The sequence below is a fragment of the Vicia villosa genome, linkage group LG1 (genome assembly GCF_029867415.1).
Source record: "Vicia villosa cultivar HV-30 ecotype Madison, WI linkage group LG1, Vvil1.0, whole genome shotgun sequence".
Classification (NCBI taxonomy): domain Eukaryota; kingdom Viridiplantae; phylum Streptophyta; class Magnoliopsida; order Fabales; family Fabaceae; genus Vicia; species Vicia villosa.
Window position 1 is genome coordinate 79,611,772 of NC_081180.1, and position 72,089 is coordinate 79,683,860.

Here is a 72,089-nt window from a genome sequence, read left to right on the forward strand (position 1 = left end):
CCATCAAGCCCTAGACTTTTCTCACCGTCACAATTCCAAATAACATCTCTAACTTCCTCCTCCAAAAAAGAAACCTAAAGACCTAAGCTTTCCTCATTAGAAATCTGATTAAAACCGACACATCCAAGTTAGGTATATGGGACATAGTTTTGTTGAATCTCTTATTAAAATGGGACCTAACCTCCTATTTAACCAACTCCATATCATCAATCCAACCATCCTATGAATTTAATTTCACCAAAGTATTCCTTCTAACACGCTGCTTAATGGCCTTGTGAAAAAATTGAGAATTGGAATCACCTTCCAAGAGCCACAAGCTTATAGATTTTTGGCGAAGGAAACTCCTTCACACGAACCACATTCCAAACTCTACTTGAAGCTAAAGATCTCATATTAACAAGAGTCATAACATCCACTGAACCACCACTAACAAAAGCAAAATCAATAGCATTAAGATCTTTAATGGCACCTTCCACTCCAAATTCAAGTAACCAAAAACCTCTAAGTTCCATCTTATCAACTTCTCTCTCAAGAACTTCAACTTCTCCTTAAAAAGTACACTGCTTTTCCTTTTATAGCCGCCATCTTCCAACTCGTCTAAGCAAAATTAAAGAAATCCCCATGCTTAGTCCAACAGTTGAACATTTTGAATGGTTTCAGATCCCAATTTACGATATTATCCTTAAACCAAATGGGACAGTGGTATGAAATATCTCTATTTTCAATCACCTGACCGCTCACTTTCCAAGCTACCATCAACCCCACCTGTAACACCCTCTAACCCCACGGTAAATATATTGCATAATTAGAGTAAAAATATGCATATCAAAGAGGGCGTCACATGTATTTCAAAATACAACAAAAATAAAACAACATAAAATACATCTGGTCATGTTTATCACACACATTTGAATATTATGTTTCATATGCACATCACAACGGAATAATAAAGTGATACCAATAATGAAGTCTCATAACATAAAGTCATACATAAAAGTATTAGGCACCAAGGTCACATCACACAATCTCAACATATCTAAAATGTAAAGAGGATATAACAATATCTCTCAAACATAAACATGAAATCAAACGTATCCCCAGTGTTACATAACCAGAGCATGAATTCTCTACCTAAGAATGCGATAAACAAAGGACCAACTTTTTGACTAAATCCTTGCAGAAGCACCTATACTCCTTGGTACCTGAGCAATGTCGTGCAAATAATCTTTTCAACGGAAGGGTGAGAGTTCATATCATTATTAAGGAAATATATAATAATAATAATAATAATAATAATAAGGATTAATAGTAATTTACCCCCCTGTAATATGAGCGTGTTTCGGTTTACCCCCCCCCCCCCCCCCACCGTTGCCAAAGGCAGGTTTTGACAACGGTTTTTTTTGAAAAAACCGTTGCCAAAAGGTAGGGAGGGGGAAAAGCAAAATTCGCTAACATTACAGGGGGGTGAATTACTATTAACCATAATAATAATAATAAACAATGTATAGCAACATACAACAAAAGAATTCATCACACTTCCAACATACATGTATTCAACACTTTACAAATACATATCATATATTTACATATACGACATAACTAGGGATGTCAATGGGGCGGGGCGGGGACGGGGTATACATTCCCATCACAATCCCCGCCCTCGAATCTATTCCCCATCTCTGCTTCGGATCCCCACTTCGGGGAGATTTTGTCCCCCATTCCCGTCCCCGCGGGTCCCCACGGATCCCCAAGGTTCATACGGAGATCCATAAACATGACTTTTTTATTTGTTATTTTAAACCAAATTAATAGTAAAAGCATCAAAAACTAACCACAAAAATTTTAGAAATTATTCGTTTATGATAAATATATTGTTTTAATAATATTTAATCTATAATATTGAGTGTCATGACCACCAAAATTGCAAACTAAAAAAATTGAAATAATCATTTAGTTTTCACTCTTTTACTAGCAATACATATATATTTTAAATTTGTGTATAAGATTAATTATATAAAATGACAAATAAACTTACATAATAATTTAAAATTATATATAAATTAATGACACTATGCTATTTTAGGCGGGGCAGGGACTCCACGGGGCGGGGGATATTTACGCCACCCCCATCCCCAAAGTGCCTTCGAGGAGACTTTGTTCCCCATCCCCGCGGGGGAAAAGTTCCCCATCTTTGGGGCCCCAAACGGGGAATCCCCACGGAGATCCCGCTAACGGAGGCAAGTTGACATCCCTAGACATAACTCAATAGAATCAAGATACAAAGTAACCCAATCACAATTATCAACAAAGTATCAATTCATACAATTAGCACATAAACACACCAACACAATTCACATCGACACATGTGACTCCAATGCGACTCAATGCAAATGCATGTGGTACCAAACATTATCCTTAGCGGATTCCCCGCGTTCATTCCTCAGACAGATAACCACCAAAGGTCCACCCTCTAAGCTTTCAAACAAATCCTCTAGGTTTGGGACAAGTCACTAGTTTCCGCGAAATTAATGAACATCACCTCTTTCACCAAATGAATACATGTGCAAATACCAACAAATCATATGCAATTAATACCATCTCTCAATCTTAATTATACAAGCATATACCACATAATTCAACACATTTGAATTATCTCATCATTGCACAATTATACACATCAAATGTCATTCATCATATTTAGTGCATTATCATAGTATTCATCACATAAACACATCATAATAACATGTATCAAACAAATCCAAATAAAGTTATTCTCCACCATCATCAATTCACAGCTTTCTCTCACACAAAATCAAGTATCATGTAATCATTGAAAAGTCATCCAAAACCAATCCAATTCATATCAAATAAATTATTAAAATTCATGGAAATCAATGATAAATCATAAGCATACAAACCCCATCCAATTTATGGAAAAATAAAACATTTTATCTCAGGCCACGCTAAGCCCGGTCTACCGCGCTAGGCGCCCTTGCGATTATGCAGAAAAATTATGCTTCGGACAACATTCTGTCTTCTACGAATTTCTCCCATCATATCCACCCAAACAGTCATGAATCATGGATTAAATGTATTACAACATATATCTAACATGTAACATCATTTACCAACATCAAAACATGATTTCAAACATCAATTTCATGATTTCACATTTAAACCCTAACATGTCAAAGTCTAGAAATTGAAGAACAAATCCCTAATCTCATGTTACTACCCATCACATACTATTACATACACCCATAAATCAAAGAATACCCACCCTTATCTTAGGTGTAGATGTTTTTCTAGGTTTTCTCATTCTTCTTCCTGTTCTTTTCTTCTCTTTCTCCTCTCTTATTATCTTTCTAATTTCTCTTTCTAACTATTTTCTATTGTTTTGTTAAACCCTCACTAACTTAACATTCTAAATGGGGTTACTAAATATCACCCCAACTTTTCTCACTCTAACACAATATTAGACCCAATTAATTATTTTATCATTTTCACACTCACTAACCCAAAACACATATATATATATATATCACATATATGTCACAAAATACATAATTTAATTGATTATCATATCGCATAATAATTAATAAAACAAATAATTAATAAAATAACTAATAAATAAAAATGGGATGTTACAACTCTCCCCCACTTAAAAGATTTTCGTCCTCAAAAATTACCTCAAACAAACATCTCAGGATACGACTCCCTCATCTTACTCTCGAGTTCCCAAGTCACATTTCCACATGTCGGTCCTCCCCAAACTACCTTCACCAAGGTAATCTCTTTACCACAAAGTTACTTTAACTCCCGATCCTCTATCCTCATAGATAATGTCTCCACAATAATGTTATCCCTCACTTGCACATCATCTACCTGGACTACATGCGAAGGATCCGCAATGTACTTCCTCAACTGAGACACATGAAACACATCATGGAGATTATTAGCAAGCGACAGTGGCATAGCAATCTGATAAGCCACTTCACCTACTATTTTCAAAATCTTATAATGACCAATAAAACGCGACTTCAATGCTTAACCAACACCCATTACTGGAGTAACTCTAAGAAACACATGATCTCCAACCTCAAATCCAAGTGTTTTCCTCCTCTTATCATGATAACTCTTCTGATGACTTTGATCTATTAAACATTCTCAGGTCCAACCACAACACTTTCTCGTGACTCGTTCCAACACAAAGGCGTCTCACACCTTCTACCATACAAAGTCTCAAAAGGTGTCATTCTAATACTCGAATGGAAACTGTTGTTATAAGTAAACTCAATCAAAGGAAAATAACTATCCCAAACATTTCCTCGTTCCACAACTCAAGCTCTCAAAAGATCCTCAAGCGATTGAATCGTCCTCTCATTCTGACCAAGTGTTTTCGGATGATAAGTTGAACTCAAACGCCACTTAGTACCCAAAGCACTTTGCCAAACTTCCCAAAATCTCGAAGTAAACCTCGGATCTCTATCGTACACAATGATAGACGAAATACCATGCAAACAAACAATCCTCTCGATGTACAACTTTGCAAGCCTCTCCATCAAATAATCCATCCTCATCGGAATAAAGTGAGCAGATTTCGTCAATCTATCCACAATAACCCAAACAACATCACAATTACTCGGTGTCCTAGGTAAACCAGACACAAAATACGTAGAAATGCTATCCCATTTCCAGTCAATAATGGATAACAGTTGCATTAAACCAGACGGTTTATGATGTTTAATCTTCGACTTCTGACAGATCAAACAAGAATACACAAATTCTGCAATCTCTTTCTACATAACTTGCCACCAAAACAATTTCCTCAAATCTTAATACATCTTAGTAGCTCCAGGATGAATACTTAATCCACTATGATGACCTTCCTCAAGAATCATCTTCTTCAAATCTGACATATATGGAACACAAACTCTATCACGAAATCTCATGATACCATTCTCATCAATCCGAAAATCACCACCTCGACCTTGATTAATCAACGTGAATCGATCAACCAAACTCAAATCAGATTTCTTCCCTTCTCGAATCTCATCAAGAATGCCATCAGTAAGCTTTAACATACCAAGCTTAACTTCAGAAGAAGTCTCTTCACAAACCAAACTCAAATCTCTAAACTGTTCAAGCAACTCCAACTCTCGCATCATCAACATCGACATATGCAAAGATTTCCTACTCAATGCATCAATCACAATATTTGCTTTACCATGATGATAACTCAATCCAAAATCATAATCCTTTAAGAATTCCAACCATCTTTTCCGCCTCCTATTCAACTCTTTATGATCGAACAAATACTTCAAACTCTTGTGATCACTTAACACATCAAATTTCTATCCAAACAAATAATGCCTCCAAAGTTTCAACACAAACACAACAATAGTCAACTCTAAGTCATGCGTCGGATAATTTCTCTCATGCACTTTAAGTTGCCTTAAAGCATAAGCTACCACTACACACCTCCTCAACCCATCAAAGAAGTTCATAATACACCACAAACGATTATGTCGAATCAGGCAAAATCAAAATAGGAGCGGTCGTCAACCTTCTCTTAATCTCTTGAAAACTAGTTTCACACTGCGAAGTCCAAATAAAAACTTGACCCTTCCTAGTCAACTGTGTCAACGACAAAGATAGCTTAGAAAATTCTTCAATAAATCATTCTAAATGGGCTTACTAAATATCACCCCACCTTTTCTCATTCTAATACAATATTTTATTATTTTCACACTCACTAATCCTCTCTCTCTCTCTCTCTCTCTCTCTCTCTCTCTCTCTCTCTCTCTCTCTCTCTCTCTCTCTCTATATATATATATATATATATATATACTAGTAACTAACCCGTGCGTGTGCACGGGTTCTGGTATGTGACGCGCATTTGTTTCAGATATATATTTTTTAATAGAAAAATATCTGATACCCGTTAAAAAATAATAATTGAATGTATAGAAATATGTCTGGTACCCATGAAAAAATAATAATTGAATGTATAGAAAAGTGTCTGGTACCCGTAAAAAAATAATAATTGAATGTATAGAAAAATGTCTGGTACCCGTAAAAAAAAGTAATTGAATGTAAAGAAAAATGTCTGGTACCCGTAAAAAAATAATAATTGAATGTGTAGAAAAATGTCTGGTACCCGTGAAAAAATAATAATTAAATGTAAATAAAAATGTCTAGTACCCGTGAAAAAATAATAATTAAATGTATAGAAAATTTTCTGGTACCCGTGAAAAATAATAATTGAATGTATAGAAAAATATTTGGTACGCGTGAAAAAAAAATTTAATCAATAACTTTATGTTCCCATTAATGTTCAATATTTTGATCAATAGTTTGAGAGTCTCATTAATATTCAATATTTTCAACAGTCGCTTCACGTTCCCATTATAATTATTTTAATTTGGTTTTATAAAAAATAAAAATTATCATCTTAGTAAAATATCATTTTTCAACATCGAGGTTGGTGAAAACTGTATCCTTGTAAAACAGATTCATGCATTCTAAGCCAAAAAAACAACATCATCAAAATACAATAAAGCTGGTATATAAACAAAGTAGTAAGAACCACTATATACCCGAATGGACACAGGATGAAAGAAAAAACCAAAATAAGAGAGATTCATTATTTTTTAAGTACATATAAACCCTTTCAAATTTAATTTCCTTTCAATGCATATTATGGTTAGTGAATTCCTATACACACGTTCACCGAAGAGTTGGATTTTCATAGTCTGTCAAACTGCTAAACTTCTAAACTTCTATGTATAGACACTTCATTTTAGGGGTGTTGTTCAACCTGCAAGCAAGATAACCAAATAGTATCAGTAGTTTGATGTTTTGTATCAATACAATGGGAAAATAATAGAGATTTCAGGAGTTTTTTTGGCCTTAAAGCAAATTGTGCCTTATTATTTATGTGGTTTTAAATAGTTGCAATTTACTCATCATTAAACACACTCGTTCATGAAAGCAGAACAGTATGCAACCAAACTGAAACAGATGCAGCAATGACTCTTTGTGAATTGGAAAGAAAACATACCAGAACTCTGAAGAAGATCAGCAGTCAGATCTGGAACACTGAAGTTTCTAGAAATATGCCCCAAAAATCCAAATGATGAAACATCTGAGTCCACGAGTGCTCCATTCATAAAATGGGAGTTTGATTCAACACTATTAAATGATGTAATCGTTGCATCACCAATTGTTGGGCATACTTCCAAGATAGTTCCATCATGACCAAAAATGTTAGGAGGACTACCCGAATATCCGGGTTGAGATGAAAGCATGCTCGGTGTTATGTTAATACTATTGCCGCGAGCAGATATCTGAGTCAAATCGTGCATAGTTGTGTTCAGCGACGATCTGCCATTATTAAACACATCATGTAAGGTGGAATGTCTCATATTCTTTGGCTTCACAGCTGCATTGGATTGGTTAGAGACATAGCAAGATAGATTTTGAGGAAATCATAGAGACTTAACTCAGCTTATTCCTTAAGCAACCTGTTGAACTCATTTATTTGGTCCTTCAGCCGCAACCTCAATAATAAGCCTTGAAAAATTATTGATTTTGCTCTTCAAGCTTTTGCCAAACTCAAGAATCAATACACTTGTACATGTTAGAAAGAGAAAACTACATCATGGTTGGCAGGGTAACTATTTACTTTTATTAGATATTTTAGGAGTTTAGATAAAGGGTGAAGAGAAAGAATGAAGAGTTTAAATAGTAATTATTCATTTCACATCTCAGCAGCAGAGGTTTCCGTCGTATATATACAATACTAATACTATCCACAACATATGTAAAGGAAAAGAAAACATTTAGAAGATTCTATCAACTCTAGAGAAAATAAAACTTCAGTTATTTGCAATTTGCATAAGGCAGTCGAACAGAAAAACATAACAGTGAACCATGGCATCGGCATTATGCTTTTGTTTAAGAATCACAATTTAAGTTATTTCTCAAAACTGTTTCCTTTTTATCCCGGGGAAAGAAGTTCTAAAGAAATCATATAAACATGATTACTTATATTTAAACAAATAATAAATTTGACTACATAGATCATATAACAATCACGAATAGCATATTCAAATGCTCACAAACATTAAGTATAACATTAAAGACTTACTAAGGCTTATGGCATTCCCTATCCTTGGAACAGGGTATCCTCCAAAGTCAGTAGCCTTCCTGCTTTGAATATCATTTTGCATCAATTCCCCGCATTTCTGCACCAACTCCGGTCTAACTACATGCAACCCAATCATAAGCCTGCATCCAATATAAAATAATCGAATCAGCCGTGAACCCAACCCTGTATTCTTAAGTTAATTTGGAACCTCAATCTGGCCTGAATCAATTTCGAATACATCATGATCCAAATCTTCATAGTGAATTTTTAATTCGACTGCCGATTAACCGGAATCAATCTAAAATTTCAAGAAGGAAAAGTTACAGGTTAGTAAGACAGAATACATAGATGCTAATTTGTAAACAAAGTTTGTCATAACAAAAGCTAGAGATTAGTAAATTGAATACATAAGATGTAAAACTTCTCACAACAAAATTGCAAGTTTTCCATGCCGGTAACAGCGCTGTAGACATAAACTGGGGGAAAGTAAGCCTTCAAACCTCATGACAGATCTGAACAAAAAGTCACACAAAAATAATTTCGAATCCATCAACCACAAAACCAGCTTTGATTGGAGTAACTGATCTTCCCGATCCACACTGCAAGCAATACACCAGTTATTAACAACATAGAATTCAGTTATTAACGACCAATCAGTCCGTATATCCAAAACAATAGTCCAAACCAAACTTCTTAGATAAGTGCATCAGACGAACCTTCCTAAAAAATTATTTAGCAAAATTCGTTACAAAGAAAAACAATCAAACATAAAGCAAACTATAAGAAAATAGAAGGATTCAAACTTCAAACCTAATAGAAATGGCAGCACAGAGCCTATCCCAGAAACCTATTAAATCAGAGTCCGAGAGAAGCATCGAGCTGCCTATCCCGTCCAATAATGAGGATTTAGAAAGTATAACACAGATTTCCTCACACCCATAGCATTTGCGATTATATTATCAAAGTACAGGGCCAGACAAACCACAAAAAGAATGTGGCCAGAAGTGACTCTACTCAAATCATCACCTGCATATAACAAAAAGGTGTCTCCAAAACATATAAAAATCAAAACTTTATCAACGAAATACATCGAATACCATAGTTTGAGAAAAAATCAAATAAATTTCAACAAAAATCACAAAATCAAACCACAAAATCACAAACAAAAAATATGCCGACCCTGCATTCATAAAAAAAAACCTAAACAATTTATTCATCATTTTCCTTAAAATCAAAACCCTTCAGAATCGTGAGAGAGGAAGAGAGATCAAGAATAAAAATCAGAAATACCTCACCCGAGATTCAGATTTGCAGCTTTCGTCATCATCTTCATAGATCTTCAACCAACTCAACTCATTCATCCAAATTCGTTCAACACCGTTCATCACGAACCCAACAACATCGATCAACATCACCATCATCGTGTTCATCATTGTCCAACCTTCACCTACAAAACACCATTTTTTTTGTTCTTTAAAAATCAAATTCTTACTATCAAATAACTATCACATGAGATCCGTAAACTCACATCTTTGGTTTTGTATACCCTTTTCCAACTCCGCCAAAGCCACAGACAAACAATGTTCAGATCTAAAATATAAAAAGTGAAGCTTTTCTTACCAAACTGCCGCAAATCTCCCCCTTTTTTTGCTTGAGCCAACACCATTAAACCTGAAATAACAAAAAAAAAATTAAATCTAAATCTAAATCACTAAATCACCAAATCTAAGAAGAAGATCTGTTATGTAAAATCAAATATTTGTGAGTAATAACAAAGGTTGACGACGAAGAACAAATACCGTCGAAATCCGCTTTGTCCGAAAGTAGAAACCACCACATCAAAATTGTCGAAAACAGTTTGAAGAAGAAGCATAATGATAGGATGGATGAGGAGAGAAAAATGAGGCAAATTTTGTGATTAAGGGAATTAGGGTTTGTTGTAGAAAGACAGATGAAGAAAGAGAAGAGAGAGATAATAAAGATGTAGAGAGAGATAGAAAAGAGAAATGATATGGTGGAAGAAAGATGGGTTAGTGGAAGAAAGCATAGAAAGAGTAGAAAGAGCAAGGAAATGCAAAGACTGCATCCACGTGGCGCAACAGATTTGCAAAGGGGCATTCTGGTACTTTCCAGAACATCAAACTTTCTTATATTGTAGATATATATATATATATATATATATATATATATATATATATATATATATATATATATATATATATATTAACACATAATTTAATTAATTATCATATCACATAATAATTAATAAAATAAATAATTAATAAAATAACTAATAAATAAAAACCGAATGTTGCACCACCAATAATAAAAATTTGTCCAAACGACTCGTAGCTCTTACATTATGATAAACAACTTTGTTTTCGCACCAAAAGTAAATTTTAAAATTTCTTGTAGTTGATCCCTTGAGTTATAAGATCTAAAGTATTCATTGAGTTTTTTTTAAGGAATTGCTACATTTAGAAGGCCATGGTTTATATGATCTTTCATACAAAGATTAAACGTTTTAAGTTTTGGAGTAAAATGTGGTTATGAAAAAGAAGAAAATGTGTCAAGTACATGATTATGAAAAGTTGTGTTGGCACTACTTAAATGGCCCCATAAGACAAGTTTTCTATCTATCATAAAAATTAAATAGTGTATTTTTAACAAATCACATGGTATTATTTAATTTTAATATATTTAATTATTTTTTAAATAATAGTATAAGAGAAAAAAAATATGTATTGATTGTGTAAAATATTTTTACACTGTCAACCTGCGTGGAAAAAAGAGTTTTTTGAATTTATCTCAAAACCTGTAGGGGCTTTCGTGTGCATGGATCAGGAAACAAGGGAGGGGAAGAAGATGGATGTTGCACGATTTCTAATCCGAACGAAGTATTCCATGGTATTGAATGAAAATATTAACATTGGGGTGAATGATAATGCTTACAGCATTAAGTTGGTTGAGGACTCGCATGGCCCTAAGAGGATAGTGATCCCTAAACATTGGCAGAATGGGGTGAGTGATGGTGGCTCTTCGGAAGAGGAGAAAGGCGGATATTGGGGGGAGGAAGGCGGAGACTCTACTGAGAATAATCTGGAAAATAGCGCCTATGTGTCAGAAGGAGAGAGGAATATGCATAATAACACTATGGCTACGAGGTTTGTGGGGATATGTGAGGTAGTAGAGAGTCAGAACCAATTAGAGAAAATTAGCGGACCTATGATGGAAAAGGAGATGGCGCCAGGGGATGTTTAGAGTATGGGGGTTGGTTTTGAGCATGGAGTTGAACAAACATTAAATGCTGATGGAGAGAGAGCATTTAATGCTTATCAACCGGTATTATCAACCCTTGAAGATCGTGCTATACCTAGAATAAGTCAGCGGCCATGTAGTACAATGAATAAAGACAAGAGTTGTGTGGGCCTTGTTGAGTGTGTTGGACTGGTGGAAAATCAACGACATTCTGGATCGGACGAAATTTCATCTTTTGGGCCTGTGAATACTCCTAGGCCCAAGAAAAATAAACCACTGATGCAAATTTATGATAACCTAAAAATCCCCTTTGCCCCATCGTATTTCTCTGCATTATTACAATCTCAAGAAAATAACATCCATTGTAATCCAATTTCGTCTCCGGGCCGTGGTTTATCTGAAGGTTCATCCACAGGTGGATCTAAGAACTCAACCTCCGGTGATGAATCAGTAATTGATTCTGGAATGGTGCAAGGTAATAAAAGGATTTGGAAAGCTCTTGAAGGGGTTCCAAAGAAAGTATGGAGATCTATTAAAGAACTAGGGGTGGAGGGGGATGAAGATGATGAGGTGTTTGAGGGGATTGTAAGAGACATTGAAGCCAGGGAAAGACAATGTTATGAAGAGAGTAGGGTGGCGACTAATCATGACCAATGAATTGTGTATCCTTCAACATAAGAGGGGGTGGGAATCAAGTCAAGAGAAAGAGGATTCAACAGATTCTGAAAAAAGCCAAGGTGGACATATGTTATCTTCAAGAAACAAAAATAAAAAAGATGGATGAAAGTTACATTAGAAGCTTGTGGGGTTCTGATGAATGTGATTGGTCGGCTGTGGATTTTGAGGGGCAATCTAGAGGGATAGTAACAATATGGAGAAAAGGGGTGATTAGGGCTGAATTCAGCTTCAAAGCTAAAGGTTTACTAGAAGTGAATGCTGTCTGGAATGGTACTAATCGCTATTTCATAAATGTATACTCTCCTTGTGCACTAGCAGAGAAGAGAGTTCTATGGAGTCAATTGTTGGTTTGGAAAAATAATCTCCCTAGTGGGGAATGGATAATTGGTGGCGACTTTAATACTATAAAGATGGAGGATGAAAGAATAGGAAGGGGAATGGCAAATAGAACAGAGATGGAGGAATTTGCAGGCTTAATTGATTTGTTGGAAGTGGTGGATCTACCGGTCATTGGCAATAAGTTTACTTGGCTAAAATCGGGTGGTGATGCAAGAAGCAGAATTGATAGGTTCCTGATGACGGAAGGAATAATTAACTTGTGGAAGGCGGTGGCTCAGGTCTCTGGGAATAGAGATATATCAGATCACAGGCTCATTTGGGTGAAGATATGCAATAAGGACTGGGGAGCTAAACCATTTAAGGTTTTTAGCTGCTGGTATGAACATCCGGATTTGGAGAACTTTGTAAGGGAGGCTTGGAATGTGTTTCAATGTAACGGAACAAGTGCTTTTGTCCTTAAGGAGAAGATTAAACACATAAGAGACAGACTGAGATGGTGGAATCACAATATTTTTGGAAGGCTGAACCTGAACATTGAAGAAGGAGTGGAGGAATTAAACAAGCTAGAAGACGACATCATGTTCAATACAGTTCGGGGAGATAGTATGGTTAATAGCAGGAGGAAGGAACTACAACTCAGCATATGGAAAAATCTGCATTTTAAAGAAAGCATCCTCAAGCAAAAGGCGCAGGTTAGATGGATTAAGGAAGGAGATAATAATTCTAAATATTTTCATGCTATCCTAAAATCTAGAAACAGGAAGAATTCTATCGTCACGATTCAAACGACTCAAGGTGTTCTGGAAGGTGTAGAGGAGATTAAAGAAGCAGCCATGAACCACTTCAAGGAGAGATTTGCAGAGATGAGTAGACCAAGACCTACACTAAAAGGGTTGGATTTCAAGAAGCTCTCCTCTTTCGATGCGGCTCTTCTGGAAGAGGAATTCTCAGCAGAGGAAATCAAGGAGACGGTTTTCAGTTGTGAAGGGGATAGAAGCCCAGGCCCAGATGGGTTGAATTTAGCTTTCATCAAAAAATTCTGGAGCATTGTGGGGGAGGATGTGGTGAGGTGTGTGGTGGATTTTCACAGCAAAGCGTCTTTGCCAAGGGCTATGTCTGCTTCATTCATTGCTCTAATCCCTAAGGTTGATCATCCACAAGGACTCGAGGACTTTAGGCCTATTTGTCTTATTGGGTCTGTGCTTAAAATCATCTCCAAGCTCCTGGCAGCAAGACTTAGTAGAGTCATAGGGAAGCTGATATCGAAGTCACAAACAGCTTTCGTACCTAGTAGACAAATTCTTGATGGGGTGGTGGTGGTAAACGAAATCATTGATTTGGCAAAAAGATTTAATAAAAGCTGCATCATGTTCAAGGTAGATTTTGCCAAAGCATATGACTGTGTAGATTGGTGCTTTTTGAAGGAGATGTTGGTGAGTATGGGATTTGGCCGTAAATGGATTTTGTGGATGGAGGCGACTGTTTTTAACAACCACATGTCTGTATTAGTCAATGGAAGTCCGACTGGGGAATTTAATGTTCAAAGGGGTTTGAGACAAGGTGACCCTTTATCACCGTTTCTCTTTACTATTGTTGCTGAAGGACTTGCAGGACTGGTTAGAAGAGCCTTTGAGTCAGCAATGTTCAATGATTTCAAGGTCAATGCGGAGTGCTCATACAATATTTTGCAATTTGCTGACGATACTATTTTGGTAGGTGAGGCATCGTGGAGAAATTTATGGGCTATTAAGACAATCCTGCGTGGTTTTGAGCTAGTTTCAGGGCTGCGGGTGAATATGTGGAAAAGCTCCATCTATGGCATAGCTACTGACCATCATTTCCTCATGGCTGCAAGTCAATTTTTATGTTGCAATTGGGGAAACATTCCTTTCAAATTCCTTGGTACTACTGTAGGAGGCAATTGAAGAAGCACAGGTTTTTGGAATCCAATCATTGATAACATCAGAGCCAAGCTATCCCCTTAGATTGGAAGTCTCCTATCAATTGGCGGTCGTGTGGCATTGATAAATTCTGTGCTCACTAACTTGCCTGTTTACCAAATGTCAATGTTCAAAATGCCAAGGCTTGTAGCAGACGATATTGTGAGGCTACAACGGAATATTCTTTGGCATAACTCGGTGGAGAAGAAGGGTGTCGCGTGGATAGGATAGGATACGATATGCAGGAAGAAGGAGGATGGGGGTCTTGGAATCAAAGATGTGGTTAGATTCAATATGGCTCTACAAACTAAATGGCTATGGAGAATTCTTAATGACAATGAGGCAATATGGCAAGGTATTTTAAAGGAGAGGTATGGTCTTATTCATTACTGCTTGTTCTTCAAAAGAACGAATGATAGGCATTCTTGTGCATCGATATGGTGGAAAGATTTAATGATTCTAGGGGAAATGCAGCTGCAACGGGCTTTAAGCAACAGGTGGCGTTTAGATTGGGAAAGGGTAACAAGATTCCGTTCTGGTTAAGTAGGTGGATTGGACAACATGCTCTGCAAGACGCGTTTCCAATCCTGTTTCATGAAAGTGTGAGTAAAGATTTTAGTGTGATGGAAATGGGGTGGTGGGAGCAGTTGAGATGGCATTGGAATTTGGTGGAAGATGAAACAACCCTCAGCCAGGCTGCGTGTGAGGAGCTTCGGGATCTGAAACAACTCCTTCTAGGTGTAGAACCAAAACCTGTTGTGTCAGATAGTTTTATTTGGTCCTTGAATGGTGCAGGAACTTATAATGTTAAAGAATATTACAATTTGATTGCTCTGAATCCTGTTGGCGGTCTTGTGGAACCTAGAACTCAAGAGGCGTTGGAGGTGGTGTGGAATTCATGGCTGCCTTCGAAGGTGCGAATATTTTGGTAGAGGCTAATCAAGGACTGCTTGCCAACTAGAGCACAATTGGTAAAAAGGGGAATCATTACAGGAAATACGGAAAGTTACTGTGCCTTTGGTTGTCAATGCCAAGAGAACATCAATCACCTGTTTCTATCGTGTCAAGTGGCTGTGGCAGTTTGGGAGAAGATTTATCTATGGCTTGACTTGGACATTCATCCTCTAGCTGAATGCCGTGAGGACCTGCTGCAAATGGTTGGTACTTTACTGACTTTAGAGTCGCCAAGGAGGGTGGGTGTGTTGTGGACAACGGTGTGTTGGAGCATTTGGAGACATTGCAACTATCTATTGTTTAACAATGGTGTCTGCGACATAGAAGAAATAGTACATAGTGTCAAGATGTATTCTTGGTGGTGGCTTGCGATAGGAAACAAAAGTAAGGTAACATGTAACTTCTATGAGTGACATCAATGTCCTTTAATGTATTTGTAGGACTGTTTGTGTAATTCTGCTGGGTCGTTGGTTTTGTAATATGGGCTGTAACAGTTTTTGATGTATTGGCTGGTTTTCTGCTGTTGATTTGGTAGCAGATTAATATTAATATACAGGTTCCATTGTTTAGCAAAAAAAAAAAAAAAGAGACGTGTATCCAATCAAGTCACATTTTAATTTAAAAAAACTGACATGACCGATTATTATTATTCAATTGGATAATAGTATAAAACTAATTTATACAGACAATGCACTACTTATAATCTTATAGTATAATTGTTTATAATTTTCAAAACATCTTACATTAAAAATAATCTTAACTTTTTAAATTGGATAAATAAGAAGAGAATTTCTTTGCCAACCTCCCTACCTTCTAATCCACCTCTGGTGAAAACCCCATACTACCCCTGACTTCGGAAATGCATTTCCGAAATGCAAGAAAAAGGTGTTTTCGGAGATGCATATCCGAAAACGCCTTTTTTTTTTTGAAAAAATTGTCTTATTTCGGAAGTTCATTTCCGAAAACACCATTTCGGAAATGAACTTCCGAAATACTGCGCGTTCTGCAGATTTATTAAAACACTCCCCCTCCCCCATTCATTTACCCTAACTCAAATAAAAAACAAGCAAAGGCGAAAATTTGTGCAAACACACTTCCAAGGCTGCATCAAGGCTCCAATCACATTGCTATACAACATTCAAAAGCCCACAAATCACTCAATTTGTAAGTTTTAAATTTGTTGGATTCATTATTCAAATGCATGTTATTTAGGGTTTCAATTGCATAAATGATATATGGACTGGTTGTTAGTAGTATTTAGGTTGTTTAGAAGCTTTTTGAATTGGTTTTATGTTTGATTTTGGGGTCTGCCATGGAAGTTTCAGAAAACCCCATCGCAGGGATGTTTCGGAAGTTCATTTCCGAAAACACCTCCATCCCAGTTTTCGGAAATGAACTTCCGAATTGTATCAGAAGTTCAAATTTTTTAGTTTTTTTATTTTGTCTCGCATATTAATCGATTTCAATTGTTTACAGGAACATGGCAACCAACCAGCACGCATCAGACAGGGTAGGGAGACCCAGACTGCGTCAGCTACACAGGGTAGGGAGTGTCCGTTTTAATTTGCAAGTACTTTATTTTTAACGCCTTTGTTTATTGTGCCTGTTTCTTTGAAGTTTGTGTGCATGCGTTCTGCTTCACCTCCTTTGTTCTTTAATGACTTGTCCGTTTCCCAAGCGTTTTTGTCCCCTTTCTTCTTTTATAAAAGGAGGTCTCATGGACCTTTCTTTCTTCATTTTTACGCAGGAATGGGTGGCGCTAAGGGAAAAAAGGAGGTGAAGGAGAAGAAGAAGGTTTCGACCGGCTCTACTTCGTGCTCTCGCGGAGTGAAAGAGGTGAAGGAGAAGAAGAAGGTTTCGACCGGCTCTACTTCGTGCTCTCGCGGAGTGAAGGAGGTGAAGGAGAAGAAGAAGGTTTCGACCGGCTCTACTTCTCGTTCCCAGGGGGCCCAGGGCCCGGATGCTCAAGCTCAACTATCTGGCGTGAGAGTCGTGGTTGATGCTGATGGTTCTGAGACTGAGTGGGATGAGGATTGGTATCAGTATCTTCATTCGGAGGAGTTCGCTCGTCGGGCAGAATAATGTGTTTTTGTTTTGTTTGATGTGTATTTTGTAACGCTCGTCGGGCAGAATAACGTGTTTTTGTTTTGTTTGACGTGTTTTGTTTTGTTTTGTTTTGATTTCGGATTGTATCTTTCGCACAATGTTTTTGGATTTTATTTATCATATTAGTATTTTCTGTTTATATGTCGCTTATTTTATTTGCCGTTTGCGTTTAATTAAAATGCGAGACTGTTTAAGAAAAAACATAAAAAAAAAACACAGTTTCTGCATAATTCGGAAATGAACATCCGAATTCACCCCCATGAGGTGTTTTCGGAAGTTCATCTTCGAAGACACCCCCCATGAGGTGTTTTCGGAGATGCACTTCCGAATTATGGAAATTTAAAAAAAAAAAAAAAACGCTTCGGAAGTTCATTTCCGAAGCAGGGGTATTTTTGGATTTTCGCTGGGGATGACCCCATAGGGAGGTGGCTAAAGAAATTTTTAATAAGAATTCTTAATAATTTAAATGAGTGTTTCGAAAAAAAACAATAAAATAAACAAATCATTGTAAATGTCTAAGTACAAAGGACATCGTAAAATATTAAACCGAAGAAAAAATAACGTATTGCAATAAGAAATAAAACATTGTACAAAGTCTACACTCATCCATTGAATCCGTTCAAAAGAAAAAACCACCTCATTTCTTTTGAACCATTCACACTTAAATCGCTTGAATAGTTAAGAAGTGAAAGTAAGAACAACCATCATGTTAACTAAATATAAATTCCATTTCATATACTGTCAATAAAATATCATATCATAACAACGCGCAAACTGGTCCATTCGGTCTAAAAATTAATTTTGTACAGATCAATTATACTATAGCTTGTCACACCTACAACCTCACATAATTTTTTGAAGTGTATTGTATGAATTAACCAAATTAATATCTATCTAACCTAATGAATTCTATTAACATCATCCAAGATCTATCATACCACACTTCTATAACTAACTTTATAATGAAAAATTGATAATAACCTAAACCTATCATCTTGACCTAATTGGTTCTTCATTTATAGTCTCCAGAAAAGGTTTCTTTGATCTGCAATAACTTAACCTATAACTAAATCCTGATTCCACTCCTTCTAAACTCAATATCGGAACACACTCCTTTTCATCATTCTCAACACCACCACCCGAACTCTCATCCGGTTGGACACGTGTCTTTCCGGCACGTAACCGTTTCTCAGCGGAATTCGCCGCCATAAAGAGTACAGCCATGTCAGCTCCGGTGACGACAGAGTTGAGTCTTCTCATAGGAAAAAATATGTAAACACTTCCAAATTCCAATTCTTCGTCTGCAGCAAGAGGAGAGAATCTTTTAGAAACGTGAAGAGAACGCGAATTAACTAAGAAATAGTTAGGATTTTCTAACATAAGCTCCGCAACTTTCATTATTTCCTTGAATTGCTTCACTTCTCCGGTTGGAAGGATCACTCTAGTTGCTTTCACGTTCCTCATCAATGGTGGTGCTAAGGTGCATGAAACGTAATTTCCCATGACGAAACCCCAATTTGATATTGTTGGAATGAATAGTGTTGAAGAGAGAAAAGAAAATGGTTGTACTTTGGTTTGAGTGTGGGAAGGAGAAGGAATGAGTATTTATATATATAGGAGAATAATTAGTTATGGAAGCATACAATAGGATATATAATAGTATTTGATTAGAATAGTACTAGTATTATTGAAAGTGCATATTGTTGTATTGTTTTGTATTTTGTGAAATTGAAATGAAATTGGCATGTGCGTGTGTTGTGTCAGTTTGAGATTTGTTGACTGGTGTGGTGTGTATGCTGGAAAAGGAATGACGAGACTTAGGCTGTGTTTGGATTGATGGAATCGGATGGAGCGGAGCGGAATGGAATAGAATAAAATGATATTCTGTTGTTTGGATAATTTAAAAACGGATGGAGCGGAGCGGAAATGAGTGGTATGGATTTCATTCCATTCCATCACTTACCACCATATTCATTCCCCTCCGATTTGAGCGGAATGAATAATTTGTCTTATTCCGTTCTAAAATTTCCAAACAATGGAATGGTACATTCGTTCCGCTCCGTTCCACCCCGCTCCATCCCACTCCGCTCCATTCCATTCCGCTCCGTTCATTTCGTGATAGGGTAAAATGCGCGTAGGGTAAAATGCCAAATGCAATATTAGCAGCACAATTTGGGAAAATATTATTCTATTTAATTAATTTTAATGGCTGTCATGCTTTTTCAAAATTAATAGTATTATGGCTGTCACACTTACTCACTGAGGCTGGAAATTTCGTCGTCAATGAATAAATCCAGACGCGCGTGGCCGCGTGGGACCCATCAGTGTCTGCCTGGTATATACTTTAGAAAGAACAAAGTGAAATTCTTTATTTTATTTTAATTAATAACAGCAAATAAAATACTACGTATAATTTATTTAAGGTTAACTAGTGTCTTACCCGTGCGTTCGCACGGGTACCCGTCTGTCTCGCGCATTGGGTTTTAGGGCACGTTAATAAAATAGGGAAAATGAATATATATGTGTAAGTTCATATAATAAGTTAAAATATTTTAAATAGGTTAAAAATACATGTTGGACCCTATAGTTGACATTAAAGTTTATTGGGCCTTAGAATTATAGCCTTGGTGCAGAAAACCTATTTTGTTGTTAGACCCAATATGTTAATAGGCCCACAAAAGAATCCTATTATTGGTATTGTTACATATAGATGGCATTTAAATTGAAAGTAACGTTGGATTCATAACTCTTCAAACTGTTGGGAATCAAAGAGGCTGTCTTTTGGTATTGTTGGTGTAAGAAACGCAGGGTTGGGTAATAAGTGTGAAGAACAAAATGTCGCAGGCAAAAAGGTATGTGCATGTGTTACTGTTTATGTTGTTTGCAGAGTTTATCATAAGATATTCATCCATTTAGAGGTCGCAATGTTGTTTTGATTCCAGTTCAGCCGATCGGTTGGAGTTGCAAACTCCATGGAAGCAGCTCACAGTTGAGAGGATACTGAGTGGGTCACATGAGAATGATTATGTTATGGAGAAATGGAAGAAACAACATGAAAGATTGAATCGTGCCGATGATGGCGGTGTAGTTTCTGTAGAGGCTGCCAGGATTGTTGAAAATAAAGGGTAATCTTATAGTCTATTTTTTTTTTGTATTGAATTCCATTTAACCTCCACAAAATTGAATTTGTTTCTGGAATAATGAGTTACAACTTAGTTTAATAAGTAGTTTGTATGTTATTGTGTTGAAGGGATGATGGAGATGGGAATGAATACATAATGATATCTTCTGATAGTGAGAGGTAAAGTTTATTTATAAGTGATAGGGAATAATATTATAGTTATAAGTATATTCATGCTGTTGTGTTGGTATTGTGCTGTAAATGTGGTCTTAATTTCAGGGAAATGAGTCCTATACAGGAAGAGTACGAAGAAGCGTACTGGACTCGTGAAGTTCTTGATGTAAAGAAGTTTTGCTCAAATGTTATGGTAAGCATTGTTCAAAGTATATAGTTGTTGGAACACTGGTGTTATAGAGAGAAGTAATGTAACTGATATTGTATGTCAATGAGTGCAGCATATTCCTGCAGAAATAGTAGAGAAATGTGGGCTAGCTGGAATGTCAGAGATTACCCTCAATGATGTGGACAACGGGTACCCATATGAGTGCAATGTGAAGAAGAGGCCCAAAAAAAATGAAACATATTTGTATGGAGAATGGTTTGACTATGTAAGGGCAGCGGAATTGAAAGAAGGTGATAAAGTGCACTTTGTGATTTATTACCCGCCAGTGTTAGATATTATGGTAACAGTGGAGCGCAGTGGTGATCATTCGTAGAGCTGTTGGTTAGGCAATTGGTGGATGTATAGGGCCTTTTTTTAGCAGTTTGGTTTGTATTGGATTTCTGGTTTTGTTGTTTTTTGTAATGGTGGATGTGAACCAAGTTTAACAATTATGCCATTATGTATGGTTTAAAATTGAATATTAACAATGTTGGTTGTGAGTTTCATGGAATGAGCCTAATCTGCCCTGGTTTTTATTCAAAATTGATTACCATTCTGTTTTTAAATTAAGTATTGTTTATTATAAGTATTGAACAGGATATGTATCAAACTTGATCAGAATAGGGTACCTAATTTCATTATTGTTAGTATAAGTTCGTGTATGGCTCCTTTAAATGGTATGCTATTAAATCTAATTGGTAAACACACAACAATGGACATATGAATAGTTGAAAATTCAATTTAATAGTATATCTTAAAGAGTAGTACGATAATATTAAATGGTTATAAAATAGTTGTAATGTGTTATATTATATTGGAATGTGAAAGATCAATTGGGTTATGGGTAGTTAATGTTTTTCGTGAGGAATATAAATAAAACGAAAACTGTTTTGAAGTGATGTAAATGCAAAGAAGAGTAATTGAACAATTGCATTGAATTCTATTGGACGGTGGAAAAGTAGCAGGTATGTGAAGAGTCCATTTAGAGTGTTATATAAGTAATGTGCAGATAGTTTGATAGCACTAAACACTGAAGCATTCATCATTACTCTGCAATCAACAGTGTAAGCTGCTATTTTCTGAAAAGATGGAAGGAATAGTTGATCAAGCAATGAGAGGTAAAGGCAAACACATCATTTGAAAGTTTGCTCTGTTACATATTGTATTTAAAAGTTATATATGGTTGCATGCAGGTGAAGAAAACTCGGTCAACCAAATGACTGTGGGGAAAGCTGGCACCTCTGATAACTCTGTGTATGTTTGAATTAGCTTATGTTGAGTATAAGTTTTATGTTTTAATTTAGAATGTTTGATAACACATTTATTTATTGACCATGTTGTCTGTTTGTATAATGTTCCAGATGCCATGAACCTGTTGTTGATGATTTTAGTTGCCATGTAGAACAGCCTGCGAAGTTACAATATTGTATCTGGAAGCAAGATGTGTCCAACGGGAAGATGGCTCAGTCATGTCTTCTTGTAAGTTATTATTCGTTTTAAGCTTATTGTCTTTCCCTAACAGTTAATGGGATTATCTAATGTTGTTTTATACCAATATTGCAGGAAATTCCTGAGCATGTTGTGGCAAGTCGCTGGCTCCATGGAGCAAGGTTCGTAGATTTGATTGACTGGGAAAGGGAAGTCAGGTATGAATGTGAAGTTCATCATACCGAAAAGGGTCAGATGTTCTTAGGGCGTGGTTGGTACAAATTTGCCAAAGAAAGGTGCCTGCTTGATGGAGACTCTATGGGCTTCAGCGTTAAGGATCCCATCAGCAAGGAGATACTTGTAACAATGCTGAAATATTGAAAATGATGTCATAGTTTGTTATAAGTATCTAAGTATTTAACTTTTTGTAATTTTCTGGTGGACTTAGGTCCACCTTTATATTAATATATAAGATTTTGGTATTTAGATGTTATGCTATATATATATATATTATTTCTGTTAGTTGCATTGGTAATATGCTGTTAGTAATATATATTACAACAGTTACTTGCAATACTCATATGTTGTTATTAATATAGATTACCACTGTTACAGATTTACTCTGATGAATTCTAAAAACTTAGACATTGTTAAAAACTTCTTTATACACAACATTTGTAGTTTTCTCCCTGAATTTCTTTTCTTCATCATGTATCAGTATTTTGATTCCCTTTTTGGTTGTTACTCTTGACAATGCGACATAAATCTGGCCATGTGTGAATACATCTTTTGGTAAGTACAAACCAACGTTATCCAATGACTGTCCCTGTGATTTGTTAATTGTCATAGAATAGGAAACTATAATAGGGAACTGTCTCCTATTCAGTTTGAATGGCCATGGTGATTGGGATGGTGACATGTCCATTCGAGGTATGTAAACCAAATTTCCCAAACCTTTACCACCCATTATTGAAGCCTCCAGTACATGGGCTGCCATCTTTGTTATACACAGCCTTGTGCCGTTACATAAACCTTCAGCCTGATCTATATTTCTCATGAGCATTATAGGTGTCCCAACCTTTAGTTTTAAGTGATGGTTTGGCAATCCTGATGTTCGGAGGGAACTTAGAAATTCTGGCGTGAGGATATCAACTACTGCTGGGTCATGAATCTCAGACTTGTCAACTGAATTTGCGCTGTAGTAGTCACGAATCTCTCCTGCATTGTTGACCGAACAGAATTAGTAAAAGGAAAAATTAGATTAGTATAATCCATTAAATTATATATTTTTGTTGCTTAACCTGGCATCAATTTAAGTATATGGTCATTGATCTGATCAACAATCTCCAGTGTAGAGGCAAGTATCGCTCGACTTTTAAGGTAATCAACACATTGGAAATTATTTATGAAATCAGGGTATGTGCTATTGACAATGGCCACAATTGGATCATCAAATTCTGTTATCAGAATATCAGGTGGTATGTTGATTTCGGCGGTGCCGTCATTAGGCTCAGATATCCGGCCCTCTCCTATTCTTAAAAGCCAATCTGAAAACTGTGCTATCTCATTTTTGTCAGTCTGGGTTGATCCTGTTCGTAGCCGCATGTTTTTTGTCAATGTTAATACCTCAACTGAATGCCATATGTAAGATGCATTTATGGCACAGTGTACAATATCGGAACGACTGCCTCTGGGGACGACAGGTAAAATCTGTCTGAAATCACCCCCGAAAACAACAACCTTTCCACCGAATACATCAGTTGAATTTTTGTCTGCACTCATAACATCTTTCAAAGTTCTGTCAAGCGATTCTATTGCATACTTATGCGCCATTGGTGCCTCATCCCATATTATAAGCTTTGTCTGTCGTAACATGTCTGCGACATCATCGTTGAATTCAACCTTGCAAGTAGAATTGTCCATAGTTGGCACCGGTATCCTGAACTTTGAATGTGCGGTTCTACCTCCTGGAAGTAACAATGATGCTATACCGCTAGTTGCAACAGTTAAACATATATCGTGTTTTGATCTTAATGCAGCTGCGAGTGTTCTCCACATATATGTTTTTCCGGTACCACCATAACCATGAAGGAAGAAAACCGCAGGTTTTTGAGACTCCACAGCGTGGATTATTTTTTCATAAATACTTCTTTGCTCATCTTAGGAACATAATATTGATTGTAGAACGGTGTTAGAATAATTGATTCATAGAATTTTAAACGCGTAAAATAAAATGAATTTAATTGACGCAATAGTTACCTGTAAGAGCAGCAAACAGATTTTCAAATTCTGAGTTCATTGATGCTGTATCATAATTACGCTCATCATATATGAGCCTGTTTCCCAACTGTTCAAGAACATAAGCATCCGGATATGGAATAGGACTAAAATCCTTTAGTGTCCTTCTATTTGCCTGAAGCAGTTTCTCAATTTCTATTAAAGTCAAATTTTGTAACTCTTCTTGTGTTAGGTCCAATTCTGCATTGATATGAGAAATTGAGTTATAATACGGTTGGTAGGTCATCTGTAGGTTGTTATTAACAAATTGTTTTGTTTGGTATTTTATTAGGTCTAACAAACCTGGATTAGCAGCCAATGCTCTTTGTGTATGTAAGACACCATCAGATAATAGGAGCCAAGTTTGTTCCCAAACATGTGCAGGGCGATTAACAGCACCAGACAAAAGCATGATAACAAACAATTTTCGAAGAAAATGACCAGTCCCCCAATGACTTGCCTCCTTTATAGCAGCTATGTATTCTTTGTCGTCTTCAAGAAATCCCATTGCAAAGCATGCATCTCTGAATGTATCATACTGAATGTTATCCACGGTCCTGATTTCCTCATATGTTGTTGGTCCTTTTGCCACTGTCAACATCATGCGCAGGTAAAACAGTTCACCAGTTGTTGGCGGAACCCATATGAGACGTCCAATGGTGAAACCTTTTTTCCGCGGTTTCCATTCTCTCTGTTTTTTGTGATAAACAAACTTTGAGACAAATTGACCATAAGTTAATGTTTGTGCCTCTTCATATTTAGCATTTGCTACCAGCCATGCAGTAAACAATGATTCAGTCACACTTGCAGTTTCCAGCACATTTTCCATGCGTGCATAATCTGTATAGTATATAGGTTTTTCCCCAACCAAATGATAGAACATACGTTCCACAGCCGGTTTTCTGCCATGAATATTGTAAGAGTAAATGCGCCAGCATGCTTCACTGGGAGAGACATACCTGCAGTCGAGATATTGTTGGATCTCATCAACAGGTTGATTGCTATTTGTTGAAACTGCTGCTGTTATTCTGTCATAGCCTTTATTGATATATTTGAAAAGATATTTTATGGAAGTACTCTGATTACACCATTCCATGTTTATATGTGCCTGGTATTTCATAAGAAATCTGGTATTATATGGAACCACATGTCTGTTGTCCAAGGTGATACCATTTTTTTCAATAGTGAAGGTTTTTGATCTTCTCCTATACAGCGGATATCCCTCTGCATCAACAATAGTGTGTTCAATAAACTTTTTGGGATAGTATTTAGAACACCGTCCATTCTTCATACATTGTGAGGTCACGCGAGCAAGCCCACAGGGTCCATGCATCATATGTGCCCTAACCAATTTGTATAAATTGGGATGAACAGTCGGGTCGGGAATTTCAGCAGAAATGATCTTGTCTATGTCAGATGGTGTTGGGTATTTGCTCTTAGGGTGTAGGAATATCAAGATGTGAGCATGTGGTAATCCGCGCTTTTGGAATTCAATGGTGTACATATCTATTAAAATGAAAGTTAGTTCGATGTAATATTTTGGTACTACACAGACACATGATTGAAAAGTAGTATAATTAAATGAAACAACTTACATGCAATCACTTTTCCAACGACATGGTGTTTTGTAATATCATCCATGAGGGTATCGAACTTGATTTTGAAAACTTTTGAAATGATATCTGGCCTATCATGGGGTTGTAGACCTGTGCCTGACAATGCTCTTTTAATTTCAGGCCAATTTGGGTTGCAGGTAAAAGTAACAAATAAATCAGGGAATCCCAATTGACTTGAAATGGCCATACCGTCAAAATATAGTTGATCCATATATCTCTTGCTACCAACAAATGTTGATGGAAGAACAACTCGTTTTCCTCGCTTTTGGTGTTCATTTCTTGTATCGCCATCAGTTTGAGCGGCCAAATTATTATATTTGCCCACTCTTAATTTTGATTGATTATCTCTCAACCAATTCAGTCGTTCGGATTCCATCATAGCATAGCCGTCGACTAAGAATTGTTGAAATAGGCGTCTTGAGTAAAGTAGTGTTTTTGCCTCTTTGCGACGTTGTTGTAACCGGTAAGAAAACCAATCCTTAATGCTTTGACGGTTTCTCTTAGTGACCTCAGTTTCATGGCGATATCTGTGCATTATATTTTTCCTGTAACCATCTTCCCCATAAGGAAATATAAGAGGATACTGATAAGCCAAATATGCTGGGTGAAACTCATCTATTCGCTGCAAACCACCATTGCGGCGCTGAATTAAGATGTCCCTTTTATCAGCAGAATCAATGTCTCCCACAATGAGTGCAGCCACTTCTGAGACCGTAGGTTTGTTGTAAACACGGCCATCTTCGGATCTATCAGAAATAAGCCTGAGTTTTAAATCTGTGAAAGAATTTGTCCTTAAAACATCCCTTGCCATTCTAAAAGCTTTGGCATGAACATTGTTCTCATCTAACATCATCTTGAGCTTTTTGACAACCGGTCGCTCGATGCCTTTATTGTCCCTGTTTATTTTCCGCAGCCATGAATAAATAGTTTAACAAAATATTTTTATAAAACAATTGTGTAATTATGTCTGAGCATGCTTACTTGAAACATTTTATTCTGTGTTCAACTTCATTGTCCGTGTCATAGATGTATAATTGAGCATATTGCGGAGGTTGCCCTCTTTCTGGCAGCAGTGTACCAATTCGATGACAGGTCTGACCCTGCAGTCTCAAAGTAGGGGGTCCTCCTCTTTTAGAGTATGTTGTGTCGAACTTCATTCCAGGGGAAGTGAATGAGAACATTGCGTTGTATGTTCGTATGTTAGCCTGGTAGTTTTTACTATCTGGATATGTTTTATTAAATAGAAGATGTTGCAACACCTGTGGAGGTTGTTCAAGGAACGGAAGAACAATTTTTCCTCCACGGCAACAACGATAAAAGCGAGGAGTTGCTGTAATTTTGTGTCTATTGACTTTTTCCTGGTACCACATACATGCTTGGCAGTGTGCGCATTCATAACTTTGGTCGCCAATATCGTAATATTCTGAAAGAAGAAACCACAATACTGAATATGTCTATTAACAGAAGAAGTGTACATCATTTGGTTATCAGTGTATGATATGGAAATACCTTGAAGATGGGCCTCCTGTAATTGTGCCGGGTCTGAATCTTCGTCAGAGTCGGAACTATTAGAAGATTCTAAATTATTCTCAGAGTTGGAGTCATTATTGTCCTCATAATGAGATTCAACAGACATATTATGATTTGAGGTAGATGGATGATCCATGGACTGACTTGACATATTATAATTTGAAGTAGATGCATGATCCATGTTCTGACTTTGACTAACAATGTTGTTTGTATTTTGAACCCTACTAACTTCAGTATTGAACAAATTTCTCAATCTTTTTCTGTTATCCAAGATTATTTTCCTTCTCTTTCTAGCCATAGCTGTTTCAATAGTGGTTTCATATGTTACAGAAGATGTAAAATTATGATTTAGATGGGAAGTGAGGTTGCTTGATCTGACACGGTTTCGATAATCCCTCTTTGCTTTAAGAATAAGCTTTCTCCTCTTTCTTGCAATGGATGTTTGAGGAGCAGTGTTTTTAACAACATCTCTTTCCATCACAAACACAAAAGTAGGATGAATATTAATACTACAAATAAGATTGATTTGTATAGATTTATGCACACAATATGAGAGGTATAGCATTCTACTTCATGCTTTTGAATACTAAAAGTTTACAGTTTCTAATTGAAGGGGTATTGGTGGGTTCAAATGTCATGAATGTAGTATTGATTTTAATTTTTCTTTCATACTTGAATATATATGAAGTTGGAACTGAATATGAATAGAATGATGGTTATAGATTTAAATTACTACTTATCCCTCCCTTATAACTGTTGTGTGTGTTAAATGTATTTAATTTAATCTATACAGGTTATTTATTATATTTTATTTGATGGATGTGTTACTCTTTTAAAAAGACTTTAAGTCAAAACTAATATTATAAGTAAATAGAAACTGAACAGTTAACCCACTTTCTGCATGTACCAAGTACTTGTTTCATATTGCACTGAATAGAAGTTTAGCATTGCAACTGCCTGCGCTTAGGGTTCCGACAATGGCATCTTCACATGGTGGTCCTTCTGTGCGTATTCCCTCTGATGATGAAAATGATTTCAGGTATGAGTAGATAATTTTATTTCACCTTTGCTTTGCCGTACAAAATAGGGTATACCGGTATACAAAACATGGTAGTGTGGTAATAACACTTAACAACATTTAGTGATGGGTGTAGTATCAGTATAGCGCAATGTTGTATTATGTGTGGTATTTGTCAAGAAATCAAATGTGACTGAATGACTATTGTTGGTTTTTATTGTTGGATTTCATATCCCGTCGTTGATCGCCATATGACTATTGCTTAGTAAAGAATGCTTTATATGCGGTTTGTTTTTAATCCATATTTGTTGTTGGAACAGCAATGATCAGGCAATGGAAATCATAGAAGATTTGGTAAAGGAAACAGGGTACGATCCTAAGGTGGAACGAAAACGCAGGAATAAACAGCGCAATGTCACCGCTGATCGTGTTGTGACGAATGTTGATGTTGTCGCACAAAATAGCGCAAGGGTTATAAGCAATCCCAATGCAGGACCTGTAAAGATAAAAGAGGAATCAACAGACATTGACACAAATGAAATCAAAGTTTTTGAAGTTGGTGAACCAAGTGGATCAAAAGAGGGTAAGAAACAAAAGGGTAAAGTGGTGAAAAAACCAAAGGTGGGTACAGACATTACTGTAGACAGTTCTACAGGGGCTCAAAAATTTTTCTGGAACACCCATGTTACAAATGCTAAATCTACACAGCAGAATGTAATGGTAAGGAGATATTTGAATATGAGCAGCATGTTATTGAAAATGTAAATAGTATATATTGTTAATAGTTACCTTATTTCTTGTATGCAGCATTTCCCTAAGGAAATCGCCAAAAGATGCCTCTGTCGCTTTCAAGATGAAATCAACCTGCTGGATGTGAGGACGAAGAACATTGTTACCTGTCAGGTTCACAAAGCTAACAGAAAAGGAATACCCCAGCCATATGAAAAGTACATGGCCCTGGGATGGTACGACTTCGCCAAATCTCTTAACCTGCGTAATGGGGATACAATAGCGTGGAGTATGCTGCGATTCTCTCCATATATCTATGTGAAGGTTGAAAGACAATGAAGAAACTACTGCTATTTGCAAACCGTGTACTATACCCGAATTTTAATGGTTACATTATATGTTGGGAATGTTATTTTGGTACTTTGTGTTATATATATTCTGCTACATGTTATTTTGTAAGCACTTTATCCAAAATGGGAACACAGTAATATTGTGACCACTGGAAGATCTAATCTATAATCGTTTTCGGGACAAATTTTTTAAGTTCTCCTATTATATTCTATTAGGTAATTCTTTACTGTTATATTTCTCATGAGTTTATATCGTTGGAATCCATGGTTTGCAAGGATGATATGCATTTCTATTTCTATTATTATTTGTTGTTTATATAATCCGATTTTATTAAGTTATGCACGTTCGGTTTAGTAAGTAGGTCGATTCGTTTTTTTTGAATTCATGCATAGCTGCTGCATTTATTCTTGATTCTGGACTACTGTCTAATTGTTCCTCAATGAATGACACCGATCTTGATTGGTATGAGTCAGGAGTTTAGTCAATCTGTTGAGCATTTGCTTAATTTTTGTTGTTCTTTCAGGAAGAAGTAAAGCTGCAGAATTCTTAAGAACTAATGTTAAAATGAAATCTGTGCCATAATATTGTATCAACATTATAGTAAGATCAGTCATAAAATTATTTATTGATAGTTAACATAGTCAAATGTTAAAAGTCCTGGTGTTTGTTAGGGAGACACAATCCATGTTTTAGTTTTCAATGTAATGACAGAAAACTTAAATTCTGCTAATCCAAACAAACGGTTCTTTGCGACATCATTATTGTAAGTAACATTAAAAATAATAAAAAAGGAGCACCCCGTTATAAGAGGTATAGTTAAAATGGAATGTTTGCTATATGATCAAAAAGAATCAAAATAATTAATAATAGTATATATAATATGTAGTTCATTTTGAATCATTTGAATATAATAAGCGAAAGAAACCATTGATAATTCTTAAATCAAAGTGAACATAACAGAAGCACATAGCCAGTATTCATGCACTAATTATTACAGAAAATGAAATCACACACATGATTAAAAGCAAAGGAAACTAACATTCAGTTTTTATAACAAACACCTAAGCAAAACACACAGAAAATAAAAATATTCCTAATCAATCTTCTCCATTTTAATTATCTTCTTCAGCTTGTTTGATGACAGTTCCCCATCATGTAATTCGTCCAAATCAATAGATTCACTTGATGCAGCAGAAAAATGTCTCTTACCACCAGGTGTGACAGCAACAGGCTTGTGTTCAGATGTAATTTCCAGGTCCTGCAATGCCACGATGAAGACTATTAGTTAGGAATATTGATATAAATGTAAGTCGGTAAGTGTTAGTAATATTGATATAAATGTAAGTAGGTAAGTGTGTTGCAGTGAGACTTACTGTAACCAATTCACAGTCTTCATTGGCATCTGTTTTAGCTTCATCAACACTCTCTTTAATCTATATATTGTTAAACACAGTTTTCAATATAACATAATCAAAGGAAAAGCAAAAAAATGCATACAGAGTTTAAAATTTCTACCTCCAGAGTATCAGGTAAGACAGTTTGGATTGGATTAGGTTCCTTGAGAATTTACCAAAGAAAAGCAAAATCAGGCCAAAAATTGTTATAATATGAAGTCCTCTTTTATAAAACAAATGTCAGTTTATTAGAGCTGACCTCATCTGTTCCCCATTTTTCCTTAAGTTGCTGGATAATAGGATCATTTTTTATAATCATAACGACGGAACAGTTCTTCCAGCGTGGATGCTGTTAGAACAAGATTTGTTCTTATCAATTATCTTAGTTTTGATGATAACAATAATATGAATTTTGCTTAAGATAATATGGTACTCTAATCCAATGCAATTTCCCTTTCAGGAAATATATAAAGAGTACGCATAATTCAGCGCTCAGAAGTTGTGTCTCAAATGGTTCAGCATGCAACATCAGAACATGGTCTGGCAAGACATCAGAAGATGGTCGAAGCAGAATCAGAACATGGGTCTATGGAAGCATCAGAAGAACATGAGATCAGAAGCACTGAAGATCAGAAGATGGTATCACGCTCAGAAGCACTTCAAGGTCAGAAGATCAGAAGATGCTATGCACCAAGCTGTTTGACTCTGATGATATTCAAACGTCGTATTCACAAACATCAGATCAGAAGGAAGTACAGGTGGCAGACTACGCTGACTGACAAAAGGAACGTTAAAAGCTACTAAAGGCTACGTCAGTAGACACAGCGTGAACAAGGCTCGAGGTAGTTGACAAAAACGTATAACATTAAATGCAAAGCTGTACGGAACACGCAAAGCATTAAATGCATTCAACGGTCATCTTCTCAACGCCTATAAATATGAAGTTCTGATGAGAAGCAAGGTTAACGATTCTGCACCAAAACAATTCAAATTAACTTGCTGAAACTCTGTTCAAATAAAAACTCAGAATCTTCATCTTCATCAAAGCTCACTACATTGCTGTTGTAATATTTTAGTGAGATTAAGCTTAAACGATTAAGAGAAATATCACAGTTGTGATTATCGCTTTTAAGAAGCATTTGTAAAACTCTTGAATTGATTACATTAAGTTGTAAGGAACTAGAGTGATCGTGTGATCAGTATACTCTAGGAAGTCTTAGCAGTTGGCTGAGCAGTTTGTAACTAGAGTGATCGTGTTGATCAGAATACTCTAGGGAAGTCTTAGGAGTGAACTAAGCCTAGAGTGATCGTGTTGATCAGTAGACTCTAGAAAAGTCTTAGAGGGTATCTAAGCAGTTGTTCCTGGAGTGATCAGTGTGTGATCAGAAGACTCTGGAAGACTTAGTTGCGGACTAAGTGGAAAACCATTGTAATCCGTGCGATTAGTGGATTAAATCCTCAGTTGAGGTAAATCATCTCTGCGGGGGTGGACTGGAGTAGCTTCGTTAATAGCGAACCAGGATAAAAATAATTGTGCAATTTATTTTTATCGTCCAAGATTTAAAGTCACACTTATTCAATCCCCCCCTTTCTAAGTGTTTTTCTATCCTTCAATTGGCATCAGAGCGCCGGTTCTAAGGTGCAAGCACTTAACCGTGTTTAGAAAAGATTCAGGAAGAGAAAAACGCTTCATTTAAAAGATGGTTGATGAAAGTGAAAAGTCTACACCTACACCTGCATCTACATCTGGCTCTGCTGAGCAATACAACGGTAACAATGGTTATACTAGACCGCCGGTATTTGATGGTGAAAACTTTGAATACTGGAAAGATAAACTGGAAAGTTACTTTCTGGGTCTAGATGGTGATCTATGGGATCTTCTGATGGATGGTTACAAACATCCAGTAAATGCCAGTGGCGCAAAGCTGTCAAGGCAAGAAATGAATGATGATCAAAAGAAGCTTTTCAGGAATCATCATAAATGCAGAACTGTTTTGCTGAATGCTATCTCTCATGCTGAGTATGAGAAGATATCTAACAGGGAAACGGCCTATGACATATATGAGTCCTTGAAAATGACTCATGAAGGAAATGCTCAAGTCAAGGAGACTAAAGCTCTAGCCTTAATCCAGAAGTATGAAGCCTTCAAGATGGAGGATGATGAAGACATTGAAAAGATGTTTTCGAGATTTCAAACTCTGACTGCTGGATTGAGAGTTCTTGACAAAGGATACACCAAGGCTGATCATGTAAAGAAGATCATCAGAAGCTTACCCAGAAGATGGGGTCCGATGGTGACTGCATTCAAGATTGCGAAGAATCTGAATGAAGTTTCTCTGGAAGAGCTTATCAGTGCCTTGAGAAGTCATGAAATAGAGCTGGACGCAAATGAGCCTCAAAAGAAAGGTAAGTCTATTGCATTAAAATCAAATATCAAGAAATGCACTAACGCTTTTCAGGCCAAAGAAGAAGATCCTGAAGAATCAGAATCTGAAGAAGAAGATGAACTGTCCATGATTTCCAGAAGGGTAAATCAACTCTGGAAGACCAAGCAAAGGAAGTTCAGAGGCTTCAGAAGTTCAAGGAAATTTGAACGTGGAGAATCTTCTGATGAAAGAAGATTTGACAAGAAGAAGGTCATGTGCTATGAATGCAATGAGCCTGGACACTACAAGAATGAATGTCCAAATCTTCAGAAGGAAAGTCCCAAGAAGAAGTTTCATAAGAAGAAAGGTCTTATGGCAACCTGGGATGAGTCAGAAGATGATTCAGAAGATGAGCAGGCCAACTGTGCGCTGATGGCGACAGAAGATGACGGATCAGAATCTACATCAGAATCAGATTCTGAAGAGGTATTTTCTGAACTTACTAGAGATGAGTTAGTTTCCGGATTAACTGAACTTCTGGAATCCAAGTCTCAGATTTGTATTAAATACAAAAAGCTGAAAAAGCTATTTGAATTTGAAACAAAGAGGCTTGAATTGGAAAATTCTGAATTAAAAGAAAAACTTTTAAAATTATCCAATAATGTTGGATCTCCTTCTAATTCAGAAAAATCCACTCCCAGTCTAAACCATATTCTGAAAGAATATGATTTAAGTTTCAGAAAGTTCTTATCTAGAAGTATTGGCAGAAGTCAGCTAGCTTCTATGATATATGCCGTATCTGGAAACAAAAGAGTCGGCATTGGTTATGAGGGTGAAACCCCATACAAACTTGAACCTGTTGATGAAATGAAACTCACATACAAGCCATTGTATGATCAGTTCAAGTATGGCCACTCTCATGATATTAGGCACACTTCACATGCACAAAGTTTTCACATAACACACACCAAGAAGCATGTGACACAACCTAGGAAATATCATGAAACTCATATTAAAAATTATCATGCTGTTCCTCCTATTGCTTATAATGTCAAACCCAAGTTCAATCAGAACTTGAGAAAATCTAACAAGAAAGACCCAAGAAGATGTGGGTACCTAAGGATAAGATTATTCCTATTGCAGATATCCTTGACTGCAAAAAGGACAAGGCACAACATGTCATGGTACCTGGACTCTGGATGCTCGCGACACATGACAGGAAGAAGGTCTATGTTCCAAGACCTGGTGCTTAAGTCTGGAGGAGAAGTCAAGTTCGGAGGAGATCAGAAGGGCAAGATAATTGGCTCTGGAACTATAAAGTCTGGTAACTCTCCTTCCATCTCTAATGTACTTCTTGTAGAAGGATTAACACATAACCTCTTATCTATCAGTCAATTGAGTGACAATGGTTATGATATAATCTTCAATCAAAAGTCTTGCAAGGCTGTAAATCAGAAGGATGGCTCAATCCTATTTACAGGCAAGAGGAAGAACAACATTTATAAGACAGATCTGCAAGATCTTATGAGTCAGAAGGTGACTTGTCTTATGTCTGTTTCTGAAGAGCAGTGGGTCTGGCACAGAAGATTAGGTCATGCTAGTTTGAGAAAGATTTCTCAGATTAACAAACTGAATCTGGTCAGAGGACTCCCTAATCTGAAATTCAAATCAGATGCTCTTTGTGAAGCATGTCAGAAGGGCAAGTTCTCCAAACCTGCATTCAAGTCTAAGAATGTTGTTTCTACCTCAAGGCCATTAGAACTCTTGCACATTGATCTGTTTGGCCCAGTCAAAACAGCATCTGTCAGAGGAAAGAAATATGGATTAGTCATCGTAGATGATTATAGTCGCTGGACATGGGTAAAATTCTTGAAACACAAGGATGAGACTCATTCAGTGTTCTTTGATTTCTGCATTCAGATTCAATCTGAAAAAGAGTGTAAAATCATAAAGGTCAGAAGTGATCATGGTGGTGAATTTGAGAACAGATCCTTTGAAGAGTTCTTCAAAGAAAATGGTATTGCCCATGATTTCTCTTGTCCTAGAACTCCACAACAAAATGGAGTTGTAGAGCGAAAGAATAGGACTCTGCAAGAAATGGCCAGAACCATGATCAATGAAACCAATATGGCTAAACATTTCTGGGCAGAAGCAATAAACACTGCATGCTATATTCAGAATAGAATCTCTATCAGACCTATTCTAAATAAGACTCCCTATGAATTGTGGAAGAATAGAAAGCCCAACATTTCGTATTTCCATCCTTTTGGATGTGTATGCTTTATTCTGAACACTAAAGATCATCTTGGTAAGTTTGATTCCAAAGCTCAAAAGTGTCTCCTTCTTGGATATTCTGAACGCTCAAAAGGCTACAGAGTATACAATACTGAAACATTGGTTGTAGAAGAATCAATCAATATCAGGTTTGATGATAAGCTTGGTTCTGAAAAACCAAAGCAGGTTGATAATTTTGCAGGTTATGATATTGACATATCAGAAGTTGTTGAGCCAAGAAGCAACGCATCAGAAGCAGAGCTTCTCAGAAGCAAAGAATTTGAAGATCAAGTATCAGCTTCTCTGGAGGATCTAAGCATATCTGAAGAACCATCTGTCAGAAGATCATCCAGACTCATCTCTGGTCATTCAGAAGATGTCATTCTTGGAAAGAAGGATGATCCAATCAGAACAAGAGCATTCCTTAAGAACAATGCAGACTGTCAATTAGGTCTTGTATCTTTGATCGAGCCAACTTCTGTTGATCATGCTCTAGAAGATCCAGACTGGATAATTGCTATGCAAGAAGAACTAAATCAGTTTACAAGGAATGATGTTTGGGATCTTGTTCCTAGACCAGATGGATTCAATATAATCGGTACAAAATGGGTCTTCAGAAACAAGCTCAGTGAGAAAGGTGAAGTGGTAAGAAACAAAGCCAGACTGGTGGCTCAGGGTTATAGTCAGCAAGAAGGGATTGATTATACAGAAACCTTTGCACCAGTGGCCAGGTTAGAATCTATTCGTTTATTAATTTCTTTTGCCACTCAACATAACATCACTCTCTATCAAATGGATGTTAAGAGTGCCTTCTTAAATGGTTATATAGATGAAGAAGTTTATGTCCATCAACCTCCTGGTTTTGAAGACTCTGTGTCTCCTAATCATGTTTTTAAACTAAAGAAATCATTGTATGGATTGAAACAGGCTCCCAGAGCTTGGTATGAACGCTTAAGTTCTTTCCTTCTGGATAATGGTTTCACTAGAGGAAAAGTGGACACTACTCTCTTTTGTAAAACCTTTAAAAAGGATATTTTAATTTGTCAAATATATGTGGATGATATTATTTTTGGAACATCTAATGCTACACTTGGAAAGGAGTTTGCTGAGTCTATGCAGGCTGAGTTTGAAATGAGCATGATGGGAGAACTCAAGTACTTCCTTGGAATACAAATAAATCAAACATCAGAAGGAACATATGTTCACCAAACCAAGTATGTGAAGGAACTTCTGAAGAAGTTTAATCTTCTGGACTGCAAAGAAGCCAAAACTCCTATGCATCCAACATGCATCCTAGGTAAGGATGAGGTAAGTAAGAAGGTAGATCAGAAGTTATACAGAGGTATGATTGGATCTCTTCTATATCTGACTGCTTCTAGACCTGACATTCTGTTCAGTGTTTGTTTGTGTGCTAGATTCCAATCAGATCCTAGAGAATCTCATTTAACTGCTGTTAAGAGAATTCTAAGGTATCTGAAAGGTACTACTAATGTTGGCTTAGTTTACAGAAAATCTAAAGAATACAACTTAGTAGGATTCTGCGATGCTGATTATGCTGGAGACAGAATTGAAAGAAAAGTACTTCAGGAAGTTGCCAATTTCTTGGAAGTCACTTGATCTCCTGGTACAGCAAGAAGCAAGCAACTATTGCTCTATCAACCACAGAAGCAGAATATGTCGCTGCTGCTGGTTGTAGTACACAGATGCTCTGGATGAAGAGTCAGCTAGAAGATTATCAGATATTTGAGAGTAACATTCCTATATTCTGTGATAATACTTCTGTTATATGTTTATCTAAGAATCCTATTCTTCATTCAAAAGCTAAACATATTGAGATAAAACATCATTTCATAAGGGACTATGTTCAGAAGGGTGTTATATCTTTAAACTTTGTTGATACAGACCATCAATGGGCTGATATCTTTACAAAACCCCTGGCTGAAGATAGGTTTAAGTTCATTCTGAAGAACATCAGTATGGATTTATGCCCAGAATGAGAATCAGGTAAGACAGTTTGGATTGGATTAGGTTCCTTGAGAATTTACCAAAGAAAAGCAAAATCAGGCCAAAAATTGTTATAATATGAAGTCCTCTTTTATAAAACAAATGTCAGTTTATTAGAGCTGACCTCATCTGTTCCCCATTTTTCCTTAAGTTGCTGGATAATAGGATCATTTTTTATAATCATAACGACGGAACAGTTCTTCCAGCGTGGATGCTGTTAGAACAAGATTTGTTCTTATCAATTATCTTAGTTTTGATGATAACAATAATATGAATTTTGCTTAAGATAATATGGTACTCTAATCCAATGCAATTTCCCTTTCAGGAAATATATAAAGAGTACGCATAATTCAGCGCTCAGAAGTTGTGTCTCAAATGGTTCAGCATGCAACATCAGAACATGGTCTGGCAAGACATCAGAAGATGGTCGAAGCAGAATCAGAACATGGGTCTATGGAAGCATCAGAAGAACATGAGATCAGAAGCACTGAAGATCAGAAGATGGTATCACGCTCAGAAGCACTTCAAGGTCAGAAGATCAGAAGATGCTATGCACCAAGCTGTTTGACTCTGATGATATTCAAACGTCGTATTCACAAACATCAGATCAGAAGGAAGTACAGGTGGCAGACTACGCTGACTGACAAAAGGAACGTTAAAAGCTACTAAAGGCTACGTCAGTAGACACAGCGTGAACAAGGCTCGAGGTAGTTGACAAAAGCGTATAACATTAAATGCAAAGCTGTACGGAACACGCAAAGCATTAAATGCATTCAACGGTCATCTTCTCAACGCCTATAAATATGAAGTTCTGATGAGAAGCAAGGTTAACGATTCTGCACCAAAACAATTCAAATTAACTTGCTGAAACTCTGTTCAAATAAAAACTCAGAATCTTCATCTTCATCAAAGCTCACTACATTGCTGTTGTAATATTTTAGTGAGATTAAGCTTAAACGATTAAGAGAAATATCACAGTTGTGATTATCGCTTTTAAGAAGCATTTGTAAAACTCTTGAATTGATTACATTAAGTTGTAAGGAACTAGAGTGATCGTGTGATCAGTATACTCTAGGAAGTCTTAGCAGTTGGCTGAGCAGTTTGTAACTAGAGTGATCGTGTTGATCAGAATACTCTAGGGAAGTCTTAGGAGTGAACTAAGCCTAGAGTGATCGTGTTGATCAGTAGACTCTAGAAAAGTCTTAGAGGGTATCTAAGCAGTTGTTCCTGGAGTGATCAGTGTGTGATCAGAAGACTCTGGAAGACTTAGTTGCGGACTAAGTGGAAAACCATTGTAATCCGTGCGATTAGTGGATTAAATCCTCAGTTGAGGTAAATCATCTCTGCGGGGGTGGACTGGAGTAGCTTCGTTAACAGCGAACCAGGATAAAAATAATTGTGCAATTTATTTTTATCGTCCAAGATTTAAAGTCACACTTATTCAATCCCCCCCTTTCTAAGTGTTTTTCTATCCTTCAGATGCCACTTAACCTTCATAGCCATTTCCAACTTCAACAACTGATCAAGTGCTAACGGAAAGTCCAATGGATCAGTAATTCCAGCCTATTAAAACAACTGGCCATATTAGTGTACACAGAGCATTGAAAAGTACATTCTAATTCGTCTGCATAATATAAATATAACCTGAATCATAGTGTTACGAAGTTGCGATGCAGATAAACCCAACAGCATTTCACATTCTCTGTTCCAGAAGACAAAATTGCAGCTTTGGCCCCCGTGAGTAACCTCAATTTCAATCTTATACCTGAACATCATAAGAAGTCGTTCGTTAAAAAAGCCAACAACATAGAAACATCAAAAACATGACAGAAACAACATCTATTAGGTGAGAACAACGAAAACCTAAGGACTTCAGCCATGGTTTCATGACCAGCTTCACACTCAAAGGGGGGGCTGTCCCCGCGCGCTATAGATTGACACATATGGCAGGCACGATAGAACCATCCAAACGGAGATGCTACTAATAATTTTGTTGTAGCGACAGTAGCGCAAAATGTAACCTGGACCAATAGCCGCCAAAATTAGAAACATGTGACACACTAAACAATGAGGTTATAATTACGATACTATAGGAAAATAGAAAGACATACATCCGTAAGTTGAATAATCTCAGCAATAGGCAAAACAACAGCCTTTGAGAACAATTTCTGAACAGGAGTGAGCTGTTGATTTTCAGAACTTTGGGAGGAATATTGGGAATTCCCTCCAAGTTGGTCAGACAGGGTTACCTTGCTCTCCTCAGGCATTCTGCAGAGCATGGATCATTATCAAATTCATACATGAAAAAAATAATTGCATAAAATGGATGACACTATCAACATACCTATCAATAAAGTCTTTCATGATCGGAAAATCAGCATCAACACATAAAAGGGTCACATTGTAGGTGTTTGTCACAGACAGAGGATACTTTCCTGCAAATTCAAATTACACCTTGTCAATATATTTATCACAGATTTTGTTGTTTTAGTATTAATTTAAAAAATAAGTCATGGAATAACCTTCTTCCTTCACTTTGGCATATTGAAGCAACACAACTGTAGGTAGTGATGCAGCAACCCTAACTTTGTTAAACTTGATGAACTGATCCGCGTATGATTCCCACAGAGTACAGTTCAACATGTTGTTGCTAAAACATGATCACAACACATTAAGCTATATAACATGATTCATATATGAGGCAGTCTAATGTATAAAAAAACAAACCTGTGATCACGCAACATCATGCTAATTTGCTGCTTCTTTGCACCTGACTCAGTCTGTGCATAACCAATACTATCCACCATTCCAACGACATCTGAAATAAATTTATTAATTTCACACGGCTATAATGCATCAAAACATGAGACAATAAAAAAACCAAACACCATACTCACGAATCAGAACATGTTTGTCAAACCTCCCTGTTATGATGTCTGAAAAACTTGTAAATAAAATCGATTTCGGGGGTATCTCATGTTTGTCTTCATCAAGAACAGACGTTCCAGCAGTAAACTTTATCATATATCTGTGCCCCGATGCCCTGAAGGCCAGAACATAAGGCACCACCTTAAAATTAGATACAGTATAAGTATGGCCTAATAAGCATTTTTCGGTGAAAACCGACACATGCGGTGCTGGAACAACAGCATGAATATCATCTCCCTGCAGCAGAAACCAAAAAATGATTCAAACTATACAAACATAGGTAAATGATAAACACACTGAAACATAAACAGGGTAATCACCAATTTGTCAACAAAGATCATTTCAAAATGTTCCTTGCTGTTGGACACAACTTTCCATCGGTGGTGAATCCTAACAACAATCTTCCAAAGCTCTTTTCCATCATTGATCTCTGCTATTCTCTCAACAGGCCTTGACATGATAATGCAAATTCACACTGCACTGAATGATTAGCACAGAAGTTAGCCACTGATAAATAGGCAAGCCATTTAAACACATAATAACTACAATGGTGCAGTTTGGAACGTGGAGAGGCAAAGAGTAATGGTCCTTACATAACTGCAGCAACATGAGAAGCTGGGAGGGTGAAACTTCCACAGCCATTAACTGCCGCAGCCCACCATGAAGTTGAAGCAACAAAAATTCTGTAGTAACCACCAAAGCTGATGTGGATCATTGAGAGAAGAGTTGCTGATGTGGATAGCCTAAGAAAGTCCCAAATGGTAGACTTTTCTTATATGATAGATACATCATTTTTTTATAATATTTATTAATTTTAACTTAATTATGAGTAGATCATATTCACAATCACAAACAATATAGAAAAAACAAAAGTATCATTACTTTTAAAAAATATGTCTTAAAATATTACAAATTTTTTTTAAATTTTTTTCACCATAAACACTTTTGATTGATGCAATTTTTAAGTCTTTTAATTTGCAAATGACTAAAACATATAGTGCAATTAATTGTTGTGTTTACAATTTTCTCTATTTTGATTAGAGACTGTTTGGTAAGCTAAAAAAAGAGCTTTTAACTTTTAGCTTTTAGCTTTTTAGTTCGTATTAATAAAAAAGTTCTGTTTGATAACTCTATTTTAGTTTTTAGTTTGTAGCATTTTTACTAGCTTTTAACTTTTTTTTAAAAGCTATTTGAAGTAGCTTTTTTTTTGGTTATATGGAGGGCCTAAGCCCAAGGAAAGAAAAACTACAAAAAGATAGCCCTAGAATACCACATTCCCTGTTGGTCTCTATTAATAAAAACACTAAGCCAAGCAGGCATCTCCAAGAACACCTTGATATCACCTCCAAGTAATTTCCCATGCAAAGCCAATTGGTTAGCACACCCATTGACCTCCCTAAACACATGCAATATCTCCACTCTTTCTAGCTTTACTATTTCCACATGAATATGCCAAACAAGTCTGCAGCTACTCCGTCTTCCATTGTTGCTACTCTTGCAAAGCTTAACCGCCTCTTTCGAGTCAGACTCAATCATCACCTTGTGATAACCCAACTTCGTCGCCAACCTAAGACCTTCTAAAATCCCCCAAAGCTCCGCGTTCAACGGACTGCTAGCACCAACACCTTTCGCAAAACCTCCACACCACCCACCAGCTTCATCGCGGATTAACCCACCACAACCCGAGCCACCATGTAACGTATGAGCTCCGTCAACATTAACTTTGACAAACTCACTCCTAGGAGCCTCCCATTTAATCCTTTTCTCCACTTTGTTTAGCTTCATGATGTTATTACTGCACATTGCTTCTTTGTAATCTCTAATCTTGTTGACAATAACATCCTGCATGAAAAAGGGTCTCACAAAATGTTCATCATGAATCTGCCTATTCCTCCACTCCCAAATGGTATGACAAGCAGTTTCCCAAAAGTGACACCAGCTATCCTCGACTTGCGAAACACAAACAAGGGTCTGATCCATATTGACATTAATCCAATCCTGAAGCTCCCCATTAAAGAAACCTCGACGCATACTGCCCGGGACAAGATGATTCCAAACCTCCTTCACTAGCTTGCAATCACGTAAAACATGAAGAGTATCTTCCTTGTAGCAACCACATAACCTGCCTATTTGAAGTAGCTTTTGAGCTTGTAGCTTTTAGCTTGTGAGTTTTTCTTCCATTAATACCCTTATTATTTTAACTAAAATATATTATTACCCTCATTAATTAAAATGTCATTAATGTCATTTTATATCTATCAGCTAATGAAACAACTAATTTACCAAACACTCACATTAGCTTATCAACTATCACCTACCAGCTAAAAGCTACCAGCTAATTTTACCAAACAGAGCCTGAGTTCATATTTTATTATCGACTGATGCAATTTTTATAGGACCAAACAAATACCAAATAATATTTTTAATGGTCTTGAGGAGAAAATTATACTTATAAAATAAAAAGAAATTTTTATTTTGACATGCCTCACAAAATGACTTTAGTTGGTATTTTAGATTAAGTATGCTTGTTGAAATCTAAGAATAATTATAGGTTAGCTTGCGCTAATCATTTGTGTCATATTTATTATTTCTTATTTTGCATATATAAAGTCTTTTATCTCTGTTTTTTTTTAAATCAGACAACTTAAATTTATAAATGATGTTTTTTTCTCAGGCCACTCAGGAGGATATAACCATATTGATTGTACATGACTTTTGATAAAACATATTTTATACATTGTCGTTTAATTGACTTATATTCGGTAGGTTATACATGAGTCAATCTCCATGTAGTAAATTATTAGAGGGGAGATAATCCTACATATTGTACTAAAGTCTCTAATTTTTTCATTCGAGTTTCTTCAAAAACCAACATTGTCTTTATCCGTCATTGTTAAGCTTTGGAACACATGTATTTTACTTGTCATATTTCGTGAGCATCCATTTTCTAGATATGATGTTGGTGTTTCAATTTGGTTGCTAAACACATTTGCAATACTATATGTAATTTTATCTTTAAGTACATGCACTAGTCAAAAAGTACAGCGTGTGCGTCTTCTCCTACAAGGGAAAAGAGACTTAGAAGTCTTTATAGGTATATAACACGTTTAGGTAGTGAAGGTTTGCTCACAGCGGCAAGAAGCCATGTGGTGGTTTTTGAGGTTGTTTAAGGGACCAACTCACGTGAGGTGAGAGGCCCTGTTGGTGGCCGACGTTGCTAGGTTACAGGCGCGCGGTAAGGTTGATAGTGTATTAGAGTTATAGGGAGCGTAATGCTCTTTGAGTAGTGGTAAATGTGTATGACTTAGTGTTTAACGTGAAAAATTAGTAAACAATAACTAGTTTTCCAAAATAGTTATTTGCAAGATCGGCTAGTTAATCCTATGACATATGTGCATCAATACTTGTGACTTTGTTTCAGTGTTTGCAGGAGTGAATTGAAATCTATTTGGATTCTTACTAAGTAAAAATGTAAAAGATTTATTAGTATTTTGTGAACTGAGTGATTCTTTTCTATAACATGTATGGGTTTGTTGATTTATAAGATTTTTTTTTGATTTTTCAATTCATTTCTTTTCATTATTTTAACAATTTTTTTATTTTAATGGACTGTAAAACGTCATGTATGGGTTTGTTGATTTGTTACATTATGTTAGGCTGAACTGGTACAGGGCAGGTCCATGGATATGGTGAATTTGTTTGATTTATATGTATATGGTAAATTTGTTTGATTTTTATGAATATGGTGACATGTTCTGAGTTGGATCAACATTCGAATCCAAATTTTTTTAACACATAATTGTTTTTCTTAACAACATCGGGAATGCTTTTCATAACTGAATTTACAAAGCCAATGTTACAAATCCAATTAATATATGTATATATGACAATGGATTTCTTTACAACATATGTTAAGAAAATACAATAAAATGTTACAAGGCCATTTTATAGCAATATGCTTACAAAGCTAATGTTACAGTAGCATGCTTACAAAGCCATTCTATATGTAACAATGAAATTCTTGCCAATTTAAAGAAGATTTCCAATCCATTTCAATGTAATACATTCTAATTAATCAATTTCACACAACAAGGTTCGTTCTAATCATGTAATTCTGATACCAGCGACAATCATGCAATTTCGACACTGGCGCCGACACTGATGTCAACACCAATGTAATATATTAAATTTTTCAAACTAAATAGGAAAATTTCTTAGACTTTTTCTTTAAAAAAATTAATGCTTTTATTTTTACCACAAAAAAATCATAATTGTTATATTAAATTCTAACATAAAAATTGATGATAGAAAAACATATAAAATTATATCAATCCGCTTCTGTAATAGATAATAACCTCAACTAATCTAAGGTTCTAAAAAAAATTAAAAAAATTATTATTTTGACAAACTATTTTTAAATTACTTAAAGCGTTTTTATTTGACATTTTAAATCTTATAAATTATTTCAAACATGGAATAATAAAACTAAGTTGTTTTCCAAAAACTAAATCTCTTCCATTCATAAATACTATAATTATTTAAACTTTTAATTTCTAAAATATATTTTTCTAAATTAAAACTGATTTCATATCGATTGTTTCTCAAGAATGAAGGTCAAAATGAGATCTTATTTATTTAATTATTTCATATCGAGCAACTTTAAAAAAGATTTTTGTTTTAATTTCTTAATTGATATTATATATTTAAAGACTAAATATTTTTTTGGTAACTTATAAAAAATTTAACAAATTCTATTCTTTTAAATTACATCATAATTCAAAAATTGTTTTATAGTTAAATAAATTAAATTTTTAAGTAATAAAGATATTTTTTATAAACAAAATATAATTTATTATTAATAAAAAAATTGTTTACAACTAATAACAAAAACAAATTATAATGTTAATATAACTTTATTTATAAATTATACGTAATTATAAAAAAAAATATTTTTACTATAAGAAATTTTATCCGGTGCCTCGCACGGGTAGAGACACTAGTATTGTACTAAAGTCTCTAATTTTTCCATTCGAGTTTCTTCAAAAACCAACATTGTCTTTATCCGTCATTGTTAAGCTTTGGAACACATGTATTTTACTTGTCATATTTCGTGAGCATCCATTTTTTAGATATGATGTTGGTGTTTCAATTTGGTTGCTAAACACATTTGCAATACTATATGTAATTTTATCTTTAAGTACCTGCACTAGTAAAAAAGTACAGCGTGTGCGTCTTCTCCTGCAAGGGAAAAGAGACTTAGAAGTCTTTATAGGTATATAACACGTTTAGGTAGTGAGGGTTTGCTCACAGCGATGAAAAGCCATGTGGTGGTTTTTGAGGTTGTTTAAGGGACCAACTCACGTGAGGTGAGAGGCCCTGTTGGTGGCCGACATTGCTAGGGTATAGGCGCGCGGTAAGGTTGATAGTGTGTTAGAGTTATAGGGAGCGTAATGCTCTTTGAGTAGTGGTAAATGTGTATGACTTAGTGTTTAACGTGAAAATTAGTAAACAATAGCTAGTTTTCCAAAATAGTTATTTGCAAGATCGGCTAGTTAATCCTATGACATATGTGCATCAATACTTGTGACTTTGTTTCAGTGTTTGCAGGAGTGAAGTGAAATCTATTTGGATTCTTACTAAGTAAAAATATAAATTTTGTAGAAAATGAAGGATTTCGACTTAGTCGAAATCTGTGTAAAATGTAAGGAGAAAAAGTAGAAACAAAGTGCCTAAAAAGCAAGTTAAAATAAAGGATTTATGCTTAAAATGTAAAGAACATGGTGTTCAGGATCATACATTTCGCTTCACTGACTCTTTTCTCGCTTGACGTTTGGATACTTTGAGTTTGTGAGTTTTTGTAATGATTTTGACACCCCAAATCCTAACACTGGAACTCTTATTTAAACTAATTAATACATGATTAACTATGAATCCTAACACCAGAACTCTTATTTATACTAATACATGATTAACTATGTTCAACGGCTTTCTCCTTCGGAGTCGACACGTCTTCGCTGCATGCATTTCGCCCTTGGATTTATTTCCGCGTGTACTTTTAGATAAGACCAAAAAAAAGTTATGTTGCTTTTCGTCGCACCAATCTACTAATGTTGAAGACTTATGACAACCTTTACGTCGAAATCTTTGGAACTTACTCATGAGGAAAACGCTAAGTTCAACTTCTGCCTTATGCTTGAAGCTTTGACTTCTTGAGGTGGAGGTATTATGTCAAAATGTTCCTTCCTCTCGTTCAAGTCCTTTGAGTACAAGGCAGATTGAACTTCTTCAAAGGTAAGAGACTTTCTTCCATTCAAAAATGTTTCTTTGAAGTGAGCATGAGACTTAGGTAAAGAACACAACAACAATATTGCTTGATCTAAATCATCGATACTAGCATCGATATTCTCTAGATAAAGAATCCGCATGTTGAATGTATCCAACTGCTCAGCCAAGACTTTGTCTTCACTCATATTTAATGAATACAAAACTTGCATCAATTATAGACAATTTACCAAGGATTTAGTCACGTCCAATCCTTCAGGTTTGCTCCATACACCTTTTGCAGTATTCTTCTTTTACACCTATCTCAGAACCTTATCACCATGGCTCAAGATGATTGCACTGTGGGCTTTCTCCGACATCATCTTTTCTCCTTCTCCGTTAGGGTAACATCCATGGCTCGTCTCCCTTCAATGATTCTAGAAAAATCTGTTGAACAAGCAGGGCTCGCATCTTCAAGCGCCATAAACCAAAATCATTCACACCGGTGAATTTCTCAATCTCAAACTTTGTGACGACATCTTCTCCATGCTCACCGCACCAGTTTGTTGTGATCAATACCCCGCCATGAACAAAGGGATCCTGTGAGAAAGAGATTTGTTTTAAAACAAACACAAGAAACCTATTTTAGTTTGAGAGAGAGAGAGAGAGAGAGAGAGAGAGAGAGAGAGAGAGAGAGAGAGAGAGAGAGAGAGAGAGAGAGAGAGAGAGAGAGAGAGAGAGAGAGAGAGAGAGAGAATATAACAAAGTTGGTTAAAACAGTTTTTCTATTCACTTTCTCTATAATAAGGATTATAAACTACAAGTGAATAACAACCAACTCTTAACCCATTTCAAGAATTGGGTTAACAGACTGACCTAATTCTACATGTTAATAACATAGTATATTTCGATTGTTGCATGCTTGAGCGTAATTTGACTAGCAAGGCTTCGACATCAGCATATGAACATACTTCGACTTCATGCTTAACCTATATCGAACCATGAAGCTATCCCTGTCGAGAATAGAGTTTGATCCAAAAAATCATAAATGCCACAAATTCCACAATTTTGAGAATTCAGAAGAGATATACTTGATCTTCGCAGCTTCAAGGTGATACAATTTTGCAAAGTTCAACACGAAAATGAAATGCTTTCGCACGTGTATGTTTATAAAAATAGGTGAACAATTTGTCTAATAGCTCATGAGCATGAGAGCAACCAAGAATAGAAGATAATATCTTACTTGATTCTTTGGACTATAACTATGATTGCAGCATCCGATCATAAGATCTTTGTGAGAGATATACAAGAGTCGTCAAATTGTTTGTAAGATCTGTATCGCTCAATAATTTCACACGAATTCTTGGACATATAATGCTTTTAGTGAGATTGTGTGTATTGACATTGCTATACTTGTTGACGCCATAGATTAAAGTTACCATCAGTTAATTTCTCTGAGACTTTTAGAGAAAATTGAAGTGAGAAACGAAATTCAGTAACAGGCTGAGAATTCTGCTTCTGGGATGGGAAACCCCATTCTGTAATAGACGTGGTGGTGATCTGACAGAGGTGGAGTGAGATCTTCCATGGATCAAACTAGTTGCTGATACCATAATATATTAGAGTGAATTATATAGTAGATTTGATTTGCAATTCTAATTAAGTATTTTTTATTACTTCCAAAATAATTAGAGGGTTGCATTTATAATGCTTGATAAAAAGTTTTTTTTTTAAAAAGCAAAATGCATACATTAGAACTCAGATATAATACATGCCAAAGAACGAAACACAATGTTTCAAGATGCCAATAACAGAAAAACATGGCGCAAACAACAAAATCAGAAAACTCCTGTCAACCAAATTACACCTGCAAGATGAAGCCTAAAAACACCTTGTTAGAACACTCCTAAATTGCTGCCACAAACACCACCCTATCCTAGACTGAGACGCTACACCTTTTTTCAAACTGTCACACCTTAACTGCTTCATAAGATAATGTACTTCAAAGTTCAAACTCATATTACTATATACATGCTGAAGAGTCGAAACATCAAAAGAACACCTTATATAATTACTATATATATCCTCCGATTACTCCACAACAGATTTTAACATGTTGTAATATCTACAATCTTGTACACAGAAGATACAAATGATCTCTTACAATTTACAAACCAACATTTTTATTTCATCTAGCCATTCATCTGTCGATCCATTTATGTTTCTAAAAACCTTTTCATTAGGACCCTTCCATAAAATCCATATCATTTAACACTAAATGAGTCCTCCCTCACTCTGTCTCTTTGCCCAACAACCTAGCAAAGTGATTGAAATTTAATAGCGCAGAATTATACAGAGCAGATGCAAGATTTAATAAAAATAAAATCTTTTGTAACATTGCCTCTGCCCAACGACCATTTTGCTTAGCAACCAATCTCTCATTTTCCGTTGTGTTTTGGTCCCTATGGTGACTGGGTTCTGTCTTGTTTTCCTTATAGCATTGAACTTTTTATCTACCTTTGGTTTTGGCGCGTGATTTTCATTCCTGCTCCTGCCAATGAATTAACTCCTTCATCTTGACCTAATTGGTTCTTCGTTTATAGTTTCCAGAAAAGGTTTCTTTGATCTACAATAACTTAACCTATAACTAAATCCCGATTCCACTCCTTCCAAACTCAACCTCGGAACACACTCCTTTTCATCATTCTCAACACCACTCTCCTTTGCTTCCGAATTCTCATCCGGTTGGACACGTGTCTTTCTGGCACGTAACCTTTTCGCCGCAGAATTTGCCGCTAAAAAGAGCACCGCCATGTCAGCCCCCGTAACAACAGAGTTGAGTCTTCTCATTGGAAAGAATATGTAAACACTTCCGAATTCTAATTCTTCATCTGCAGCGAGAGGAGAGAATCTTGTAGAGATATGAAGAGAACGAGAATTGACTAAGAAATAGTTTGGATTCTCTAACATAAGTTCCGCAGCTTTCATTATTTCTCTAAATTGTTTCACTTCTCCGGTTGGAAAGATAACTCTCGTAGCTTTCGTGTTCCTCATCAATGGTGGTGCTAAGGTGCATGAAACGTAATTTCCCATCACTGGTTAAATGAAACCCTAATTTGATATTGTTGGAATGAATAGTGTTGAAGAGAGAAAACAAAGGTGTTTGTATTTTGGTTTGAATGCGTTGAGGGGAAGGTACGAGTGTGTTTATATAGGGGAATAATAACTGTGGAAGCATAATAGTCAATAGAATATAATATTGAATTAGAAATTTAGAATAGTACTGTAGTAGTAGTATATTGAAAGTGCATATTGTTGTGTTGTTTTGTACTTTATGAAATGAAATGATATTGGCATGTGCGTGTGTCACTTTGAGATTTGTTGACCGGTATGTGTGTGCTGGAAATTGAATGATGAGACTTTGGAAATGCGCGTATTAGTGTATGATAAGAGAAAATAGAGAGAAGGTGCAAATGCAATATTAACAGCACAATTTGGGTATTTAATTAATATATTTGATTTTATGGCTGTCATGCTTTTTCAAAATAATTAACACTGTACGTATTATGGCTGTCACACCTAGGCTGAAATTTCGTTGTGATTGAATAAATCCAAACGCGTGTGGTCGTGGGACCGATCTATGTCTGCATGACTGCATGTTTAACAAGCCTCTAGATCACCACACCACCACCTTATCTGTAGATAATATAATACTAGTACTATTTTTTCACTTTGTTTTATTTTGATTATTTAATTTGAGTCACAGTTGTGAGTACTAATTGCTAGTAGATTATTCTCCTTGAAGCGAGGGAAGGCTTTGCTATTTGGTTAGCAGTTTTGTGGAGTGTTTGACGTCATTGGCAGGGCCGGCCCAAGGGCCAAGCTGCTAAAGCTAGGGCTTTAGGCCTCAAAAGTTTGGACTTAAGAAAGACCTCAAATTTTTTTTATTTAGATATAAAAATATATAATGACATTTGAATTACATATACTATTGTAGTTGAATTGTTAATATATAGGCCTATTTTTCTATTAGTATTTAGTTCAACTCTTAACAACCACAAAATTAATATTTTAAAATACATTTTTAAAGACCTCACTTTAAAATTTGCTTTAGGCCTCTAAACGGGTTGGGCCGGCCCTGGTCATTGGAACGAGGCTATTTTTAATGGTGTAAAATCTCGCACCGGATTTGAGTTGGAATATAAGTTGAGGATTTGGAAATGATTCTCTATAAATAATATTTTCTATTTTAAATGTAATTTTTACGAATTCAGTAAACACCTGATGTGTGTTTTAAGATAAGTTTTTGTTGGTAGGGAATCTTTTCTTTTCGCTAGTTTTTTCTCGTCATTTTGTAAGCGGGTTTGAGTACATCTAATACTCATTTATATTATTCTTTGCTTATAAAAAAACAATCAAGAGCATGTGTAACTTGGATTTTGGTGATTTTACTCAAATTAAGCAAAGACATTGTAATTTTGAAATTTTAAGAAAAATAATTGAGGATAGTATTTTAAACTCGGGTAAAGTTTCAGTAACTTTACTGCTACTTTAACTTTATTATTAAGACCGACCCAATCAATGCAGAGATCCTATTTTAATTTCAAAAATAAGTTTAAATTAAAAAAATAAGTATAATTATAATAATTAAAAAAAACACATAAATATGAGTGTATATATATATATATATATATATATATATATATATATATATATATATATATATATATATATATATATATATATTTATAATTATTTTGAGTTTTGATCTATGTCAATTTTTTATATGTATTGAATTTTTGCCAAAGTATTTTTTTTGATTTATTAGGTTTTATTATAAAATTTTATTTATTTCGATTAATTTTCATGAAAAAAATTGGACATTTCAAAATTTGGAGCATCTCAAAATTTGGGGCCATGTGTTGTAGCAGAACACACTTCCTGCACTTGCACAGGGCCGACCATGTTTATAACTTTAGAGCAAAAATAATCTGATCATGTAACATCGGCTGAGAACATTTTTTATTTTTTTATTTTCTTGACTTTGTTTTGATCATGTAACATCAGATTGAGAATGAAAATTTGTTGGAGTTTTCTTGTTGGAGTACACTTGGGACACACATTTTTGAGAGACACACCACATATTCACTAAAAACCTTAAGGTAATAGATGTGTGTGGGTTCTCTCACTTATAAAATGTTCAATCTTCCTTTTTCTAATCAATATGGAACTTCGTGGGTTCTCTCACTTATAAAATGTTCAATCTTCCTTTTTCTAATCAATGTGGAACTTCTTCGCTCATGATACCACTGTTGGAGACAATTCAAGGGGGTCAACAAGGGAGCATTTTATACTCGGGTCACACCTTTGTGAGAGGCACACCACATATTCACCCAAAATATTAAGGTAATAGGTGTGTGGGTTCTCTCACTTATAAAGTGTTTAATCTTCCCTTTTTTAGTCAATGTGAGACTTCTTCCTCACACTTGATTCTCAACATTTTTGATTTTATTTTGTTGATATCTAAAAGTGTCGAGAGTTGGATAATATAACTCCTTTTGTTTATATTATAAAAGTTGAAGTGGAGTTTATAAGACTAAATGCTATGAGTGCTATATATTTTTTTGTATTGTTTTAATTGTGATTTCGCTACGAAGATATTAGATGAGTTGGATGTTGTGTATACATTCCAAGTAGAGATCAGATGAGTTGGATGTCGTGTATACATCCTAATTGCAAATGTATGCACTAAAATATTTTGTTGTAACCTGTGTTACAGAGCAGGTCATGTTTGATGTTGTGACACCCTAAGGGTATGTTTGGATATCAAGAAATGAACGGAGTGGAATGGAATGGAGCGGAGTGGGATGGAGCGGAGTGGAACGGAGCGGAACGAATGTACCATTCCATTGTTTGGAAATTTAAGAACGGAATAAGACAAATTATTCATTCCGCCCAAATCGGAGGGGAATGAATATGGTGGTAAGTGATGGAATGGAATGGAATCCATACCACTCCTTTCCGCTCCGCTCCATTCGTTTTTAAATTATCCAAACAACGGAATATCATTTTATTCCATTCCATTCCGCTCCGCTCCATCCGATTCCATCAATCCAAACAAAGCCTAAATGATTGTGATTATTTAAATAAATTCTTGATAATTATGTGCAGGATTTAGGGTGTTACACAGTCCATTAACACTATAAATATTTTCACTATAATCCAATTGATTACAATATTACTAAGATATTTAGTAGTCTAATTAATTACATCTTAAATTTATCAAATACAAAGAACTGGTCTCAACATGATCTCTTTGCTGTCTCAAAGAATCTCGCTAATACATAGTTTTGAAAAAATATAATCAAATTAATAGGTATTTTTATAGTTTATTTACAAATATTACTCAATAGAGGATGTAAATAAAACAAAACACAAATATAAATGTTTGAATCTTTAAGTAGAAAATATATACAGTAAGATGACTTAATTTATTTCTTCTTTCTTTCAATATAACTTCTTCTCTGGATGATCTTTCTATGAAAATTATTTTATTTTCTCAAGTTTATTTATAAGAGTTGTTCAATATTTTATTTTTATTGTTCGTAAATAGCTTCTTGTTTAATTACCATTGCTTGATCATTGATAAATAATTTGTATGATCTTTGTACTATTTGCAGTAGGTTATATCATGTCTTTTGTATTTGCAGAAGATTATGTTTTAAATCATCAACTAAGAGAACATTCTCTATCGCTAAATTAGGAAACTTATCAATAGTTTTGAGACTAATAATTCTCCTTTGTTATTATCACCATAAGAAATAAAACCTCCCTCGTTTAGGAGAGAAAGAAGAGACCAGAGATCTATCTCCAGTCATAAGCTTTGAATAGCCACTATCAAGATACAATTTAAAGCGTATCTGCATTATAAACTTATAGGTAACCGAATCATTTTGTGTCCTCTAACATTAGTGTAATGCATATTTCTATTTTTTCATTATATTCTTTATAAAAATGAGAAAGAGGATACTCATTTTTACTTTCATGACTTTTTTTAACAAAACAAAATAGAGAGACGTGACCATTTTTATTACAATAATTACATTTAAGCATATTTCATCTATAGGTCATTTGCATGACACATTTTACAAAAATTTTAACATTATTTTTACGTTCATAACCTAAACCAACTTTCTTGTAGGAGGCTTTTTGACTACCTAGATTTCTTCCAACAAATTTTTATTTTCTATTCTAAGAAAAGAGATAGTAGTCTTAGAGGTAGAAATAAAGTGCTTTAATTTACTTAATTCCATATATAAATTTTTATAGATGCAAAATAATTCATTATAACTAAAGTTTAAAGTTGGACTATTTGCCTCATCATCTTCATGTTTTTCTATAATACAAATGTTTGCTTCTTCTTCCTTTTCTAATTTATCTGAAGACTCCATATCATTGTGATCCAAAGTATAAAGGTGCATGATCTGTCCGACAATCGGGTTAGAAGGGGTTCCGACAGGTGTACCTTAAGCAGAAGCCCCTTGGTCGACAACTTGTTTGGAACACCAACAGAAACGACAGTGGCCCAAATTTTCGCATGGAATTTTACTCTTCACGGCCTCTGTAGAAAACAAAAGATATTAGGGGAAGATCAAAAGGAAAGAAGAAAGAATGGTGAAATTCTAAAATCACATACCAGCTTTCTACCTTTATATTCACATCAATATTGAAAAACCTTGACGAATTCCCAACTCACAAGATGGGATTGTAAAGGGGCAATGAGTAAATGATTCAAAACACTGACCTCGAACTCGTTGAAAGGAAAATGCTATCCAATGAGAGAGAATATAAAGACTAATGGAATAGGATCTCACACCCACATACTGACCATAGACCATTTGATATTCATCTGGAGGAAGACCACCTCAATCTTCTGACGGGTCCATATCAGTCATAGCCTGAACGAAAGCATCACCACGAGAGAAAGTGGAACTAACTTTTGATATCTCCAAATTTACCCAAACTTTAGAAATATCTTTATCATTCTTCTTGGCTGAGACAGAGGTAATAACCATGGTCTCCAGAAAGGAAGGTAGAAAAGGGAAGAAATTTCTCATGCAAAGTCAGTGGACAATCAGTAAAAAACGACAATGACTCTTCCCGAACCCTATATACTTTTTTAGAAAGCTGAAAGTTGTAGGATCACTTCCCACCATCAACAATTGAGATATGCCCAAAATTGTTCGAAAGACACTTGAGTATCCTCAATCTAGAGCATGATTGCAAGCAAGAATGAGAATACATGTTAATCACCCTTCACACCTTGCAACGCCACGTAAGAGTATTGTCCCAATTTCGTTGCTTCCCGTGAATGGTGGCGTTCCGTAAGATATCTCCACATGATGACCTCATGGACAGGTGAAACTATCCATTGCGAACCCCTTACTTTGCACACTAGAAGACAAGCGCTCTTGATTGTCTCGACTTAATTTGAGCAAAATTACCGAAAATCAAACATGCATGCTCTTGATTGTCCCTTCCAAGAGAACTTAAAATGCAATAATGTTATGGCAATTAAAACACACAAGCACGATTCCAAATTACTAAATACACAAAAGAAATCAAAATGAAAATTTATTATATTATCTACAAACAGTAGGACGTGGTGTTGATCTACAGCCTTAGTTGAAGTATAAACAAATAGGCAGACATTAACCGGCCCCACGCGGTCACAGGCGTTTGGATTTATTCATCACAACGAAATTTCAGCATCAGTGTGACAGCCATAAAATTTAACTAACTAAATAATATTCCCAAATTGTGCTGCCAACAATGCATTTGCACCTTCTCTTTATTTTCTCTGATCATACACCACGCGCATTTCCAAAGTCTCATCATTCCTTTTCCAGCATACATACCAGTCAACAAATCTCAAACATACACAACACACGCACATGCCAATTTCATTTCAATTTCATAAAGTACAAAACAATACAACAATATGCACTTTCAATAATACTAGTACTATTCTAATCCAATATTATTATTCCATTGACTGTACGCATCCATAAGTAATATTCTCTAGTATAAATATATAAACACTCATACCTTCTCCTTCCCACACTCAAAACCAAAATACAAACACCTTTATTTTCTTTCTTCAACACTATTTATTCCAACAAAATCTAATCAGGGTTTCGTGATGGGAAATTACGTTTCATGCACCTTAGCTCCACCATTGATGAGGAACGCCAAAGCTACAAGAGTAATTCTTCCAACAGGAGATGTAAAGCAATTTAGAGAAATCATGAAAGCTGCTGAACTTATGTTAGAGAATCCAAACTATTTCTTAGTCAATTCTCGTTCTCTTCATATTTCTACAAGATTCTCTCCTCTCGCTGCAGATGAAGAATTGGAATTTGGAAGTGTTTACATATTTTTTCCTATGAGAAGACTCAACTCTGTTGTTACGGGGGCTGACATGGCTGTGCTCTTTCTGGCAGCAAATTCTGCAGCAAAACGGTTACGTGCTGGAAAGACACGTGTCCAACCGGATGAGAGTTCGGAAGCAAAGGATGATGGTTGTGCTGAGAATGATCAAAACGACTGTGTTCCGAGGTTAAGTTTGGAAGGAGTGGAATCAGGATTTAGTTATAGGTTAAGTTACTGTAGATCAAAGAAACCTGTTTTGGAGACTATAAATGAAGAACCAATTAGGTCAAGATGATAAGTTTAGGTTATTATCAATGTTCATTAAAATTAGTATAGAAGTGTGCGTAGATCTTGGATGATGTTAGTTTAAATCATTAGGTTAGATATTAATTTGGTTATTTGATACAATACACTTCAAAATATTATGTGAGGTTGTACGTGTGGCAAGCTATAGTATATGATTGATCTGTACAAAATTAATTCGTGGACCAAACATGTTTGCGGTGTTATATTCATGACATTTTGTTGACAACACGAAATAGGATTTTTTATTTAGTTTATTGGATGGACAGTAAAAGCACATGTGGGTTTGTTCTTACTTTCACTTCTAGACAATTCAAATGATTTAAGATTGAATCGTTCATAAGAATGAGCTGCGTTTTCTGGAACGATTCAAAGGATATGAGCGTAGATTGCAATAAATAAATTATAAAAGATAACACTGCACAATGATTTTTTTGTCAAATATTTTAAGCTGTCCTATATTTGACATATACAATGACTTGTTTATTTTATTGTTTTAGTTTTGGAATAGTTATTTACCTTACGGATAGTCCGAGAAAACCCAATATTCTGTTACAAAAACACGATGTAGTTTTTCAGTCGTAGGGGCTAGTGTTGAAAACAAGGCGTTTTGTGTTAATGGAAAGTGCTTATGAATACTAGAGGAGGGAATACAAATTCGATAGATTGGATAACTCTTTATAGAAGAGAAAATTTTGTTTTGTTTGATATAAAAGTGTGAGATTAAATTTCTATTTATAATACTTTAAGGAGAATTCTAAACACTCCAATTTTACAGAGTTTTTAACTCTAGAAATCCAAAAGGTATTTTAGAAAATATAATCATAAAAAATATCTAAACACTCTAAACTCAACAAAAATTAGGTGCAAATCAAATTTAATATTTCAAAAGAGTCACTGCCAACACAAAATTTCTTAATCATGTGGTATCACATTTTACCCAAAAAGTCACCTAAACAATTTAATCCTTATATAAAAAAAATCATATAAAAGGAAGTGTAGCAATTCTTAAAAAAAAAACACTGAGTAGTCTAGATGTTATATGAGACCAAACGCGAGAGAAAATTATATATAGAACAGTAGAGATCGGGTGATAAGTTCTAATTATGTTGTTGATTTTTGTTTTATTTAAAGTTCTTAGATAAAAAAAATTTGTCGCAGAATCTACGTGGTTCCAACTTTCAACCCCTTAATAATTTAAAGGATTTTTTTGTTATAAATATTTAAGTTGAAAGACTACATTTAATGTTGTAACGGACTTCCGTCAAGAACAAACTAAAACTATGAGAAAGATTGAGCTTCTTAAACAAATACAAGAAACCCTATTAAGTTTTAACGAAAGAGAGAAGGAGGAAGAAGAAGAAAAATTAGAATTGGTTGTAACTGTTTTTCTATTAATTTTTATTATTAGGGTTTACAGATTACAAGTGAATAACAAGAATCAACCTCTCTCAACAACCTGAGCGAATTAGCCTATTTATAGACTACTAAGCTAACTTAGGCTACAAGCTAACTTAAAGATTTGGGCTAAATAAAAAGGCTCAATTCGACATGCTAACAAACCTAGCATTTTAACTATCGCTTGCTTGAGTGTACTTCAACTACAGCATGCAGGACTTCGACATTAACATGTGAACAGACTTCGATAACACGCTCTATTTCTGTTGAACCAAGTGTCATACCCCAAATTTGTCCTACCCTTTTATATGGCTTATGCTTCTCATTTCATCTGCATTTTCATTAGGTTATCTAACATATCATGTATTCATCAAGCAATAAAATTTGGCATGGGATCAATAGTCTTAAATTTAGGGTTTTCTTTATGCTTTGAAACTCTCATCTTCATCCAAGGCTGAGTCAAGTTGGTTCTCCATTAATTATGGTTGAAAGCTAGAGTGTTGGACTCATGATCATTGTGAACCATCTTTTCTCAGAGTACAAGGTTTTCCTCTATCGAAATTCAGTAAGAGCAAGTGGATTAGGGGTTTCTTCATTTTAAAGGGTTTTCTTTTTAAATTCTCAGTGGTCATGAATTAGGGTTTGTGTGGATGTGATCATGGTTATCAGATGAATTTTGGAGTTTAGTCTTGTATTCATCATGGACTATCTCTCAATATCAATGGAGGTTTGGTTTCATTTACCTGTGACGCGAGTTTGGCTTTGAGGCTTCATTAAAAGTGTGAAGTTATTTGGAATTTCCTTGGGAATTTTTATCAGGCTATTTTCAAGTCTTTGGAAGCAATGGGGATTCATTCAAGTGGCAAAAATGGAGAAAGATTCAAACTTAAATTGAAGCATTGGAGGGAAATTTTGAAATTCAACTTCATATGTGAAAATTAAGGTACCATTACATGTTCAAGACATATTCATTACATTCCCAAGAAGGTCACATGCCATTACATACGAACGAAAAAAACTACACAAAAATATATGGTTGACTTTTAGTCACAGTTGAGTTTTTTGGTCAACTGTTGACTTCTGGTTAACAATTGACCATTGACCCTTAAACTACGACTTTTGATCCTTTGACTCTGTTTCAGGGGCGGAGCCAAGGCCCAGCTAGCCCGGGCAGGCGCCCGGGCTCAACCCCTATTTTCTTTCTACTCTTCCCATTCAATAGTCAATTTTTAGAAAAAATCAGGGATAAAATTAGGGGCAAAATTAGTAAAAATAGGGTGTGAAAATTAAAATGGATGAATAATCAATGGTGTAAAGTTTCTGCCCAGGCTGCCTAAAATTTCTGGCTCCGCCACTGTCTGTTTGACACCATAAACCTATTTCTCTTCATTTCTTCCAATCTCCAAACCATCTTCATCCACTTCACATTCATGTGGCTATGCATTGCCAAAGAAGATGACATAAACTCCATACCATACACAAGTTGTTGCAGTCACCATGTTTTCAACCTGCATACCAAGCCACATCACAATTTCACACCACTACCATGGGAATAACACTACATAAGTTCAAATACATCATCATCATCATCATCAAATCAACAGATATCAAAACCAGTTGAGTTTAGCATATTCATACATACACCATGTTCAATTCAAATTCAGTCCAAACATAACTCATTTAAAGTGACAATCAGCCTATACAATTCTGATAAAATTCAGAAAGCTCGGTTTAATAAAAAAGGAAAAAAGAACAGTTTATGCGGTGTCAATCAACATGCCTCGAGCTCGGTTTCATTCGCCACCAATCTGCTTCACCAAAACAAATACAAAACGTACCTGCATCCACTAATTCGTGTCAGTCCCATTTATACAATACACACAAATTCACTTGCATTGACACCAATCTACCATTACAATACAATACCATTCAATATCATTTAATAGAAAAAACTGAAGCATTCCTAGTTTATCTTATATCAGCATATTTCACAATTCAAGTACTTAAAGGTAGACTTATGCATTCAAGGGTCCACCTACACATTGCAATTCAATGCTCATGCCCATGACAGTCCACACATCTCAAGAATCAGTATACATTCATCCCACTATCTTATGTCATTCATTCAAAACAAATGCAAGTACAAAGAAAGTCACTCGATTTCAACATAGTTCAACAAGATGCAATTCGATGTGACCCTCATCATTCATTCCATCAATTTATTCTCATACAATTCAATCACATTCATTAGCATTCAAGGACATGATCACTTCAAATCAGATTTATACCTAACAGACTATGCAAAACCGTATGACGTTTTTTCAATCAAAAGACCCAGTTAGCATTCAAACACGAAGGAATGACATACAGTTTAAGACACACATCGTAAATTCGCTTACATCAGTAACATTCATAGGCAACTTCAAGATAATGCATATATAAAGAGGATTTCAAACGGTGCAATATCGATAAGACATCATTTCATCAAAATCTTCCATGAACCAAGCGAAGGGTAGGAAATTCGATTACGCGGGGGGAAGGTATTAGTACCCCTCGCGTCCTTAGTACTCTACGGAATCCACTCTTGTTTGTTTCTAATCAAAGGGTGTGTTATATAATGCTTACATGCTGGGGGAACATGCAATAAGAGGGAAAATAAAAGAAATAAATACGTGAACTCGCCCAGATTATTCGAATTCGGTGCTTACGTATCCCTAACGTGAAATAGGGAAATCAGAGTTCCGTAGTTCTCCCCAACAATTTATTTTTGTTTGTTTGTGTTTTTTAATGGGCGGCGTTAACGTTCACACTCTTGCACTAGGCACGACCTTCAATGCGATCGAGTGGAAATAACTAGCCCTTAAAGAAAAAAAGTCACCTACGAGGCGAAAGAGTTGGTTGGTGTTTTTTAGGGGTTTAGAGTTTGTGATTTAAACCACATCAAAGACTATGAATAAAAGAAGAATAAGTTAGAGACTGCACCCGCTCATCCTTTTCCATTGCTTAAGGCTCGTGAAAGTATGATTCTCATCATTATTTATTAAGTGTTTTGAAAGTTTGAGAATAAAAGAAGTTTTAGTCTTATTAAGAAATGGAAAGGGAATTTCTAACTCCTAATGTTATCATGTTATGTCTACCTAATGTTTTTAGGTTTTTGTATAAGGGAAAATTATGCCTAATGTTGTTATGTTATAGATTTACAAGTCCTAATGTCTAAGGGAGCATGCAAATTGGAATAGAAATTTAAGCATCACAACATACACAAATCATACAAAAAATTGCATCAACAAAGACATAAAATATAACATAGGAATTGGTACAAAAATGCCCTAAAAGAATTAGTATTTTTATGAGTTTTTCATGTAAAAAATTACCAATTAAAACTAAGAATTATGCTAAGATGTCCTAAAAGTGTTAAGGAAAAATGTTTCTTTTATTGTATTTTTATTAGAAAATTAAAAAGAAAACATTAAAAAAGAAAATCTAAAAAAAACTAGATTAGGGGTTTACTGCTAGACATGGGGGTGTGGACCAGCAGAAGGTCTGAACACACCGCCAAGGAGGCCCAATTGCATTGTTTGTTCAATTTTAGTGAAAGGGATGTATGGTCCAGAAGTAGGGTAAGGATAGTGAAATGGCACTGAGGCCCAAGGTTGGTTCCATGCCATTCAATTCAAATTTTAAAAGAACTAAAAAAAGAAAATAAAACGAAAAAAAATGAAAAAAAGGGAAACACTACGTTTTGGTATGGCAATGCATTATGACCACTGAACTTCAGTACCACACTCAGGCTCTTTCTCCCCCTCTCTCAAAGAACCAAGGTGGTTGGAAATCGCTCTACCGCGCCGGAGACGGCGGAGCTTAGCCAAACCAGACAACGAACACCCCAAACTACCCGTGTCTGCTCCCTTTATTCCAATATCTACCTAATTCTCATCAACTCCTTCTCAATCTCTCCTTATTAGAACTAACAGCAAAACCTAGATCTAACAAACAAAATAATTAAACTATTATGGTGAAGAATCAGGCCGCGAGACCTTGGGGAAGTGTTCAAGAGACCTTAGTATACATCGTGGTAAGGAAAAAATGCAACAGAGAAGAAGAAAAGTTGAGTTTCAACGGATTACCTATCGGAGTAGTTCCGGTGACCCTTCAATGGCGGCGATGGTAACATAAACCCAGGGATGAGATTCCAGAAATTCCAAGGTGCAAAATAAACGCAAGGAGTGGAGAAGTTCTTCAAGTAACTCTCAATTTCACGTTTCCCATTCCTTCTCCTTTTTCTTAAATTCTACTTCTTCTGCGTTTTCTTGTTTTTTATTTCGAACTGGTTATTGTTGTTGATGTGACTAGAAAGAGAGTAATACGTGTGAGTTATTGCACAGAGGTTAAGGATGAAGCTTAAGCTCAACCAACCTTCATCAGAGTCCCACCATTGAACTCTGAATGAAGGCATAATATATTCTTCTTTAGTGGTTGATAAGGCAACAACTTTTTGAAGTATCTCTTTCCAACTAAATGTTGTGCCAAATATAGTGAACATATATCCAAAGATAGATTTTTTGGAATCCATACAACCTGCATAATCAGAGTCGACATATCCTTTAATTTCTACTTTACTATCATCACCACAAGCTCCATCATAAATTAGGACTCTGCTCAGAAACCCATATATGTACCTTAGAATCCACTTCAATGCTTGTTAGTGTGCCTTCCAAATATTGGCCATGTACCTTTTTATGAGGCTCACTCAATACGTTATGTCTGGCCTTGTATAGACCATATCATACACCAGAGAACCTATTATACTATCATATGGAATTCTATTCATATAGGATCTTTCGACTTCAGTACTAGGACTTTGAGTTGTACTCATCTTGAATTAAGGATTTGTCGGTGTTACAACAGGATTTGAATTCGACATACCAAATTTGTCGAGTATCTTCTTTAGGCATGTCTCTTAAGATAAGCATAATATTGAATGCTTTCTTTCTCTCCGAATTTCAATCCCAAGAATCCTGGATGCAACTCCTAGACCCGTCATGTCGAACTCCTTGGTATGTTCAGCATACACCTTCATTACATCCTCGACATTGTTACTTGCTATAATAATATCATCCACATAAAGCAACAAAATAACAAGGGAATTTCCAGGTCAACATTTGAAGTAAGCACAATGGTCGAACTGGCTTCAAGTGAAACCTATTTGTGCCATGAACTTGTCGAAACTCTTATTCCATTGTCGAGGAGATTTTTTCAGTCCATATAAAGATATATTCAGCTTGCACACATAATCTTCCTTTCCCTTTTCTGCATACCCTCCAGCTTGCCTCATCAGGATTGTTTCATCTAGATCACCATACAAGAACGCAGTTTTCACATTCATTTGTTCAACTTTTAGGTCGAACTTCTCCACCATGGCTAACAACATTCTAATGGATCTATGTTTTACAACAGGTGAGAACACATAATTTCATTTTATCATCGATGGCTTTCAGCCATTCAGTCTTCTTTGGACTCCTCACAGCTTCCTTGTAGTCTCTATGTTCTTCATCAAGAACCTCGCTTGCAGAGATAAAGGAAAATGATGTGAAATCTACATAACCAAGAACCTCCACAAACTATTATGACCATAACAATATATTATAAAATTACATAAGTGATTATTTCCAAATCTAATTTAAGTTTCCGGTTACCTTAACATGCTATTAATGTCATGCTAGTTTATATTTCCAAATACGTTTACATTTGGCATGGTGTTTTTCTGACTTGTAGGGAAAATGAATGAAAAAATTAACTTAAGAAAGTGAATATTATGGGTGTGAATAAAAAATTGTTTGTGTTGCTATGGAGAAACAATACAAGAAATATGAAACTATTTTAGAAGCCTCACACTCCTTGTATATTTTCTTCATAATAACACAAAGTACATCAAATTCAGTTCATTCTGTGATAAGTATATCATTTCTTTGTCTTCATTTTCCATGAATCTTTTCATTAAAAGGTATGTTCGTGAAACATTTTATGATTAGATATGTTGTTGTATGTTGTTGTTGTTTTGTTGATAAATATTGTTGTATGTTTTTGTTGTTTAATTTGTTTTGTTGATAAATTTTGTTGTATCTTTTTGTTGTTGATAAATTTTTCTCAAAATAAGAACAAAACATTGCTAAGTCACAAGAAAAAACCTTCTTGCGACTTAGCAATGTTTTCTTTTTGTGAATCTTGCAGCAATAATTTCTTATGTAGATTGGTAGAAGATCTAGTTGAGTTTATTATATCATATGTAGATTTATCGTTACACAAACTCTTCATTGAACATGTGTTCATTTAAATAGATTTAGAAAATAATAATATGAAATTTAAGTTATATTTGAAAATCAGCTTAGATCAATAAATGTTTTTCAAATTGCATGCATCTCGTAATTCATATTTCTCTCTTTAGCATATATAATTTGGTTCAATATTCTAAGTTCTTCTTACCAACGATTCCTTTTCTTCTAGTTTATTTTGAAAAGCACCAATCTGTTGACTAATTTGGACTCATCATCGTCATTATCATTGTTATTATTTTAAATGATTTTGATGATTATTACGATAGGAGTGATGATGATGAATCTGAATTAGTTAACATATTGATGTTTTTCAAAATAAACTATAAGGGAAGGAAGCATTGCTATTAGGAACTTAGTTCATTGAATCAAATTCTCTATGTTAAAGAGTAAGAGATGAGTTACGAGATGCATGAATTTCGAAAAACTATGGTTCGTTTAAGTAGTTTTTCAAGAATAATTTAATTTTTCAGATTATTATATTTTACATTAATTTGAATGGTTGTATATGTTCAGTGAGGTGCAGGGAAAAACAAGCAATCCATATATTTAATAATAAACTAATGTATATATACCACGAGGGTTATCTTTTATAACCGTAGTGAAATGTTAATTTTATTCTAATTAAATTGCAGTTGCTGGGTTTCGAACCCAATGCATATATATATATATATATATATATATATATATATATATATATATATATATATATATATATATATATATATATATATATATATATATATATATATATATATATATGTGTGTGTGTGTGTGTGTGTGTGTGTGTGTGTGTGTGTGTGTGTGTGTGTGTGTGTCACAATGTATGTCACAATGTTTGTTTAAGATAACCATTGTGATAAATAGCGTGTTACCTAGTTTATCACCAGAGTCAAATGCCCGTGATAGGAAGCAACATACTTACAATCACACACTACATAACAACAGATGTACAACCATCATTATATGCATTTCACAACCGTTATGAATAGAGTTTTCTGTAGTAGTGAATCCAAAAACATAACATACCAATAACATAGATGGATTAACCTTAATCATCATTACAATGCATTATTTTCAATGTTTACAAGAACAATGTTCAATACTGAAACAAAACATAAGGCTTTAATTGACGACTAGATTTAATGCTTAATTTCAAGAAGATTGGCAAGTCAAAGCCATCAACAAGGTATTAACGATTTTAATAAAAAAACATAATAATCAGAAACCCTAAAATATGCATGAAACCCATAACCAAATTCTACGGACCTACATAAATTCATAAGAGCGAGATTGATCAGAAGGAGATCTCTAACCCTAAGTCGCCTTTACTCTTATGCTCACACGACTTATCCCAACTTACCGAAGAAATTTTAGAATCTCCCTTAACACCTTCCTGCATAAACCTTATTTGCATCTAAACTATTTTCTTCCAAACCTTTTCATGCATTTTTCATGTAAGACAACAAGAAAATTGGGAGAACATTAAGCACAAAGTTAAGCAAAACCACCTTACCCCTAAGCTAAAATACATGTGCTTCCAAGAGATGAGCCTTTTAGATAAAAAAAATTAACTAGGGGGTCCCAAGTAACTCTAGGAGCTGCGCCAAACAGGTAACTATAAATATTTGAAAGGAATGGTCTCAAGTCTATAATGAAGAAAGTCGTCAATAAAATCCATAAAATCATAATCCACATTAACCCCTATCAGACTAATTTTGGATAAATTCACCTGGGGCCGTGTTTACGGTGATTTCTGGTAAACAACCGCTAGTCCTCCAAACTATAAAATATACTTTGGTTACTCGCAGGATCGACTAGATTGATCCTAGGACATAGTCAAACAATTGCCTCTCGATATGATTTGATTCATGTTTGTTTGTTCTGACTTCAAGAAAACTTGTTTGTGATGTGATCGAATGAATATTCACTTAAAAACAACACTTGTTACATATGTTAATATGTCTTTCGACAAAAGAAACGTAAACAAAAGCATGTAAATTGCAGGAATGTAAAGTGCAGAAATATAACGTGCAAGAATGTAAAATGCAGAAATGTAAAGTGCTTCGAAATGAAAGTTAAACAAAGAAAAATAAAAGGAATTGAAAAGATACTTGAATAAAGAAAGATACAAATGTATTTAAAATGGTGTTGGTGTCATACGTACATTTCTCAGCGAACTCGTTCTCTAAACACTTGATACTTGAGTGATTTGTACAAAATGAACACACGGAATCCTAACATTAAGACCCTTATTTATACTAATTTCGACCCTAACGGTCCTACACTAATCTGATGCCACATTGCTCACAAGAATCCCTGGGATGCCATCTGTCCTTGTGCGGTTACATAGACTACTTCGAAATTCAAATCCTCCCGCCTGAATCTTCTTTCGACGCGTGGCAACGTGATCAGAACCGAGAATGCCACGAAAACACGTTCAGCCTCAGTACCTTACGTATTTCGTAAAATGTTTAAGTCTCAAAGATAACCCTCTTCGAATTAGCTCCAATTCTAACTATCTTCGTTCCAACTCAAACAATCATTCTCGAAACATGACCATCAGTAGCCATTTTTAATCTCAGAAATGGTCATCAGTAACCATCTTCCTTCGAATTCTAACTCTTCAAAGAATATCCTTTCTAAACGAAATCTTCAGCCAACAAATTGCCCCCAATAAATGCCTGTTTCGAAAACAAGAGAAATAGGCGTTTCTTGTCATGATGAGATTTCGTTTTACTCACTTCTTAGAGTTCCAAGACAACTGACTAACGTCATAATCATTTATGACTCCACTTTCAAAACGTCTTGTCATTTTCAAAGATGTCTTCTCAGAACTTACATTCCCACGTTCTGGCATTACTTCATGATCATTACTCCTATATACTAGGAGTAAGGCTAATAATTATTCGACCGCCGTTGGATTAAATCAACGCCTGCCGCGTGTCTTTTGAATTTTACCCAAAAGATTTGAAAGGGTTTCCGTTAAACCTTTAAATACTTGAACTTCCACCCTCTCATAACTTTCACTTCTATTTTCCTACTTTCTTCACAGAAAAGAAAATCCTCTTTTGTTACACTTAACCCATTCCTCAAATCAAATTTACTCATGGCGTCTTCTTCAAATGCTCTCCAACCCATTCAAAAACTTCAAAATCCTACACAAGTAGGGAATCAAGAACACATTCCAGACCCATATGATGTAGAGACGCGCGCCGTCTATGCTTCTCAGGTAATCATCCTTTTTGAACTTTCTGGAAAAACTCATGCTTTCATGGGTCCTTTACCGGGAGGAAACAACCCCTCTTTGAGTAAATTTTTCCCTGCTTATTATAAAACTAGACCTTTAGTTAGCAAGAATAAGATAGATGAAGAAGGTCATCCAATCTCAGCTGATCCTGATAACATAAAAGAAACCTCAACTGAAACTTCTTTGGTCTTGGAGAAAATTAGGTTAAACTATGTAACCAATTTTGTGAAAGTCTTTAGGTCAATCCCTTTAGCAAAAGATCCTGAATTGTACTACGCTTGGCTAACGAAAGTAGAAAAACAAAAGGCTTCTTTCTGGAAACAACTAGGGATTTATGACCTAATCCAGTTATCCAAAACAGGCTTAGAATATAACCAAACCATGTTAGTAGTGTCAGTTTATTTCTGGGATGCTTCTCACAATACTTTCCACCTTCCATGCGGAATTGTCACCCCTACCCTCTTCGACATAGCTGCTATCACAGGGCTTCGACCAACTGGAGAAACCTTCGACCCCAATTTCATGGATACTGACACCATCAATTTTAATGAAGCAACAGTCACTTACACTGCTTTCATTCAACAATACCACAACGAAACGACCACAGAAGTCTCAGATGAAGAACATATTGCGTTTCTAGCACTCTGGCTTTCGAGATGCGTCTTTTGTTCTAGGTCCATACAAGTAGCAAAGAGATATCTTTGCATGGCTAACCAGCTGAATGCTGGGAAAAAGTTAAACTTAAGCCAGTTAATTCTAGGATTTCTCTACGAGAATCTCGGTGAAGCAACAAACCTTGTTAAGAACTACAAAACAGGATCTCTTCTTTTTGCTGATCCTTTCTGGTTGTTACAATTATGGCTTAATGCCACTTTTGAGGCTCACCTCCCATATAAAAGTGTTGTGGATGAAGAAAGTGCAGCTATAAAGAATCGAACAGTGGAAGGAACCAGACTAGCTTACCTAACTCCAAAAGAAGAAACTGGCAAACTTCGTGAAACCTTCTTGGCATACATAATGATGTTCGCTAAACGTTATCAATTCAGTCCCTCGATGGCTCCATTCGTACAGCGGAAAGTGGGTCCCGAATGGTTTACTCGAGAATTTCCAGCAACTTCTTCCGACCAACAAGCCGAATCCATGGCTATCTGGGAAGCTTTCCTCACCCCAAAGTTGTTATATCACCAACTTCGATCTCCAAAAAGTCACTGCTGTCTTCTTTGTTATCAACCAAATTTGGTTTCGAGACAATTTGGGTTGGTTCAACTCAAACCAAAATGCTTGTACGACAAAAGGAATCACATGTGTCTACATACTTCGCATATGGAAGAAGACGAATATGAGTCAAAAATCTCCAAATATGTTGGCATCACCACTTTGTCTCCCGCCTCTTTCGAACCTGCCTTTTACTCTACCATAGTGTTATACCCCAAAATTTGCCCGCATCTTTTTCAGAAAAAAGGCAACAGACTTCTGTCTAAAAATTGGGAGTTTCATATAATCTTGGATTTTATTTCACAAATATCCTGATCTTTATGAATACTCGGTTTTTAGAATTTTTCTTATACGGTATTTTGGTTCGCTGTTGAATTTATTCTTACCCAAACGCCAATTACTGTTTATCACTTCACACACGCTGTTTATTTGAGATTTATTTGCAGATAAATAGTACTGACGCAATTGGTACAGAATTAAATTTTGCAGACGCAGAGTCCGGGGATTCAGACTGTACTGGTAACAATTAAATTATTATTAGTTTTTGTTTCCCACTAATTTTTGTACTATATTCTATTATTTTCAAAATCTTTTCCTTTCTTTTCAAATCTCTTTCTTTCAAAATCAAATCCTAACTTTATTCTATACATCTCTCTTTTCAAACCCTACCATACACTTTCTTTCAAATCCTACTACCACTCAAATTTTCCTTTTTTATACGGAATCACTTCATTCCCCAACGTCTCTATCCTTCTTTTCACTCTATAAATACCGCTCATTTTTTCCATAAATTCTCACATCAAATTTCAACTCATCTCTCAAATTTCTACCTCATATTTATTTTCTCTTCTTCCCCGGCAAAAATGGCGAAGTGGATGGATACGTGTTTTCTTATGGTCATCACTGTCTTGGTGGTGATCATGTCCTTTTTCTGTCTGCATAGTCCTGAAAAATACGGACCTGGGTTGTTTACACTCCCGATCATCTATATGTTGTTATTTATAGCATGTGTTTTTAATCGTCATTTTTAAAGTTTGTCGTATCTTTTATTTTCAAATAATGTACCGTTTATTTGTCGTACTGTTCAATATATTATGTAATATTTGTACTGTCAGTATTACATGTCGTACTATCTGTCGTACTGTAGTTTAATTATCCAGATAATATTTTGTGTGTTTTCTGCCAGTTAAATATTTATTTTTCTGTGCCTTAAATATTTTTCAAGGTTATTATCGGTAATTTAGTTCGCGTACAGTATATTTTATTTATTTATTATGTCTGTGTTTTTCTAACAACTCATGTAAATAAATTTTCACCATTAACACAACAAAAAACAAAAAGAAAAAAAATTAACTTTAACTGTTGAATTTTCACTTTAACTGTTACGTTAATGCCCGAACTGCCAATTGACAGTCAAAACTCGCTGACAGCGCGATTCTCCGTGTTTTGCACCATCAATCAAATCAATCTTTTGCATTTCAAAATTCCAATATTTTTGTTCTAGAAGTCTTCTGATAATCACATGATCAGCAGAGACTCAGCACTGCATAAAAATCAGGTACGCTTAACTGTCTCCTACACAAACAGTCCCTAACTAGGGTTTTTGTTTTTTTCAGGAGAACAAGTTTTTTGAGACCTCAAATGGATTTCATGGACCTCCATATGTCTCAAAGTACCACCATACAAATTTTCAAACTTCAATTCGCTCAGACGCACAGTCAGCAGCTCAAACAGTCAACAGACGACCAGTTTGACCGAAAAGTCAACAGACAGTCAAAAATGAAATTTTTTGTCAACATCCATATTTTGTCAAAATATTCATCATTTGATCATTGGTTGATCATAATTCATCAAGAAAAGATCAAAAATCAACAAAACCCTAAGTTTCAAAATTAGGGTTTTCTCCTAAAAAGTCAACTGAACTTTGACCGGCCATAACTCTCTCCTCGTTCATTCAAAAAATTCCAACTAAAGCTTGTTTTGAAGGAAACTAAATTATCTTTCAAATGCAATTGATCCCATGGTCATTGGATTCACCATTTGAAAAATATGAGCTTAGACATTACAGGTCATTTTCAAAGTCAACAAAAAGTGGTTTTTTGTCAAAGGCCATAACATCAAGATAACTTCTCCAAATGAAAAATAGTTTCCAAAGTAGCTTGTAGCGGACATCTTGAGGTTTCTAAAAAGTACAAGAACTCCTTCATATGTTAAAAATTGAGGGATTTATGCCTTGTTGAAGTTGGCTATATTTTGGGAAAATGCATGAAACCAACATTGATCAAAAATGTTTTTTTCCAAAAGGGGCCAAGTTTTCATGATCCAAACATGATTCTAACAATGTTAAGGGCCTCCCACGACCAACCTAAGGCCCATAACATTTTTATTTCTTTTTTGGTTTAATTTTATTACATTTAAAGTTAAATTGAAAAAGAAATGGTGCAAGATCATTATCCAAAGCTTTGTCTCTTGTTTGAGTCATCAAGATAGCTTATTTTCTGCAACAAAGAGAAGTACAAAGCAGGCCTAGAGCAAGAGAGACCAAGAAGATCAAGCCATGGTCAAAAATTCAAAGATTTTTAATATAAAAAAATCAAAAGTTCAACAAAGCAATCAATGCTTCTTAGCTTCAATTTTAAGCACTTCATTGCTTATAAATGAAGTAGTATACTTCATCAATGGAACACACACGAAATTATAGCAAGAGAATAGTCAAGAAACTCACAAAATTCTCAAAAAATTCCAAAACTTTGTAATTTTCGTTTTATATTTTCCAACCATTATCAATACAAGTAAACACTTTCAATCAGTTTCTGAAGTCATATAAAGTAAGAATGAGCTCCTAATATGGTCCTATGAGGGTTATAACACGTGCATGGTGTTCTTCATCTTCATGCATAATCAATTTTCGTTTTCTTATATTTAATCAATATCAATGTAATCTAATCATTCTAATGAGTTCATGAGGTCTTATAGGACAGGTCTGGGCTTTAACATGTTAGCTTCCACGTGAAAATAGCTCAATGCCATTAATAAGTGTTCATGCATGTTCA

General features: G+C 35.4%; 5 protein-coding genes and 2 long non-coding RNA genes across 8 annotated transcripts; 2 read left to right on the forward strand and 5 right to left on the reverse strand.

Moving 5' to 3' along the window:
* Positions 1-6,706: 6,706 nt before the first annotated feature.
* Positions 6,707-7,647, reverse strand: LOC131610332 (uncharacterized). The gene is made up of 2 exons (XM_058882252.1): positions 7,064-7,647; positions 6,707-6,820 (listed from the first exon to the last, which is right to left on the reverse strand). Exons 1-2 carry the CDS (start codon positions 7,425-7,427, stop codon positions 6,816-6,818), a joined length of 369 nt encoding a protein of 122 aa, XP_058738235.1. The 5' UTR covers positions 7,428-7,647; the 3' UTR covers positions 6,707-6,815.
* Positions 7,648-8,968: 1,321 nt separating this feature from the next.
* LOC131610340 (uncharacterized) lies at positions 8,969-10,089 on the reverse strand. 2 transcript variants are annotated; one of them, XR_009286463.1, is made up of 4 exons: positions 9,952-10,089; positions 9,681-9,823; positions 9,443-9,599; positions 8,969-9,178 (listed from the first exon to the last, which is right to left on the reverse strand). It is a non-coding gene; the product is annotated as an uncharacterized LOC131610340 (long non-coding RNA). The 2 variants fall into 2 exon arrangements; XR_009286462.1 differs by having other exon boundaries at positions 8,969-9,599.
* Positions 10,090-17,067: 6,978 nt separating this feature from the next.
* On the forward strand, positions 17,068-17,566 carry LOC131610360 (uncharacterized). Its single transcript, XR_009286465.1, has 2 exons — positions 17,068-17,097; positions 17,158-17,566. It is a non-coding gene; the product is annotated as an uncharacterized LOC131610360 (long non-coding RNA).
* A 181-nt stretch (positions 17,567-17,747) lies between these two features.
* On the reverse strand, positions 17,748-19,056 carry LOC131610350 (uncharacterized). Its single transcript, XM_058882272.1, has one exon. The coding sequence runs from the start codon at positions 18,928-18,930 to the stop codon at positions 18,418-18,420; it is 513 nt and encodes a 170-aa protein (XP_058738255.1). The 5' UTR covers positions 18,931-19,056; the 3' UTR covers positions 17,748-18,417.
* A 3,942-nt stretch (positions 19,057-22,998) lies between these two features.
* LOC131647050 (uncharacterized) lies at positions 22,999-28,259 on the reverse strand. The gene is made up of 7 exons (XM_058916970.1): positions 27,761-28,259; positions 27,233-27,674; positions 26,231-27,147; positions 24,939-26,141; positions 24,618-24,836; positions 23,660-24,517; positions 22,999-23,576 (listed from the first exon to the last, which is right to left on the reverse strand). The coding sequence occupies exons 1-7, from the start codon at positions 28,257-28,259 to the stop codon at positions 22,999-23,001; spliced, it is 4,716 nt and encodes a 1,571-aa protein (XP_058772953.1).
* Positions 28,260-48,436: 20,177 nt separating this feature from the next.
* On the reverse strand, positions 48,437-50,354 carry LOC131610365 (uncharacterized). The gene has a single exon (XM_058882293.1). It carries the CDS (start codon positions 50,197-50,199, stop codon positions 49,678-49,680), a length of 522 nt encoding a protein of 173 aa, XP_058738276.1. The 5' UTR covers positions 50,200-50,354; the 3' UTR covers positions 48,437-49,677.
* Positions 50,355-55,933: 5,579 nt separating this feature from the next.
* Positions 55,934-57,496, forward strand: LOC131643292 (uncharacterized). Its single transcript, XM_058913483.1, has one exon. The coding sequence runs from the start codon at positions 56,309-56,311 to the stop codon at positions 56,831-56,833; it is 525 nt and encodes a 174-aa protein (XP_058769466.1). The 5' UTR covers positions 55,934-56,308; the 3' UTR covers positions 56,834-57,496.
* The last annotated feature ends 14,593 nt before the right edge of the window (positions 57,497-72,089 follow it).

Bases quoted from the DNA above. Each gene is read 5' to 3' on its own strand.
- LOC131643292 (XM_058913483.1), top strand. From the start codon at position 56,309: ATGGGAAATTACGTTTCATGCACCTTAGCTCCACCATTGATGAGGAAC.
- LOC131610332 (XM_058882252.1), bottom strand. From the start codon at position 7,427: ATGAGACATTCCACCTTACATGATGTGTTTAATAATGGCAGATCGTCG.
- LOC131610350 (XM_058882272.1), bottom strand. From the start codon at position 18,930: ATGGGAAATTACGTTTCATGCACCTTAGCACCACCATTGATGAGGAAC.
- LOC131610365 (XM_058882293.1), bottom strand. From the start codon at position 50,199: ATGGGAAATTACGTTTCATGCACCTTAGCACCACCATTGATGAGGAAC.
- LOC131647050 (XM_058916970.1), bottom strand. From the start codon at position 28,259: ATGGAAAGAGATGTTGTTAAAAACACTGCTCCTCAAACATCCATTGCA. The intron at 26,142-26,230 runs GTAAGTTGTTTC...TCATTTTAATAG, and splicing joins CGTTGGAAAAGTGATTGCAT to ATATGTACACCATTGAATTC. The intron at 24,518-24,617 runs GTAACTATTGCG...TATGTTCCTAAG, and splicing joins TCTGTTTGCTGCTCTTACAG to ATGAGCAAAGAAGTATTTAT.